This window comes from Mesoplodon mirus (assembly GCF_964341445.2).
Source record: "Mesoplodon mirus genome assembly, chromosome: 14".
NCBI classification, from domain to species: domain Eukaryota; kingdom Metazoa; phylum Chordata; class Mammalia; order Artiodactyla; family Ziphiidae; genus Mesoplodon; species Mesoplodon mirus.
Window position 1 is genome coordinate 82,346,718 of NC_138990.1, and position 72,089 is coordinate 82,418,806.

Below are 72,089 nucleotides of genomic sequence, written 5' to 3' on the forward strand. Positions count from 1 at the left end.
GGTGTAGTTTGTAAGAAGAATATCTAAAATTACCTAGAAGGGCTACTAAAATATACTCCTTTTCAAAAGAATATTAAAAAAAAGTGTATATATATATATATATATATATATATATATATATCTGAATCACTTTGCTGTACAGCAGAAATTAACACAACGCTGAAAATCAACTTTACTCCAATAAAAAAATACTCCTTTTTTCAACTACATATCTGTGTGATGTCATATTTTCTTCATTTACTTTAACTGAGACAGCATGTCACAAGAGTTCAGACACAGAAGCAGTGCTGAGAATCCAGTTGAAAAAATGTAAACTAATGTCACTCATCACTTATTTATTTTATTTTAAAATTATCTTTATTTTATTTCATCACAATATGTTATTTGTGTTAACATGCAGTGGGGTTATTGTTACTTCAAAGTGAATTAGTGAATACTTTAAAAATTTCTCATTTTTTCACTTGTTTTAAGGATAATTTTATTTATTTATTTATTTATTTATTATTACATTTAAAAAATTGAAGTATAGTTGATTTACAATGCTCCGGGTGTACGGCAAGGTGATTCAGTTATATGTATATAACTTTTTAAGATTCTTTTCCATTATAAGTTATTACAAGATACTGAATATGATTCCCTGTGCTATACAGTTGATCCTTGTTGTTTATTTTATATATAGTAGTGTGTATCTGTTGGTCCCAAATTCCTAACTTATCCCTTTAAACCGAAGCTCTTTGAGGTCTTCAATAATTTATTTTAAGAGTATAAAGGGTCCTGAGACTAAAGTGTTTGAGAACTATTGCTCTGCAAAGTAAACCTTTTCTCTTCTATGGAGCAGAAGTGGGCCAGTCCTTGGGGTGTGCTGGCTGGGTAGGGATGCAGCCTTTCCATAAATAGACTTCCAAATATATTTTTTGTCACAGCCCTTGTTTGGGCTTCAAGAAATAAGCTTCTCACTGATGTCCTTTCCTGTAAATAGTTAGGATTGTTTTCATTACTTTTTTACTTGGGTCCTATACTTCATCAAGTCATTTATTTATTTCTTTTTCCAAAAAAGTATATGAGTATATCTTTTCCAAGTCCTTAAACATATGAAATATCTTACTGAGTCTTTGAACATACATGACAGATTTGTTGTGAGTCTAAGACAATTTTTGTAGCTAGTTTTCTGATTCATCAATTCATTTTTCTGTAGCTCCCATTTGCAGTTCTTTTGAACTGTTGAACTTGTAACTACATGTTAAACCAGATCTTGAAGTTTAGCCAGAAAGGAGCTAACTGGTGTTAAATACCTTTACATTCTGAGTGAAGCTATAGACCAGGGGGTTGGCATACATTTTCTGTCAGAGGCAATAGAGTAAATATTTTAGGTATTGTGGGTCACATGATCTCTGTCACAACTGCCCAACTCTACCTTTTAATGTAAAAGTGGCTGTAAACAAGACAGAGATGAATAAGTGACTCTGTTCCAGTAAAACCTATTTATGACCCTGAAATGTGAATTTCATAAAATTTTCATGTGTCACAAAATCTTCCTTTTTTTTTTTAACCATTAAAAAATGGAAAAACCATTCTCATCTGAGAGGCCCTATGAAAAACAAGTAGCGAGGGGGCTATGGCCTACAGGCTGTAGGCTGCTGACACCTCTGCTAGACTGTTCACAGAGCACTTGTAAAAGAGGCATACAAGCTCCACTCCCATCAGCGATCGCCCGGCTCCTGCCTGAGTATTGAGATTGGAAAGGTTGGGGAGATTTCCTTGGAGAGTCGTCCGTGTGCTGTACTCCCATCCCACTTCCCCATCCCCCATTTGGAAAGGGAGGACATGCTCCCTTCACCTTGGACCAAGTGGAGAGGATTCAGGGGTACTTTCAGAGTGCTCCAAACCGGAAGTGTTTAAAGAAGGGAGCCCATGGGTGGAGTACTTCTCACTGGGAGGCAGAGATGAAAGAAATGCACTGGAGCAAAGCTCCAGTCTCTCTGCCTGGAGGCCCAGGAGCTTGGATTCTGGGGCCAGATGCAGACCCCTTGAGGGGAAGCCTGCCTGGGGTAGCTTAAGAAGGATCCTTTCCACAGAGACCAACAGGAGGGATGAAGGGACCCTTTAAGGACAGCTTATCTGGTGAAACTCACTCCAGAGGCTGCGGGGTAATGGCAGGGAACATCCAGGAGGGAGACCTTGTCCACATTGAGGGGATTGTTGCCATCATCAGCAATGGTGGAATCAGGATGTACATCTTGGGAGAGAAGGAGCCAGCCACAGTGCATCTGCCAAGCGCCAGTGCCAGCTGGTAGCTGTGCCAGTCAGGCAAGACCTAGTCCAGGGCTGACACAAATGGGCTCAGCCCAACTGAATGAGCGGGGCTGCTCAAGGTGAGTGAGTCCACTGGAAAGGAAGCTGCACTGTAGGGCATCTTTCATGCCCTTTAGGTTATCATGAAAAGCAGAGTTTTTCAAATAGTTTTTTTCTTTTTTTTTTTTGTGGTACGCGGGCCTCTCACCGCTGTGGCCTCTCCCGTTGCGGAGCACAGGCTCCGGACGTGCAGGCTCAGCGGCCATGGCTTACGGGTGCAGCTGCTCCATGGCATGTGGGATCCTCCCAGACCGGGGCACGAACCCGTGTCCCCTGCATCGGCAGGCGGACTCTCAACCACTGCGCCACCAGGGAAGCCCTTCAAATAGTTTTAATGATGTAAAAAAATGAGGAATTAAGGCACAGTGCCTAATAGTCTCTCCCCTCCCCCTAAGCCCAGGAGCTAAGGCAGCTGTCCCAGATGTTTGACCCAGGGATAGGCCTGATGATGTACCTTTCGTCATATCTACCTCCCCCTTAGATCCCGGAGAGTCCAGAAAACCTGACCTAACAAATAAGATTGGAGAAGATAGGGCGAAGAAGCTGATCAGAAACTTCCCTCTTCACTCCAGGGTTCAAACTGGGGCTGAGGAAACTCTGTAAGTTAAACAAACATGTTAGGAGTGTTTAATATTAGACTGGACTATAGTTAATACGATTGTTAGGCTGATTTGGGTTGTTTGTTTTTAAGGCTAAGAGTTCTTGGGAAATACGTGGAAACTGCCCAAGATTTCACCCAAGGGGCCGAGAAGGAACTAACTGATTGTCAGAGTGGAGCACTGAGAAAAAGAATAGGTACTGTGTGCTTGTACCCTACTGGGTCTAGCTCCTTCAGGAGCATGTTACAGTTGGTACTATCAGATCTTTTCAAATGTGCTGATTGTTTTGTTTGCTTGTTGTTCTTTAAGAGAGAGCTCTATATCTTTCAGTGTCAGAGTTGAAATGAACTCTATCCCTGTTCATATCTTTCAAGCCCATTTCAAGGAAGTAGAAAAAATGTTAGATTTACTAGTGTTTTGTTTTATTGATTTAAAAAATTTTTTTTTAATTTGAGGGTGCCTAATACTAGTATTTTTTTTTATTAGTTTCTGCTGTATAACAAAGTGAATCAGTTATACATATACATCTGTTCCCATATCCCCTCCCTCTTGCGTCTCCCTCCCTCCCACCCTCCCTATCCCACCCCTCCAGGCGGTCACAAAGCACCAAGCTGATCTCCCTGTGCTATGCGGCTGCTTCCCACTAGCTATCTACCTTACGTTTTAGTGTTTTGTTTTAAAAGACCAGAAGCCTACTTGCTTGGGATAGCGGCAAGGAAATGGAAGTGAGGAGCTTCTCCAAGGTTCTGTTTGAGTTGCCGCTTGGCAGTTGTTTGGGGAACTCCTTTGGGCTGCAGCTAGCCTGCGAAGGGTCTATTGTTCATGGCAAAAGGCACCCCCTCTGGGCCGAGCAACCTCAGGATCACGATGCTTAATTGGAGGAGGGTACTATTGCATACAAGAAAAAGGCATCCCTTCCCCAGGGCAGCAATGCCGGAGGTCTTGTCAGACACCTTGAATCTCAGCCTCCGATTGCCACCGTGGCAAACTGCGCACGTGTTCTATGAGCCTGCAGCTTCCGCTCGCCCACCCTTTCATCCAACAATTGCCCCTGTCTACAGGCAGCAGTAGCATTGCCCATTCTCCTCCTTCAGATCCACTGTCTGTACAAGGAGTGGGCTGACAGTAAGTGCCCAGCAGCGCTGTTCCACGGTGCTTGGTTTGCTGCACTTCTCCAAATGTGCTGGCAGGACTGGGATTTGGTTGGCATCGACCTTCAGCAGTCCATACTTCCAATAGCTAGTCCCCTCAGCTTGGCTGTATTAGTGGGATTCTTCTGCGGACCCATCCTCTTAGTTTTTGGTTGTCATAGTTGGTGTAAGACGTTTATTTAATAATATCTCTAAAAATCTGAAATTTGAGTGCTTTCCATCTTTAGACAACTAGAGACTTACACACTGCATCAAAATCTTGAGATAACAAAGGTACACTCTTTTAAAAAACAGTGTTCTATATACCTCCATAATCTTTACAGGGAGAGGAAGAACTGACAAAACGAAGTTTCCACTGCAAAACAGTCCTGAATGAATTTAAAGCCTTTCTGAACAAATGGGATGTAAACATAACAATATGGAAAATTTTCCATCAGAATCTCCATCTGAGTGGGATAAAAATTAAGAAGGTGAAGATAAATCGGAAATGCTTTCTTTTTATCACGGTATTGAATACATTTTAGAATAGTTATAGATTTACAGAAAAATTTAGATAGTATAGAGAGTTCCTATGTGCCCTCTACCCAGTTTCCTCTATTATTAACATTTACATTAATATGGCATATTTGCTACTATTAATTAACTGATATTGAAACATTATTATTAACTAAAGTTGATGCTTTCTTTAGATTTACTTGGTTTTCCCTTAATGTCCTTTCTCTGTCTCGGATCCCATCCCACGTTACACTTAGACCTCATGTCTCCATAAGCTCCTCTTAGCTGTGATAAGAGCTCAGCCATCTGATGGGGGGAACTTCCTTCTCAGAACTTCCTTGTTTTTTGATGACCTTGACAGTTTTGAGGAATACTGGTCAAGCATTTTGCAGAATGTTCCTCAATTGAGGCTTGCCTAATATTTCTCTCATGATCAGATATCAAGAGTGCATACTTTCAACCTGACTTATCACCGTTGATGTTGACCTTGATCACCAGGCTGAGGTTGTGTTTGTCAGTTTTCTCCACGATAAACTTACTCTTTTTTTCCTCTTTCCATGCTGTACTCTTTGAAAGGAAGTTATTATAAGTGGCCCATGATTAAGGAGTGGGGATTTATGCTCCATCTTCTTGAGGGTGGAGTATTTACACAAATTAGTTGGAATTCTTGGAATAGATTTGCCTTTTCTCCCTCATTTATTTATCTGTTCAATCATTTATTTATCTATTTTATTCTTTGGGCTATAGTCCAAGAGTGCTTTATCTATTTTGTTGTTTGAATTGTTCCAGCTTTGGCCATTGGGATGTCTTTCCGTTGGCTCCTGTGTCCCTTTGACATGACCCATCATTGTGGTTTTATTTATTTATTTAAAAAACTTTTAGCACTTCCTTGCTTTCTGACACTACAAGATGCTCCAGGCTCATCTTGTATATTTCCTGTCCCAGTCCTAGAATCATCTGTTTCTCCAAGGACCCCTAGTTCCTTTCATTGGAGATAGTGTATCAAGATCTGGGCACTGGGCTTCCCTGGTGGTGCAGTGGTTGAGAGTCCGCCTGCCGATGCAGGGGACTCGGGTTCGTGCCCCGGTCCGGGAGGATCCCACATGCCGTGGAGCCTGCGCGTCTGGAGCCTGTGCTCCGCAACGGGAGAGACCACAACAGTGAGAGGCCCACGTACTGCAAAAAAAAAAACCAAAAAAACAAAAAAAAAGATCTGGGCACTAGTGTCTCGGTCAGTTTAGGCTGCTGTGACAAACTACTGCAGACTGAGTGTCTGATAAACAACAGAGATTTATTTCTCACAGTTCTGGAGGCTAGACATCCAAGATCAGGTTGTCATTGTAGTTGGGTTATGATGAGGGCCTCCTCCCATGTTGCAGACTGCTGTCTCCTCATTTTACCCCCACATGGCAGAAGATCAGAGACAGAGAAAGCAAGCTCTCTTGTGTCTTTTTATTAGGTCACTAATCCCATTCATGAATGCTCTACCTTCTTGGAGTAATTACCTCCCAACGGCCCCATCTCCTACTACCATCACATTGGGGATGAGAATTTCGACATTTTGGAGGCATATAAACACTTAGTCCATAGCACTGTGAATGCTGCTACCAGGGTGTTGTGGCTTCTAGGCTCTCAGTTGACAGAGCAAGGAAATATATGTGAAGCAAATGGGTCTATGCATATATATACTTCTATATTTCTTTTATCATTTCCACATGAATTCTGTGTCTGTTGGGAAGAATTGCTTAATATGTGCTCTCAGTTATGCATTTTGAGCTGGAGGCCCATTGGGCAGCAACTAGATATTCTCTAATGGGTTTAAAGAAATTAACAACTTAAGGCTTTCCTTTCATTGGGAGATAATTCTCCATGGATCTCTTGTGCTTCTTTACAATTGGCAAGGAGAGGCACTATCTTTTCATGGATATTTGTTTGTACAGTGAACAATAACCTTGGGAGATGGAGATAGGGTCTCTCTGCAGAGCAAGGGCAGATTTGTTTACTGTCCAGTATAATAAGGATAATGTCTCCTTCTGAGGCAAAGTTTGGGCAGGTTTGCTTGCAGCCCATGGTCAAAGATTTGGGTTCAATAAGCTCCTGTATGTGCAGCATCCATCTAGGCTGCTCCATCTTTTCTCACAGCAACTGGGGACAAGAGGAACAACACAAACATGAAGCCTATCTTGCCTACTGTGTTATGAGTAACAAAGTCCTTTCTCAAATTGTAAGGTCCGGAAGTCTGGTGTCTTCTAGCAGCTTCCACAAAACTGTGCAGACTAACTTGTAAGCTTGCACGTAGGTAAACCTCAGACTCTTCTCTGGTTCTGACACCTTCATTTAGGTTGAGTACTAACAGTATTCCAATATTTCTCAGCTAGACGTAAGCCTTTTTTGGAGTTACCAATGCTGAAGAATAAGTTTTTAAAATTTTAAATTAAAAACATTTAAAACGTTTCAAAATAAAATCATGACTCACATATAATAAAAGGAAAATTTTATTTAGCTCATGAATTAAAGTGGGAACCAGCCAGCTGTCACAACTGGTTCAAAGGAGAAGTCAAAGACAAATTGATATAGAGTGAAGGAATGGTAAAATCAATTTACAAATGGACAAAAAACTGGCTTTTTCCATGGGGAGTAGGGTGGGGTTGAACCTCCACCAGACAGAATTTATTTGCATGTCCATAGACAAGAATTATTTGCATTGTTATCAGGTATCCACAATTTATAGAGTTGTAAAATAATTCAAATACATGGAAAGCACAAACTCCATAGAATCAGATAACCTGGAAAGGCGTGCTGTAAATGATGCCTAGTTTTCTGCTGGAGACATGCAGTAATCTTTTTTGCTTATTCCAAAGTCTTAAATATCTTTACACCAATAAAATGTACTGTAAGAATTGTTTCCAAGGTATTGATCCAATGTGAGAGAATTAAAAAGAGGACAGAAGGAGATTTTTAAAAATAAGCCTAGACACATACACATAAAAAATATATTGAAAGAGGTTCTAATTATCATATGTGGGAATAGGATCCACCAGAGCAGAAGAGCATTTGCTCAGACTCCGTCCAGTAAGAGAAGGAAGTCCTAACATGGCATTGATTCAGACAGTTCCCTCTACTGACCACTAGGGGTCGCTAAGCAGGCATTTTGACCCCTGACCGGAGAGGCAGGGGTGGCAGCGTCTAATCCAGCCATGGTTAATGCTCACCTGATTAACACATTTGGGAAGCTCGTTGGTGGCAAGACATTTTTACCTAGTCCAGGGCCTGACACATAGTAAGCATTCAATACATATTTCTTAAAAAGAATTATTCAGAATGCAGGGGGTGCTTTTACACTGTAGGCATCTAAGAGATGTGATATTTCAGAGTAAGGATTCATTAAGACTTCTGGTCATATTAGGACAAAAGGAGAAAACATTATAAATTAGAAGTCACTAGGTTAATTAAACAAAAAGAGATACATTTAGCCATGAAATTAGACTTGGTAAATCTGTGAACAGTTTCCGTTGCCTGTACAAACACCAACGTAGCAAAATACTTGTTTCAAAGCAGACCTGGCAGTCCTCCTTTTCTTTGTTTCTGTTTTGCTCTGGTGCCATCAAATGTTGATTCTTTCACTCCTATCCCCCCAAACTTTCTAATTTCTTACTAATTTCGGTGCAATGAGAAACTGATGGCAAGTCATCTATAATTTTAAGGGATCGATTAGGATAAGATGAAAAGTGAAAAATAGAGGGGCAATGACTGTGGGTTAGATCCACAGCTGGAAGGAAGGAGGAGAGCAAATCAGGAGGCTCTTAGGAAACCCCAAGAACAGATCTTCTCCCTGCCCTTGACTTTCCTGGCTCCTGACGTGCCTTCTGTGGACATCTGTTGTTTTTGCCTGCCTAGGGGCCCTTCCCTCTTCTACTGTTAATAGTGCCTTGATTTTACCCTGGGGGGACGAGCCCCTCCCCGACTGGGCACGGTCCTGATGGGGCTGTTCGTTCACGTGCTCCCCCCATCAGATGGCTGAGGGGTAAGCACTAAGCCAAGCTAGGCCAACCAAAGGTCCGGTCACTGGAAATTCTTGTAGAGCCTGAAAACCACTGGACTTCTTTAAACTTGGTGTCTCAAAGAGACCGTCCATTACTTCTTGCTTTGTAGAATCCCACAGCTGTGCTGTTTTTTTTTTTTTTTTTTAACTTATTTTATTTTTTTGCTTTATAACAAATTTAATCAGTTATACATATACATATGTTTCCATATCCCCTCCCTTTTGCGTCTCCCTCCCACCCTCCCTATCCCACCCCTCCAGGCGGTCACAAAGTACCGAGCTGATCTCCCTGTGCTATGCGGCTGCTTCCCACTAGCTATCTACCTCACGTTTGGTAGTGTATATATGTCCATGCCGCTCTTTCACTTTGTCACAGCTTACCCTTCCCCCTCCCCATATCCTCAAGTCCATTCTCTAGTAGGTCTGTGTCTTTATTCCTGTCTTACCCCTATGTTCTTCATGACATTTTTTTTTTCTTAAATTCCATATATATGTGTTAGCATACAGTATTTGTCTTTCTCTTTCTGACTTACTTCACTCTGTATGACAGACTCTAGGTCTATCCACCTCATTACAAATAGCTCAATTTCATTTCTTTTTATGGCTGAGTAATATTCCATTGTATATAGGTACCACATCTTCTTTATCCATTCATCCGATGATGGACACTTAGGTTGTTTCCATCTCTGGGCTATTGTAAATAGGGCTGCTATGAACATTTTGGTACATGTCTCTTTTTGAATTATGGTTTTCTCAGGGTATATGCCCAGTAGTGGGATTGCTGGGTCATATGGTAGTTCTATTTGTAGTTTTTTAAGGAACCTCCATACCGTTCTCCATAGCGGCTGTACCCATTCACATTCCCACCAGCAGTGCAAGAGTGTTCCCTTTTTTCCACACCCTCTCCAGCATTTATTGTTTCTAGATTTTTTGATGATGGCCATTCTGACTGGTGTGAGATGATATCTCATTGTAGTTTTGATTTGCATTTCTCTAATGAGTAAAGATGTTGAGCATCCTTTCATGTGTTTGTTGGCAGTCTGTATATCTTCTGTGGAGAAATGTCTATTTAGGTCTTCTGCCCATTTTTGGATTGGGTTGTTTGTTTTTTTGTTATTGAGCTGCATGAGCTGCTTATAAATTTTGGAGATTAATCCTTTGTCAGTTGCTTCATTTGCAAATATTTTCTCCCATTCTGAGGGTTGTCTTTTGGTCTTGTTTATGGTTTCCTTTGCTGTGCAAAAGCTTTTAAGTTTCATTAGGTCCCATGTGTTTATTTTTGTCTTTATTTCCATTTCTCTAGGAGGTGGGTCAAAAAGGATCTTGCTGTGATTTATGTCATAGAGTGTTCTGCCTATGTTTTCCTCTAAGAGTTTGATAGTGTCTGGCCTTACATTTAGGTCTTTAATCCATTTTGAGCTTATTTTTGTGTATGGTGTTAGGGAGTGATCTAATCTCATACTTTTACATGTCCCTATCCAGTTTTCCCAGCACCACTTATTGAAGAGACTGTCCTTTCTCCACTGTACATTCCTGCCTCCTTTATCAAAGATAAGGTGACCATATGTCCGTGGGTTTAACTCTGGGCTTTCTATCCTGTTCCATTGATCTATCTTTCTGTTTTTGTGCCAGTACCATACTGTCTTGATTACTGTAGCTTTGTAGTATAGTCTGAAGTCAGGGAGCCTGATTCCTCCAGCTCCATTTTTCGTTCTCAAGATTGCTTTGGCTATTCGGGGTCTTTTGTGTTTCCATACAAATTGTGAAATTTTTTGTTCTAGTTCTGTGAAAAATGCCAGTGGTAGTTTGATAGGGATTGCATTGAACCTGTAGATTGCTTTGGGTAGTAGAGTCATTTTCACAATGTTGATTCTTCCAATCCAAGAACATGGTACATCTCTCCATCTATTTGTATCATCTTTAATTTCTTTCATCAGTGTCTTATAATTTTCTGCATACAGGTCTTTTGTCTCCTTAGGTAGGTTTATTCCTAGATATTTTATTCTTTTTGTTGCAATGGTAAATGGGAGTGTTTCCTTGATTTCACTTTCAGATTTTTCATCATCAGTATATAGGAATGCCAGAGATTTCTGTGCATTAATTTTGTATCCTGCAACTTTACCAAATTCATTGATTAACTCTAGTAGTTTTCTGGTAGCATCTTTAGGATTCTCTATGTATAGTATCATGTCATCTGCAAATAGTGACAGCTTTACTTCTTCTTTTCCAATTTGGATTCCTTTTATTTCCTTTTCTTCTCTGATTGCTGTGGCTAAAACTTCCAAAACTAGGTTGAATAAGAGTGGTGAGAGTGGGCAACCTTGTCTTGTTCCTGATCTTAGTGGAAATGGTTTCAGTTTTTCACCATTGAGGACGATGCTGGCTGTGGGTTTGTCATATATGGCCTTTATTATGTTGAGGAAAGTTCCCTCTATGCCTACTTTCTGCAGGGTTTTTATCATAAATGGGTGTTGAATTTTGTCGAAAGCTTTCTCTGCATCTATTGAGATGATCATATGGTTTTTCTCCTTCAATTTGTTAATATGGTGTATCACGTTGATTGATTTGCGTATATTGAAGAATCCTTGCATTCCTGGAATAAACCCCACTTGATCATGGTGTATGATCCTTTTAATGTGCTGTTGGATTCTGTTTGCTAGTATTTTGTTGAGGATTTTTGCATCTATGTTCATCAGTGATATTGGCCTGTAGTTTTCTTTCTTTGTGACATCCTTGCCTGGTTTTGGTATCAAGGTGATGGTGGCCTCGTAGAATGAGTTTGGGAGTGTTCCTCCCTCTGCTATATTTTGGAAGAGTTTCAGAAGGATAGGTGTTAGCTCTTCTCTAAATGCTTGATAGAATTCGCCTGTGAAGCCATCTGGTCCTGGGCTTTTGTTTGTTGGAAGATTTTTTATCACAGTTTCAATTTCAGTGCTTGTGATTGGTCTGTTCATATTTTCTATTTCTTCCTGATTCAGTCTCGGCAGGTTGTGCATTTCTAAGAATTTGTCCATTTCTTCCAGGTTGTCCATTTTATTGGCATAGAGTTGCTTATAGTAATCTCTCATGATCTTTTGTATTTCTGTAGTGTCAGTTGTTACTTCTCCTTTTTCATTTCTAATTCTATTGATTTGAGTCTTCTCCCTTTTTTTCTTGATGAGTCTGGCTAATGGTTTATCAATTTTGTTTATCTTCTCAAAGAACCAGCTTTTAGTTTTATTGATCTTTGCTATCGTTTCCTTCATTTCTTTTTCATTTATTTCTGATCTGATTTTTATGATTTCTTTCCTTCTGCTAACTTTGGGATGTTTTTGTCCTTCTTTCTCTAATTGCTTTAGGTGCAAGGTTAGGTTGTTTATTCGAGATGTTTCCTGTTTCTTAAGGTGGGATTGTATTGCTATAAACTTCCCTCTTAGAACTGCTTTTGCTGCATCCCATAGGTTTTGGGTCGTCGTGTCTCCATTGTCATTTGTTTCTAGGTATTTTTTAATTTCCTCTTTGATTTCTTCAGTGATCACTTCTTTATTAAGTAGTGTATTGTTTAGCCTCCATGTGTTTGTATTTTTTACAGCTCTTTTCCTGTAATTGATATCTAGTCTCATAGCATTGTGGTCGGAAAAGATACTTGATACACTTTCAATTTTCTTAAATTTACCAAGGCTTGATTTGTGACCCAAGATATGATCTATCCTGGAGAATGTTCCATGAGCACTTGAGAAAAATGTGTATTCTGTTGTTTTTGGATGGAATGTCCTATAAATATCAATTAAGTCCATCTTGTTTAATGTATCATTTAAAGCTTGTGTTTCCTTATTTATTTTCATTTTGGATGATCTGTCCATTGGTGAAAGTGGGGTGTTAAAGTCCCCTACTATGATTGTGTTACTGTCGATTTCTCCTTTTATGGCTGTTAGTATTTGCCTTATGTATTGAGGTGCTCCTATGTTGGGTGCATAAATATTTACAATTGTTATATCTTCTTCTTGGATCGATCCCTTGATCATTATGTAGTGTCCTTCTTTGTCTCTTCTAGTAGTCCTTATTTTAAAGTCTATTTTGTCTGATATGAGAATTGCTACTCCAGCTTTCTTTTGGTTTCCATTTGCATGGAATATCTTTTTCCATCCCCTTACTTTCAGTCTGTATGTGTCTCTAGGTCTGAAGTGGGTCTCTTGTAGACAGCATATAGATGGGTCTTGTTTTTGTATCCATTCAGCCACTCTGTGTCTTTTGGTGGGAGCATTTAGTCCATTTACATTTAAGGTAATTATCGATATGTATGTTCCTATTCCCATTTTCTTAATTGTTTTGGGTTCATTATTGTAGGTCTTTTACTTCTGTTGTGTTTCTTGCCTAGAGAAGTTCCTTTAGCATTTGTTGTAAAGCTGGTTTGGTGGTGCTGAACTCTCTCAGCTTTTGCTTTTCTGTAAACGTTTTAATTTCTCCATCAAATCTGAATGAGATCCTTGCTGGGTAGAGTAATCTTGGTTGCAGGTTTTTCTCCTTCATCATTTTAAGTATGTCCTGCCACTCCCTTCTGGCTTGTAGAGTTTCTGCTGAGAGATCAGCTGTTATCCTGATGGGGATTCCCTTGTGTGTTATTTGTTGTTTTTGCCTTGCTGCTTTTAATATGATTTCTTTGTGTTTAATTTTTGACAGTTTGATTAATATGTGTCTTGGCGTATTTCTCCTTGGATTTATTCTGTATGGGACTCTCTGTGCCTCCTGGACTTGATTAACTATTTCTTTTCCCATATTAGGGAAGTTTTCAACTATAATCTCTTCAAATATTTTCTCAGTCCCTTTCTTTTTCTCTTCTTCTTCTGGAACCCCTATAATTCGAATGTTGGTGCGTTTAATGTTGTCCCAGAGGTCTCTGAGACTGTCCTCTGTTCTTTTCATTCTTTTTTCTTTATTTTGCTCTGCAGCAGTTATTTCCACTATTTTATCTTCCACCTCACTTATCCGTTCTTCTGCCTCAGTTATTCTGCTATTGATCCCATCTAGAGTATTTTTTATTTCATGTATTGTGTTTTTAATCGATGTTTGATTCATCTTTAGTTCTTCTAGGTCCTTGTTAACTGTTTCTTGCATTTTGTCTATTCTATTTCCAAGATTTTGGATCTGGGAAATAGAATCTTGGATCATCTTTACCATCATTATTCTGAATTCTTTTTCAGGTAGACTGCCTATTACCTCTTCATTTGTTAGGTCTGGTGGGTTTTTATCTTGCTCCTTCTCCTGCTGTGTGTTTTTCTGTCTTCTCATTTTGCTTATGTTACTGTGTTTGGGGTCTCCTTTTTGCAGGCTGCAGGTTCGTAGTTCCTGTTGTTTTTGGTGTCTGTCCCCAGTGGCTAAGGTTGGTTTAGTGGGTTGTGTAGGCTTCCTGGTGGAGGGGACTAGTGCCTGTGTTCTGGTGGATGAGGCTGGATCTTGTCTTTCTGGTGGGCAGGTCCACGTCTGGTGGTGTGTTTTGGGGTGTCTGTGGACTTTTTATGATTTTAGGCCACCTCTCTGCTAATGGGTGGCATTGTGTTCCTGTCTTGCTAGTTGTTTGGCTCAGGGTGTCCAGCACTGTAGCCTGCTGGTCGTTGAGTGAAGCTGGGTGCTGGTGCTGAGATGGAGATCTCTGGAAGATTTTCGCCGTTTGATATTATGTGGAGCTGGGAGGTCTCTTGTGGACCAGTGTCCTGAAGTTGGCTCTCCCACCTCAGAGGCACAGCACTGACTCCGGGCTCCTCAATTTGGGATGATGTGTTGTCTATTCATGTATTCCGCAGATGCAGGGTACATCAAGTTGATTGTGGAGCTTTAATCCGCTGCTTCTGAGGCTGCTGGGAGAGGTTTCCCTTTCTCTTCTTTGTTCTCACAGCTCCTGGGTCTCAGCTTTGGATTTGGCCCCGCCTCTGCGTGTAGGTCGCCGGAGGGCGTCTGTTCTTCGCTCAGATAGGACAGGGTTAAAGGAGCAGCCTCTTCGGGGACTCTGGCTCACTCAGGCCGGGCGGGAGGGAGGGGCACGGAGTGCGGGGCAAGCCTGCAGCGGCAGAGGTCGGCGTGACGTTGCACCAGCCCGAGGCGCGCCGTGCGTTCTCCCAGGGAAGCCGCCCCTGGATCCCGGGACCCCGGCAGTGGCGGGCTGCACAGGCTCCCGGAAGGGCGGTGTGGGCAGTGACCTGCGCTCGCACACAGGCTTCTTGGCGGCGGCAGCAGCAGCCCCAGCGTCCCACGCCTGTCACTGGGCTCCGCGCTTTCAGTCGCGACTCGCGCCCGTCCGTGGAGCCCCTTTAAGCAGCGCTCTTAATCCCCTCTCCTAGCGCACCAGGAAACCAAGAGGGGAGAAAAAGTCTCTTGCCTCTTCGGCAGCTCCAGAGTTTTCCCGGACTCCCTCCCGGCTAGCTGTGGCACATTAGCCCCCTTCAGGCTGAGTTCTCGCCGCCAGCCCCAGTCCTCTCCCTGTGCTCTGACCGAAGCCCGAGCCTCAGCTTCCAGCGCTGCGCGCCCCGGCGGGCGAGCAGACAAGCCTTTCGGGCTGGTGAGTGCCGCTCGGCACCGATCCTCTGTGTGCGGATCTCTCCGCTTTGCCCTACCCAGGTATGTGGGGAGTTTCTTGCCTTTTGGGAGGTCTGGGGTCTTCTGCCAGCGTTCAGTAGGTGTTCTGTAGGAGTTGTTCCACGTGTAGCTGTATTTCTGGTGTATCCGTGGGGAGGAAGGTGATATCCGCGTCTTACTCTTCCGCCATCTTACCCGGAAGTCTGTGTGCTGTTTTCCATCCTTTCAAAGACCTGAGTCTTTATTTTTTCCTTCAAGTCCATGAGCCACCCCACATTCATCTAGTAAATTCCTATTTGCCTATATAAGCCAGAGTTGGTTTCTTTGTGACTGCAGCCAAAGAATGCTGACTGATGTAATGGGAAAAGGGAAGGAGTCAAAAACCTAGTCCTATGTTACTTCTATAATCTCAGTTGAACTTATCATTGAAAAGGACTAGCCGTAAGGCAATGGAGACTCCTTGAAAATGAGGCATTACTAACATTTATGAACACATTATGTTCTAGACACTTTTCTAAACATTTACAAGTATTCTTATTTAAGAATACTTCCCTAAGAATAAGCCCATTGAATAAATGTTATTTTTTCCCATTTTACAGATGAGAAAACTGAGGCACAGATGATTAAATAACCTGCCCATTTTCACATGGCCAGGTTAACATTCTGAAAGTTTATTCTGTAGAATACAAGTTTTTCAGACGTGTATTAGTTTCCTAGGGCTGCTATAACAAAGCACCACAAACAGGGTGACTTAAAACAATAGAAATGTATTGTCTCACAGTTCTGAAGGCTAGAAGTCTGAAATCAACTGGCAGGGCCATGTTCTCTACGACTGCTTTAGAGGAAAATCCCAGCCTGCCTCTTCTAGCTTCTGGTATTTGCCAGCAATCCTTGGCATTCCTTGGCAGGTAGAGGTATTCCTCCCATCTATGCCTCTGTTTCTCTCTGTGTGTCTCACTCCTTTTCTCCTAAGGACACTAGTCATATTGGATTAAGGGCCCACCTACTCCAGTATGACCTCATCCTAACTGATTACATCTGCAATACATTATTCCCAAATAAGGTCACATTCTAAGGTACTGGGGGTTAGGACTTATTTTGGGGGTCAGTCATTTTTAGATATTCATGTTAAATATGTTTTTGAGGTTTTTTTTTTTCCACTTTAACTCGTCACAAGAATGTTGATAGCAATTGCTCAAAAAAAGCATTATGTGGTCAAATAAATTTGAAAAACACAAGATTAACCACCATTACGGTAGGATTCTCAGCTGTAGTGCTTTGGGAGGGTCTTTAATTTGTTAACTGAAAGGGAGCCAGCAAACTGGGACTGTAATGTACAAGTTCTCAAACATGTTTGGGTATGAACTTCTTCCTACTGTGGGATTAGTGGTCTGTGTGACACAGACCACAGGCCCGATGCAAGGTAACAGCACCCTGTTAAGGACCCTCCCTACTTTTCTGGTTTTGCCTCTTTCCTGCTACGTGTCCTTAAGACAACTGCTTTCTTCTCTGAGCATGAGTTTCCTTATGTCTAAGATAGAGGCAACAATATCTTTTCCCCTGTGGGTTTCTTATAAGAACTATGCTAAATGAGGTAGGTTGAAACACACCTAGGAGAACACCTGGGACAGAAATAGACATTCACTTAATAGTAGTTGCCTTTGTTATGCTAACCAGACAGTTCTGAATTTCTTGGCATTTTGATTCAGCCTTTCTAGACTCTCGGGTATAATTCCTAAGCCAGGAAAATTTCCACCAGTAGGGTTTTCCTGTTCATTTTCCTTTTCCTTTCACTATTTTTTTCTCTTTAGGAGAATTATTTCCTTTATGATAATAAAAATTGACCTTAAGTAAATATTCGACCCAACTGTACTTTTGATAAATCTCCAATGTTAGCAAAGAATGGGTTGTTTCACTCTGCAGTTCCTTATTCTGATCTTCCACCCCGTTGAGGGGAAGAGGATGTGATCACGCGATTGCCAGCAGAGGGGAAACTGTGAAAGGGGACTCGCTCTAGAAAAGCAGCCCACAACGGCCCCAGCTCTCAGGGGAGGGTGAGCTTCTGACGCGACTTCTGCGGGGGGACTCGGCCAACTCTTTGTCCGTCCGACATGGAACCAAAGCGGATCAGGGAGGGCTACCTTGTGAAGAGGGTAAGCAAAGTGCCACCTGCAAGGGTGTCCCTGGAGATAGGGTGGGGGAGGATTGGAGTCCAGCTTTGCACTCTCTATCTGCTGAACCTATTGGGCTGAAATGGGAGAGCATTGCAGCCTGTAGAAGGTTGGAGTGGTGAGGAGAAGCCAGTACGTGTTCCATTGCCTTCTGGTTCTTAAAAGTGAATTAATCCAGCTCAGGCGTCAGCACAGCTTGATTTTGTGGGGCTGAGAATTCCAGACGACAGGGTCTGGAAATCCTTCAGGATTTAAAGCATCCTTTTCAAGAGTCACACATATGTGTTATGCTAGAAGACTGAAACTCTTCTTCTATAGAGGTTACTAGGAAAAACCATTTGTTATTTAAATTCTTCTTCCCCTCTTTTTTTTTTTTTGGAAAAGAGGAAGAAGAAAATGATTAAAGATGAGCGGATATAATGATACAGTAATGGTAACTTATTCATCCTTTTTATTGGACTGAAATCTCTTCACTCACAGTTCTTAGTGAATTTGTATAACGTGCTGTTAAGGTGGTAGGTAGATGCACCATTTTAAAGATTAGAAAACAGAGACACAAGTTTACTCAAAAATGCTTGGTTTCACTGGTGTGGCATCAGGAAATTGAATTTCGTTAGCACTGCTGGTTTTTCTCCTGATGGTGGGTGTATGCTGTGTCACTGTGATACCCCCCAAGAGGGTGAGTTCACACATAGGGCTTGTTGGCATCCTGTGGACAACACCTATATGAACATGTAACTCACACTGACCCAAGTGAGTTCAGGGCGTTAGAAGTGAACTGAATTCAGTACATTCCTTTAAAGGCCCAGTTTTTAATTGAATGAGAGCATAATGGGACTCTGTTTTAGGCCATTCATTGTTTAACATTTTAGCCTGAAAGTTCTACTAAGAGGAGGTTAAACTGCTCACATTACTGCCTGATTCTGTTTTGATTTAAATCCGGAAGGGGCCTTAGACCGTCTGACCTCATTCCCTCATTTCCACAAGAGTAAGCTGAGACCCAGAAGCTGGGTGACTGCTCCAAATCACATGGCTGTGACAGATTTGGGACCAGAAACCCACCCCCTGACTCCTGGCACTGAGCTCTGTCAAGTACACAGGGATTTTCATTGAGTAAATTCAATCTAAGTTAGGGTTTGTAATGTGTCTATGGTCGTGAGAGTTACGAGTAGATGCCAGAGAATAAATGAGCCCTCAGCTGGTATTCTTTCTAGCTAACCATATTTTGAAACATCCTTCGGAAAAGACACATGTATATACACAGAGGTGTATGTAGACTCCTTGCAATAGGCACTAATACTCTCTTGAGAGCCAACAATAATTAATGTTGACATTTCTTTCCTGGTCACTTAGGCTAGTATCCTGAGAAGAGCAGGTGAATGGAAACATTTTCTGCAAAGGTTTTTTGTTTGTTTTTTTAAAAAAACAATTTAAGCATTTTGTAATTAAAATTTCTGTTATATTGTATACTTACATTTTAAACTCTATAAATTACAAAGGATCAAAAGACTCCGTCTCTAATAAGTGAATCTGCCCCACTAGAATATGATGATGAAAGAGTTAGGGTTGTCAAGCACATGGACTTAAATTAATAAATTTTTAAATCAGTGAGACTAATTCTCTCAGATCATGGCTTGTAAAAGTCAGTCTAGAAAAAGTACTTAGAGAAAAACATGGTGAAATTTCATATTGATTTTTCCAATTTATATCTCCCATAATTTTCATGTGTACAATTTACATCTTCATAATTTTTGCATTTTTCTCTGGGGCCTTTTGAACACTCTCTGTTATCATGTGTTAGGATTCTCTAATTTGTTACTTTAAAGAAATGCTTGGTTCAGAGATTCCCTTTGTCAGCTGCAGAACTGAAGTCAGAATTTCCCAGTAAGGTGTTAAACTTCTTAACTTCTTTAGACGTCATTTTTTTTTTCTTCCAGATACTTCATATACATGGGTGAAAAAGTATATGTCAGGAACCTAGCACACAGTAGATGGTACCTAAGTCACAATGATTATTAATATCAGTATTGCTATACACTTCAGTAGATAGGCAGTCCTCTCCTAGATGCTATTGGTCATATGCCCTGCTTCCTGGATTGGTTGCCAAGTTAATAGTGAAGAAAGAAGCATGAAGATCTTTCTCTGACAAGGCTGGGAGATGCCTTGGCTATAGTCATTGATGTTAAAGCATGACAGGCGATAATATATGTCTCCCTCGGTTCACCTTTTTTTCTTACGCAGTTTAAGATATCTGGGTGGTAATAGAGAATATATTTCTCCTTATTCTTGTTTTATGACATAATTTTATCAGATATGAAGATGTTTTGGGTGGAAAAAATATAACATTAGAATATGCTAGTACAAGGATTTTGTCAAGCCAGTAATCCTGGGGTCGGTAGTCAATGGCATCGACTATATAATGTTTCTGCTTTTCTTCTGTGCAAGATAACTGTCCACATTTCACAGTTCAGGTTTCCTCCTTTGCCTCCCTCCTGAGATCTTTAAATAGAGTTGATGGTTAAGAGCGGAGGAAAATACATGATTCTGTCATTTTGCAGCTTTTTCATGCTAAAGCAGACCCAGATTTTCTTGCCTCAAAGTCTTACCACTTGGACTTCAAAAAAAAAAAAAAAAAAGGAGCACTTAGAGCCTGCCATGTAGCAGCTAGCCACTGTACGAACTCCATCTCATTCAATCCTATCCACCCTATGTAACAGTACCCTTATCCCCATCTTACAGATGAGAAACTGAGGCTCAGAGAGAATAAGTGTCTTGCCGGTAAGAGGACAACCTGAGTTTCAAACCCAGGCTTGCCCAGCCACAAAGCCCACCATCTCGTTGATCCCAGGCAACCTTCTGAAAAGCAGGCTTCTCAAGCCAGCAAAAGGGAGGTGAGATGAACTTTGCAGAGCCAGAGTGGGGCCTGGACAAACTGTACTGTGGGCAAGAGTGTGTGTAGCGACCTCAGCCTCCCTTTTCCTCTGATTAGGGGGTTACTTCCAGCTAATAAACATATTTTGGAGGTCCTTGAAAATATACTACTGATTTGGGTATGTTTATAATCATAGCTTAAAAAAAGAGAGAGGAGCAGGTTACATGCAACCAATAACCTAGACTCCACCAAGTCAGGTCACCAACCAGCCTCATTCCTAGAGGTTTATACAGCTAACTGTTGTTTCTATGACAACAGCCAGCATGGTGAGTGGCAGGACTGACCCAATGAGTGTATTAGGAATTTAGGTGGCCTGTGAGGCTGGGGGAAAGTACAGGAATCGGGGTGGTGAGAAAGAGAAGGACAAGAGGCTTGGTCAGGAAAGAAAAGGGCTGCAAAAAAAGCTGATGTACTGATAGAAGGAGGAAAGCCTGGGGCAAAACAGAGAGCAGGACTCAGAGGTCTTTGCCCAGCAAGTCTTTCGAACGGCTACCTTGTCTTCCAGACACCATGAAATAATCCCTCTTGATTTGCACACATTGATTCATTGTCATCAGAGTAACCAACATATGTAGAGCTTACCCTGCAGCAGGGACAGATCTAAGCATTTAATGCATTAATGCAATATATATATAGTGGGTACAACTATTACCCTTACTTTACAGAGGAGGAAAGTAAGGTACAGAGAGGCAAAGGGCCTTGCCTAAGGTCACACAGCTATTAAGTGGCCGAGATTGACTGGAACCCAGCAGTGTGGTCCCAGTGTCACAGAGAGCTGTGCCTAACCGTGTTATACGTGGCCCTCATGGGCTCAGATTGCAGTGATTTTCTTTTCCAAAGCACTGTTGTGATGCATGGTGCCCAGGAGAACCTTAGGCCAGAATGACTTCATAGTATTGCCTACAAAACTGTGTCATCTTATCTGCCTATATGGTTACCATTTTTTGAGCACCTACTACAAGCTAGGCATAGTGATCAGCTCTTTGAGTGTATTATCTTATTTAATCTTTATCACAATGGGAAATTGGTAGTATTATTATTTTCATTTTATAAGTGAGGAGACTAGGTTTTGGAAAAATGAAGTAACTTGCCTAAGGTCACACAGCTTAGAAGAGGCAAAGTTGAAATTTGAACCGAAATCCCTAAGACTCCAGACACTTTGTGTCATTTTTCTATTGCTAACCTAATATGTTTTTATTGAGAAATTGTCCAACCTGGAAGAGTTTTTTTTATGTAAAAAATATTCTACTGAACAGATTCGTTTCCTTGCCTTCAAAGTATTTAAACTGGCACAAAATGACCATTGATCTGGGATGTTATACAAGTGATGTCATAGATCAGGCTGGACAACTAGATGAAGCAATTTATGATGTAGCAGAAATAAGGACTTCACAGAAGCAGCACCAACTTAAAATAACATGTCCCATGAGTGTGGGAGAACAGATGATACTAACTCACAGTTCTGCTTTAGTTCAATATGTTGTTTTGACCATCATATAGTTTTCCTTTAAATTCTAGCTGTATGTCAACATAGGAAAAGAGAAGTTTGAAGAAAAGGAGAAGTGAAAGGAGGTGTCTTCACTTGGTGGGAGATGTCTGGGAGGGGCTCGGCACCACAAGCAAGCTGTCCCCTCCCTCGGCGATGAGTCATGGCTTCTTTCTGTGAAGCCACACATGCGCAGGAAGGCCTGTCTCAGTTTGTGCATTCATCACACCGACCTGGAGTTGCAGGTCAAGGTCACTCTCTCCCCTGTTAGACTGTGAACATCTTGAGAGCAAAGATGGCGTCTTGTTCATGTTTATACCCTAACACCCAGGCCAGTGTCTGAAGCGTGGGAGCTGCTTTATCTATCATTATTTGTAGAGAAACCAAAAATATCTCGGGGGTTCAAATTATAGTAACTTAAAAAAAATTTCTAATGGGGTCATTTTTAGATATTCATGTTAAATATGTTTTTGAGGGTTTTTTTTTTTTTGCAGTTTTGTTTTGTTTTTGCTTGCAGATGAAGCCCAAGTGTTCAGATGAAGGCAAGGCCATCTGGAATTAGAAGACTAAAGGCATAATAGTAATAACACGTGTTTAGAACAGATGTGTAGAATATGAGGATTGAAAGGAATGTAACATATTTTGATAAGCCTTTCATTGAACTTCTCATCTGTGGCCTGAATTTCTTTTACTACTCTATTCACAAGCGTGCTAGAAGACCTCTTGTGCCAGGGAACTCACTAATTTAACTTTCTCCCTTAAGTTATGCAGCAAACTGTTTTTTTCTGAAACTTTCACCTACTGAGACTTCAAAACAATCGAAATGTTTCACACCCTTGAAGACAGTCCTTATCCACTCTGCCTGTCCCTTTTTGGGCTAAAACCTACCAGTTCCAACAATTTCCCCAAGAGAGATGCCATCCTGTCACTCCCTTTTGAACAGGCTTCATTTTATCTGTAGCTTTGAGGTTTCCTGAGCTCAAGTTCATTCTCCAGGTGCAACCATAAGTATAGAATTACAGGGACTAGATAGTATTTACTGGGTGCTCCCTTTGTTCTGGATATTGCCCTAAGCAATTTACGTGGATTATTTTATTTAATCTCTCAATCATCCTAAGAAATAGGTGGTAGCATTATCCTCATTTGCCAGATGTAGAAAATGAGGTTTAAAAACTTCCTTAAGGTCACATTGCTAGAATGGGGCAGAGCTGGGATTTGAGCCTGGGCCACCCAGCTCCATGGTCACCTACTGGTGATGCTCCATTTAAAGTTAGAACATTACTTTCCTATGCTTCTATTTATATAGCCTACAAATCACTTTAGTTTTCTTGATAGCCCACATCAAACTGCTGACCAATAGAGCTCCATTTTTTTCCCCACACACCCATTTTCCCAAATCTTCACCAATACATTTTATAAGTCTTTAAAAAAAAGTATTGAAGAATAAGTTTATATTTTGTTTAATTTGCATTTGTTTAATTGCTGTTGAAGCAGTACATTTTTATGTTTATTAGACCCAAGCATTTCTTCTTTTGAGAATTGGCTGTTTCTATTGTTTGTCCATTTAAAAAAAATTGAGAGGGTTTGTATATTTCTTATTGATTCTAAAGGGTCAAAAAATATATTAAGGATATTAATCTTTAATTATATGATACTATATTATAAATATTCATACCTTTTAATTTGCTTTTCAGTTGTTCAGGGTTTTTTTTGTTGTTGTTTGTTCATTTGTTTTTTTACTGTATGGAAATTCAATTTTTTTAAGTGGTCAGATATCTTGAGCTTTAAGATTTCTTCTTTTGGTATCATGCAATGTCAGACTCTTACGCACTAAACTAACCACTTCCATGATGATGTATAGTGACTCACTTGGAAACTTTAAATTTGACTCAACATTTAAAACCTGCCCATTCTGACATGTAATTGTATAGGTTTTGGTCTATAATGGGAGAAAACAGGCATATGCCACATATATATTTACTTACATATATAAACCTTATATATTTATAGTATCATAAAACATATTATTATATAGGATCATATTATGATGTGATTTACAATTTAGATATGTTTTATGATTTTATGTACACACATACACACATATATGAGGTTATATATATATAGCTGGCTAAGCGGCCTAAAAATTGATTTAGATTCCAGGATGACTCAGTGAGAACCAAAATGAAGATGGCATCTAAGGGGAAGTGGAAAGAAGATAAAATTAGGCATCAGGGGCCTCCCTGGTGGCGCAGTGGTTGAGAGTCCGCCTGCCGATGCAGGGGATACGGGTTCGTGCCCCGGTCCGGGAGGATCCCACATGCCGCGGGGCGGCCGGGCCCGTGAGCCATGGCCGCTGAGCCTGCGCGTCCGGAGCCTGTGCTCCGCAACGGGGGAGGCCACAACAGTGAGAGGCCCGCATACCGCAAAAAGAAAAAAAAAAAAAAAAAAATTAGGCATCAGGAGACCTGGGTTCTAATCTCAGTCCCACATTAACTGGTCAGGTGTACTAGGCCCAGTCCTTTAAAGTGGCCTCAGCTTTCTTACGTGTATGATGAGGGTGTTGGTAGATGATCCTAAATGCCTTTCTACCATGGGCAGTCCATGATCACACTTCTCGGTTTGCTCTTGGGTGGGTACGAAGAAGGTTAAGGACAGAGAAAGGTAAATATAGCGGTCATGGAGAGGAGGTGCTGTCAGGTTATCCAGGGAGAAGCCAGAGGAGAGAGATGACCCAGAATTCCATCATCCTAACCTAATGAACCACTACCAAGCCTGGAAGAAAGTCCCACTTTATAAGCTGTTCGATTTCCCTTGTTTTACCAAGTATCAGCCTCCTCAATGGGCGTACTGCCCCTGAATCCGAAACGACACATCCTCCACCCAGTGAGCTGTCAGACCCTGAGGCTACATTTGAATTAGTAAAGCACAAACTCATTTTGAATAGTTGGCCCCGGAGTAGTTTTATTTTAATGGTCTACGGAAGGAATGTAGTGCTGGCTGACGTCTCCTAATTTTATCCCGGTTCCAAGGTCAAAAGCCCTGAGTGACTCTGGCAGTTATAAATCTTTGATAGGTCTGAAGTGGAATATAAAATTGGAGACTTGAAAGGCATTTCAGCAGTCATCTAGTCCAACTTCTTACTCCTAGCTCTGTGAATGGATCTTTTATTAATTTCATTAAAATTTTTTAGACTTGTCTATACATTTCCCTAAAAGCACATCCCAAATTTTAGTATGTAGTAGTATCATGTGTTGTTCATTTATTTATTAATTTTTCCCAATTATTTTGAACATTTTCAAACCCACAGAGAAGTGGAGAAAACAGTATGACTACCTATATACTCTTTCCCTAGATTTATGAATTGTTAACACATGGCTACATTTGTCTTATCTCTGTATTTCTATAGAAATATACACACATATTTTTATGCTGAGATATTTGAGAATAAGTCAGCTTATCATGCTCCCTCATGCCTAAATATGTCAAAATATATCTTCTAAGAATTAGAACGTTCTCCACGGTTTTCCAAATTTGATGTACCATTTTGCACTCCTGCCAGCCATGTATGGGAGTTCCAGTTACTGTCCTTGCCAAGTCTTGCTCTTCTCAAGCTTTCAAAATTTTAGATGCTCTAGTGGGTGTGCAGAGGTATTTCATTGTGGTTTTAATCTGCATTTCCCTGATGGATAATGATGTTAAACACTTTTTCAGAGGTTTTTTTTTTTAATGTAATGCCTCTTCCAGTCTTTTGCCCATTAAAAAAATAGATTATTTGTATTTTTTCTTATTGATTTGCAGGAACTCTTTATATTCTGAGTTTCTCTCTGATAGATGTAAAACAGAAGGACATTTGATTGAAATTATTTCATGAGTTGGCATAGTGTCTGACCTTGCCCATTTTTTCAAAAAGGGAAATAATTCAGTGTTAGCATGAATAATTATTCTGCATGTTCAGAAAAGAGATAGTTTGTATTAATTTAAAACTTTTTTTTCAGTAAGTAAAACAAAGGAAACACTTGGACAAGCAAAATAATAGTCCCACAAGTATTTATCTTCTTTGCATAAATAGTCTTCCTTTTGGGAAACTGGACCTTTATATAGAGGCTCTTGGTGTTTTAAGATAAGCAGCAGGATCTTCTGGGAACTGGATGATAATCCCATTTTGTGGTAGTCATGACAGGGTGACATCGTGGGTTCAAAGATAAGAGGCATAGAACCCTGTTCTCTTCCTTTTCCAAAACCCTCCCAAAATATAGATAAAAAAGAGAGACTTCCTTGATGTAGCCAGAATGGTTATCTGTTGATAAAGGGGCAGTTGGCATTAAACCAAACTGAAAACTTTTTAAGTAAGGATATTCCTAAAGGCCACACTGACATGGCAGCATCATGCTGGCATTAGAGATGGTTCTGCAGGTGATTTTCATACCTCTTAGCCATGACTGTACACAAGGCTGTGCTCTGAGTTTCTTCTTGATGTTCACATCCAGATAAAATCTGATTAAACCAAAGGATGGAAGTAACTGCAGCTAGCATGCCACCATTTATGGCACATGCTGTTGATGGTGGCACTTTTCCAGTGAGTCCAGCTTCAGGCATCCTCTACTCTTCAGTCTGAATTGGCACTTGAGGTAGAATCTATTTGCCATCCCTAAGTTGAATGGAACACAATGGGCAAGGTTGGGAGAAAATAAGCCACAGATAGTCAACCTGAAATGTACAAAAAGGAGAGTTGAGATTCACACCCTATTCCCTTGGTAATGGCCCAGGAGAGGCTTATGGTCTAATTCTAGATGTGTATATATTTTATCTTAAAACGTTTAAAAAATGTTCCAGCAGAATGGTATTCCCCTTCTCCCCTGAAGGCTGCTTTCCTAGCAGCCTGGTCACACAAATGTGGGTCGCCTGTGTCCACACTGGCCAAAGCTAGGATATTTATCAAGCCCTTTGCCACCTATAGAAGAGTTTTAGAAAACATCATTACCCAGCTCTTTCTGTTGTCATTACAGGGGAGCATGTTCAACACCTGGAAACCCATGTGGGTTGTATTGTTAGAAGATGGAATTGAATTCTATAAGAAGAAAAGTGATAACAGCCCCAAAGGAATGATTCCCCTGAAAGGAAGCACTCTGACTAGCCCTTGCCAGGACTTTGGCAAAAGGATGGTGAGTTGATGTTGTTAACCACAATGAATACCTTGTCAGGCGCTGACCTTTGAGCCCATGCATAGCCTGCAATGTGAATGGAGCTTCCTGGGCCAGTCCCTCTCCCCACCACCCACCCTCTACCCTGGGCATTTGGGTCTCTCTTGGCCAAGCACTTCCAGAACAGGGTTGGCTCAACTGCTGTGCTTCATAAGAGACCTCAGCCCCTTGAAAGGAGTCATTCCTAATGGGATGTGTTTTGATTTCAGTTTGTGTTTAAGATCACTACGACCAAACAGCAGGACCACTTCTTCCAGGCAGCCTTCCTGGAGGAGAGAGATGCCTGGGTTCGGGACATCAATAAGGCCATTAAATGCATTGAAAGAGGGCAGAAGTTTGCCAGGAAATCTACCAGGAGGTCCATCCGACTGCCAGAAACCATTGACTTAGGGTGATTTTCTTTTATTTAATTATTTTTAAGTTTTTAAAACATCTTTACTGGAGTATAATTGCTTTACAATGGTGTGTTAATTTCTGCTGTATAACAAAGTGAATCAGTTATACATATACATATATCCCCATATCCCAGCCTACTTGCAGCTCTCTCCCACCCTCCCTATCCCACCCCTCTAGGTGGTCACAAAGCACCGAGGTGATCTCCCTGTGCTATGCAGCTGGTTCCCACTAGCTATCTATTTTACATTTGGTAGTGTGTATATGTCCATGCCACTCTCTCACTTTGTTCCATAGGGTGATTTTCTATGTTTCCTTCCCTTCACTCTTCCCTCTTCCCGCCCTGCTTCTTGAGGAAATCTCACAACAAATCCTGCTCCAAGGCCTGCTTTGGTCACCTCTGAAGGCTGTATCCACCCTTCCAGGTCCTTAGTACTGGCACTTGGTGTACTAAGATGTTTACCTGGGTCTGAAGGAGTGATTGTGGCTTCTCTAAGGTCTAGCAGCTGAGGAGAGGAGGCCGTGGAATTTAAATTCCCTCATTTTAGGTAATCTTGGCAGAGAGAGAGAGACAGGGGATGGAGAGAGAGAGAAAGAGAGAGAGAGATAGAGAGAGAGAGATGCATCATTGTATTTATGAAGTAGCTATAATACGTTACTCTTAAAAGAAAGCTTCAGGATCTACAGGTAGGCAGGAAAAGTCACGGGCTGTGTGTCCTAGTAGGTAAGGTTTCAAGTTCAAGTTCACACATTCAGCAAGGGTGAACACCTCTCCTAGCAGGAAGCCATTTGTGCCTTGGCCTAGTTTAATGACCTCTGATGTAGACTGGCCTGGAATTGCAGGTGATGGTTGTTGCCTGAAAGTTGATATCACATGAGCCCCTTCCTCTAGGAGTCTCTTTACTTTTTGCTGGTTTTTGCTTTTATGTGGAACATATCCTGTAACAGGAGCCCTGCCAGGAAGAATTCCATATTGGCTACTTAAAGCATCCAACCAGGATTCTGTTTACAAAATGGGTGGGGGGTGTCCTTAGGAGGGGACTGAAAAAAGCCCTCTGCATGCCTCATGCAGGACGTGGCAGGTCACAGGAGTCTGATGAAATTTGTGCATTGAGCTTAGAGAGAATGAGCACTTTCTCTCACCAAGAAAGCTTTTTGGTAAAGACCTAAGAGGAGTTGCCTAGTCTAGCTGTAGCTGCTGGGTGGGGTGGTCAAGTGACCACATTTCTAGCCACAGCTGTCAGAGCTAAGTACGTTGCTTGCAATTTCTCTGATAAGGCTATTTTTAGTTTATTACTTCAAAGACAAAAATGAGAATGTCTCACTGTTTTGCTTTATCTCCTAATTTTTAGGATAAAGGGATAAGCTTAGTCAAGACATTCACTTTCTGGGAGGCAAATGTCGATACCAGATGGTCTCTTGAAGGACACAAAGAAATGGGACATGAGGATTGAGCCCCAAGAACCTTTAATCTTTGGCACCTAACTGGGGGCAACTCTCCATCTCAGACACTAAAAATTAAACCAGGAGAGTTTAGTGAATTTAAGAGACATTAAGTACCTTCCCAGTACATTTTGCTGAATGTTGCCCAGGCCACAAAGTTATGCAATTATGAACTCTGTCCTCTAATGATCTACTTATGATCTACTGGAGAGATTAGGCTCAGGGCTCACCTGGGGAGGGGGAAGCTTGTACTCAGGAGCAGCCCCTTCGAGGTGGCAAATCCCAGAGAGGACTTGGCCATTCTGAAATGCTCTTGCTCATGCATGTGTTTTCTTCCATGCAGTGCCTTGTATTTGTCCATGAAAGACACTGAAAAAGGAGTAAAAGAACTGAACATAGAGAAGGACAAGAAGATTTTCAATCACTGCTTCACAGGTAAAAGGCCTTGTGAGTCTGAAGTAGGGCTTCCGGGGCAGGCAGTATGGAGGCCTCGCTCAGCCTCACATGTGGGTGATGGATGTAGAGCATGGGGGCGGGGAGTGGGGTCATGGAATGTAGGCTGGTGGACGTGATCATTGAACTTCCCCAGCATGGAAGGAGAAAGAAGGGTGAAACAAAACTTTGTCATTCAAGATAAAAATCTCAGAAGTTCCAGCTATATCAATCAAAGGGTCATATTTTGTTTTCCAATAAATGGCAAGATGTTGAAATAGACACAGAGTTGAATAAGGTGATAAACAGGAATCAAGATACCCAATGTAAGGTCTAGGTGGCAATATTCGGGATGTCTGAGGCTGCACAGGGTGAGGCATTATGTATTATGGGTTTAGGGAGGTGGTGTAGTGGTTTAAAACATGTTCTTTGGAGCCAGACTTCCTTGGTTCAAATTCCAGCTCTTCAGCGTACTAGCTGTAAAACCTTAGGCCAACAATTTAGCCTCTCTGTGCTTCACTTTCCTTGTCTATCAAATAGGGATAATCGTAGTGCACCTACATTAAGGTTTGCTGTAATTATAATGTGTTTGGAACACACACTAAGTACTATATGGTGCAAGCTCTCAATGCAGTTATTATGATTAAGAAGTCACATGTCTGCACAATAAATTCTGTGTGTTCAGAAAAGAGAAAGAACTCAGGGGTAGTTGGGATGAATAGAAGGTGGTGCCTAAATTCTACTCTGAAAGATGGGTAGAATTTCTTTAAGCATTTGTGGGAAGGAATTCTGATAAGGATAGTTAGGCTGAGCAGATGGTGAGGACAAAGTTATGGGGCTGAGATTTCCAGAATATTCATCAGGGAAAGAAAACGACCAGCCTGGTAGGACTGATGTTTCCTTAGGGAAAAAAAATAAGAAGTACAGTTTGGGACTAGGTTGTCAGATGTCAGACATGGCTGACTTATGGTGACAATAGAGGTCAAGAGAGGAAAACACTGAGAAGATACAACAGATGGAATCCGAAGGGCTGTCCAATCAATAGATAATTCACAAAAATGGTAGAGGTCAAGGTTAGGAAGGTGGAGGATAAAGGGTGTGATCTGGGGTAATGGGGGGAGGGGGTGGGTAGTATCCCAAAGGAATTCAGCCTCAGAGAATCAAGGCAGTAGTCCATTAGCATCAGAAAAGCCAGGGTTGAGATTTGGAGTCAAGATACCAAAAATAAGGCAGGGCCCTAACTCAAGTAGGACTGAGGTCACTAAGACAAAGCCTCTGGAAAAAGAAACCAAGGGGAGGTTCTGACATAGATCTGGGCACAAGGTCCAGGTTAGACTTATTTCCAGTGAAATGTCTTACTGAGTCCAAGAGTACTGGGCTTGAACTACTTAAGTTCTCTCCATTGAAGGTCAGACCGGGTTCTAGAAATTCAGGTGGCTTGAGCCTTCATGTGGGACTCGGGTGGTCTCAGCAGAAAGACAAGTCTGTGGCAGAGACTGGGACTCAGGTACTGATGACATGTGATGGAGGACCTTGAATGTCAGGTGATGGGGAGACTCGACTGAAATTGTCTTTCGAGCTTCACCATGCCTAGCTGAACACATATGGAATCTAGGATTAGAACACTTAAGTGAAGGCCCATTGCAGGTGTAACTCAGGCCTAAGGTCACTTAAACCCTCTGAGTCTTAATTTTCTCATTCTTAAAAGAGGTCTGTAATTACCACCCTACCTCTTTTACAGGGTCACTACAAGGATTAAAGTCAGAAGTGCAGTATTAATTAGTTTATCCTTCTAGAGAAAGAAAAGTGGGCAAAGCATTTTGTATATGAAATTCATGGAAGGTACACTAATCAACTGCTTTTACTCTTGTTTCAAGGATGGCATACCCTACTGCTCTTGCTTTGATGAGCTGGGACCTGTTATGTTGGCTCCCTGGTTGGCCACATTTGTACAGAATACATATGCGTGTGTGTAAATATATATATATATATATATATATATATATATATATATAATGTTTGAAAGAAATATGTTTTATTTATTTACTTATTTTTATTGAAATATAGTTGATTTACAATATTGTGTTAGTTTCAGGTGTACAGCGCAGTGATTCAGTTATACATACATATATATATATATTCTTTTTCAGATTCTTTTCCCTTATAGGTCATTACAAAATATTGGGTATAGTGCCCTGTGCTATATGGTAGGACCTTGTTGGTTGTACAGAATTTTTTCATATAAAGTTTCATTATAACCTGCTAACAATCCAGTGGATGGCTCCTTGCAATCCTCTCTTGAGGCAGAAGGCTGTTTGAATGGCCTCTCAAGGTCTCTGCTAGACCCTTGTCTAAGGTGCGGCATTCAGTGCAAGGGACATCATCAAATTCGAATTTAGGACATACACATACTGTCATGGTGTTTTCTGCTTAAAAACTTGCAATAGCTGTTCACTGCCAAGTATCCTAATGTGCCATCAAAGCTCCCCCACTCACACTGGGCCTTCCTCTCGCTCTCTTGTCTTCGTTTGCCTTCTTTCCACCAACTCTTCCCCCCACCCACCAGCGGGGCTGCTTCCTGCCTGTGTGAGTCTGTTCACACTGCAGCTCCCTCAGCCCCTGCTGGTTCCTCTCGGCCCCTGCCTGAGTAGATGCTTGGCAAGCATCCAGTCAGTGTCACTTTCTCTGTGAAACTTTTCCTGATGGCGTGCACACGGTAGCCCTTCCCCCACCCACCCCTCCACGCCTTCCTGCAGATTTGACCCAGCGGCTCCCTGTATCCATCCACAGCAAAGCACTTGTCACAACACTTATCACACAGATCTCCTTTTTAGGTTCCCTGAGGAAGCCTCCCCAGCACCCATCACAGAACTTAGCTCCTAACAGAAGTTCTAGGTCATTAATGGAATAAATGAGTGGGTTAGTAAAAACTATTTCCTTAGGCATGCCTTGCTGCTTAAGGAGCACGTAGGTGTTTTTCAAAACATTTTACATGGTTCCTTTTGTTTCCAGGTATCTGTCCCTCGGATTTCATTTTACCTTCTTGGAGTAACAGGGAAGATGAGACAAGTCCGACACTTGGGTCATCCGGAGCTCTCCAGGGGCAACTGTCAGTGGCTTGTTCTTTGGTAAAGAGAGCTAACATTCCCTCTGATGGTCCCATCCAGGTAACTGTGTCATCGACTGGCTGGTTTCCAATAAATCTGTTCGGAATCGCCAGGAGGGCCTCGTGATAGCCTCCTCCTTGCTCAACGAAGGGTACCTGCAGCCTGCTGGAGACCTCTCCAAAACCTCAGTGGACGGAACTGCTGAGAACCCTTTCCTCGACAACCCCGACGCCTTCTACTACTTTGTGAGTGAGAGAGCCCCCCATCTACTCCTCCTGGCTTGGGGGCTGCTCCGGGTGGGTTCTGGGTTGGTCTCAGTTCATACCCACTGTGAAAGAAAGACCCCAGCCCTACAGCATTGATCCATGTCCCTGACTTGACAACTGTCCTCCTCCACCATGCCTGTCACATCCAGTGAGATTGTTTAAAGGAAAATATTGTTCACTTGAATAGTTTTCTTTATTCACTTAAAAAAATTTGCTATATCTATTCTTATTCTAAGCAAGAATTCTTTTATAAAAACTTATTAGGCCCAGGGGCTTCCCTGGTGGCGCAGTGGTTGAGAGTCTGCCTGCCAATGCAGGGGACACGGGCTCGTGCCCCAGTCCAGGAAGATCCCACATGCCATGGAGCGGCTGGGCCTGTGAGCCATGGCCGCTGAGCCTGCACGTCCGGAGCCTGTGCTCCGCAACGGGAGAGGCCACAACAGTGAGAGGCCCGCGTACCGCAAAAAAAAAAAAAAAAAACTTACTAGGCCCAAGTACATGACAGGCACCCACCTAGACAAAGGAGATACAGTAGTGGAAAGAAAAATAACAGGCTAAAATTATGGCCCTCTGGGAGCTTCCTTTCTAGAGGGAGATGTGTAAAATCACAATGGGCCAGTTTTATATTTCCAAATAAACATTAAAATATGTGACTCAATACAAAATGTGTTCACCCAGGTTCCTTCCCCCTGCACCATGAGTATCCCCGGTGGCATGCTTACCACAGATTGGGAAACACTGTATTGTACAATATGGACTTAATCTTGGGTTACATGAGAAATCTGGCAAAGTGGATTTCTAGGGGGATTTTGGCAATTCTGTTTCTATTTGGGGTCAGAGCACAAAAGTAAGGAAGCTGCTTATAAAAATGAAGTGAATGTCACAGAGAGAGTTTCATTTCACTTTGGGGAAGTTCCCCTGTCAGAATTTTTTTTTTTTTCAGAATTTTGGTCTGGTTGTTTATAGCCATTTAAATGTGGGACTCTAAAAATATCCAGCATAGTGGCTCCTCTTCCTCTGTGTGATTCATTGCTCTCTTATAGCTGAGCAAGGCCCAGTTCCCTCCTGACCTCAGAGGATGTGGCTGGACACGTGTTCTTGGTCTTCTCAAAGTGGATGAGCTGAGTGGCAGAGGACATTATGGAGATTGTGCTGTGTGCACAGTGTCTTATAAACTAGCCAACTCTGCTTTCAGGGATTTGGCCATAAGGTCCCAAGAGAAGAAAGGCTTTGAAAAAAGATGTGCTGAGCTAGACTTCCAATATAGCTTGGGGAACCCAAGAAAATGAAAGGATATTGATAAAACCACACTTGAGCGGAGACAAGAGAGCATCTAGCAACAAGAAATAAGCATCTAGATGGGACTTCCCTGGCAGTCCAGTGGTTAAGACTCCGAGCTTCCACTGCAGGGGCGCAGGTTCAATCCCTGATCAGGGAACTAAGATCCCACATGCCACGCTGCAAGGCCAACCCCCGCCCCCCCAAAAAAAACCCAGAAACTTTAAAGTTCAGGTTGGAATAAACCAATAAATCACAGGCGGGAGGAGCGGCTGGAGGGGAGAGGGAGATGGAGATGGAGATGGTATAAGTAGCAATATGCCTAAGATTGGGAAAATAAACTTGCTCTTTGGTTCCCCAATAGCCAGACAGTGGGTTCTTCTGTGAAGAGAATTCCAGTGATGATGATGTGATTCTGAAAGAAGAATTCAGAGGGGTCATTATCAAGCAGGGATGTTTACTGAAGCAGGTGAGTGGTCACTACTATTCCATCCTAATCTTTCTCCCTTACCAAGTCCTTTGTATTCTAAATCACCAAATGGTATTTTGTTTGTTTGGTCAATAGTCAATTAGAAAATGACACCCACCTAGTGAAAGATAGACAGATAGTTAAGTAGATGATCAAAGTGGCATTAGGTCAGGAGGACTGAGGCAGGCAGGGCAGAAACACCTTAAAATAGGGAAATTCGGGATGTCCCTGGCAGTCCAGTGGTTAAGAATCCACGCTTCCACTGCAGGGGGTGTGGGTTTGATCCCTGGTTGGGGAACTAAGATCGCACATGCTGTGTGGTGCAGCCAAAAAAATTAAAAATAAATAAATAAAATAGGGAAATTCTTCTTCTATCCATGTTTCAAGAAAATGTTGACACTTTCATTAGCTGGAGGATATCAGCTGGCTAAGAGATGCCTTCAAAAGACAGGGATGGGGCTTCCCTGGTGGTGCAGTGGTTGAGAGTCCACCTGCTAATGCAGGGGACGCGAGTTCGTGCCCCGGTCCGGGAGGATCCCACATGCCGCGGAGCAGCTGGGCCCGTGGGCCATGGCCACTGAGCCTGCACGTCCGGAGCCTGTGCTCCATGGCGGGAGAGGCCGCAGCAGTGAGAGGCCCGCGTACTGCAAAAAAACAAAAAAAAAGACAGGGATGTTTCATAGTGAAAGTACTTCCATTGGCCTATCCCTCCTTCCTGCTAAGTAACCAGGAAATAGGAACAGGCCATACCCAGAAGAGGAGCATCATAAACCACTGAGAGCAAGGAAGTACCATTTCAGACTGTGGGTAGGTCATGGTGAGACCAAATCCAGACCAGCTCTGCAAGAGCAGCAGCAGACAAAGCTCAAATCTGCTCAGAGGGCATAGACTCAGTAATTACCCAGTGTTCACCAGTACTGGCCACTGTCAGTCTGGAAGACAGGGGCTGGGGTGAGCTAAAGAGCTCTGGTTAGTTACCAGGCTCCAAGGCACGGGATGCCAAGAGGTAAGAGAACACAAGGGCTGGAACTGAGTGAGGAAGTCAGGGCCAGCACCTCTACAGGAAAATATGCGAATATTCAGGGTGAAACAACTGAGGCTAGCGTATGTTGTCGAGAAGCCAAAGCTGCTTTTTAAGGCCAGGGTCTTGCCCTCGTGGCTGTGCCGTGAGCTGTCTTAAAGGCACTTCTCAGTACGTAACAGAGAGAATCTGGTTGCCATAAGGAGAAATTTCCATGCATTGTCTACAGGTCCTGTGGGACTGAGAGATTTGACTTATAATAGGACCCTGAACTTCCAGGGTGAAGAGAGAAGAAGCAAAGTTGAGCGTATATTTATACTTAAAAAGGAGAACGTTGATATGGATTTGAGTTTCACCAGGGGAAGTAGGGCATTAGTGTGGAAAACTTACCTTCACATCAGGTTTTGAGAGAACGAGGTCCTAAGGAATAATACGGCCACGGTTTAGAAAGGATTCTAGACTATTCTAATAACTTTTATGACAGGGTGCTCACTGACTAGATTAAAGGAAGAGCATAGGAGCAGGGCCAGCCTTATACAGGGAAGGATCTGGCAGTTGCCCATAGGCTGAGCTTGTCCATCAGCTGCTTTCTCATTTGTTCTGACAAACGTTCCTATGTTATCCGGCTCTTTCATTACAGGTGCTGAAAGGTGCCTGTTAAAGCAGGATTCACTTGGGGGGGAGTTTCATTGTTTCCTTTTTGTTGATGTCTTCTATAATTCTATATTGTTATCAGCCATGAAGGACTTTTCTTGAGTTAGTTGATCTGATAAGCCTTAATTTAGAGTGGAGCCCTGAGGAAACTGAACATGAAGGTTGAAAAGGGGTAGACAAAGTCCCAGCTGGACTGGAGTCATGTCCAGGCAAAGGGCCCAATGGAGATGCCAGATGGCCAAAAGTCAGCTGAGGGTGATGGTGCGAGTGTGTGTTGAAGGTAATAGTACTGGAAGTAGGCTTACTTCCCTGTTTTCCCTCGCCTTCTTTACATGGCCTTTGGTAGGTGCATGTTAGCCTTTAGATTGCCCAGTTGGTGCACATTTGAATCCTCCAGGGATCTGTTAAAATTGCACCCCAGGCCAATTAAATCAGAGTCTCTGGATGTTATAGGTCCCCAAGAGATTCTGATGTGTGGCCAATGTTAAGGACCGCCTTTTTCTTAAAAGTTAATTTATCCTTTTATCAAAGTACCACTGTTTAAATAGTCAGAAGCCTCCTTTTAACATGAAGGAAACAAATCTTTGTGCATTCAGGAATTGTGTTCTTTTTCAATATTCTCCCCTCTAATTTTGGGGGGAGGTAGAGGGAAGAAAAACCTCTTCTACTTGAATTGACAGCCCTCTTTAATGTTTCCAATCTCTCGTCTTGGTGGTTTACAACCCTGCTTCATAGCAGAATCACCTGAAAATTTTTTGAAAATCTTCTCTTTAAGTACCACAAAACTAAACCACCCTGTGTCTACTGTTGGAAGTTAGCCAGGGTTACCTGTGTAGAAGGCTTATCTTGAAAAAGGACACCTGTGCTCCATACTTCACAGGTGGGAAGTAGCTGCATCCAGCTGGTGGTCAGTCCCCTTCCCCCCCATTTCCCCCCTCCTTCTCTCATCCCAGAGGAAATAATTCTACCTGGGGGGCCGAGCAAGTTTGAGGATGAATGATTTTGGATTACATTCAATATAATCCTTTTCATATAATTCATTCTGTGATGACAGCGAATAAAATATCTAGTTTCTCAACCACGTGTAGATTCTTTGATGAGGAGATTCTTTGTGTTATATGTTTTTCTTGTATCTGCTACAGAGTTCAGCATCCTTCTTGGTCTGTAATAGGCAACAAATATTTTTAGAGTTAATTAAATCGAATATAAGCACAGCCGTTCCTCAGTATCCGCAGGGGATGGGTTCCAGGACTGCCACGGATACCAAAATCTGTGGATGCTCAAGTCCTTTGTATAAAATGACACAGCGCATAGATGACGCTGACAGAGCAGCAACAATTCTTGGAAACCCCAGACATGCATGCGTTCCTTAAAATACCCCAGGAAATACTCAGTCAATGAAAGATAACTCTTCAGTGCATCACATTGTGATGCCAGTGAGGGCTTAAAGATAATGTGGTGGTTGGCCAGGGTTGGCTGATTTCACATCCTCTTGTACCTTGCTCTTCCACTGACTTGAACTTGATATTCACCCAGTAATTGCATAAGAGAACGTGACTTGTGTATTCATGGATCTGGAGGAAATGGCGTGGGGCAGAAGCCTTAGTATCCTCAGCCTATGGGCAGCATCAACTAAGGCAAAGAGCAGGCACTCATAACAAGAATTCTAGAAACTGACGCTTTACAAAAGCCATTCTGTATGTGATACTGCAGATAGAAATATTCTCTGTTCTCCCATATGACTCTGCAGCATTCCTGGCTCCATGCTTCAGGCAAGTAAAAGGTTCTTTGGAGCTGAGCTCCTTGACCAGACGACCTGCCAAATAACTTAGACCCATTCTTGAAAGCTCTCTTTAAACTCTTCTGACCTGGCATTATGAAGGAGACACAGTTTGCTAAAATCACAAACGCTTCATTGCTTTCTATACAAGCGCAGTGAAAAATTTTGGAAAATTTGTATGTGTGCCTCTTAGCATGTGGTGCTTCAGAAATAGCAGACAATATTCTTCATATTGGCAAGATAGAAACTATATATTTTCTAATCTAATTTTTTTTAGCTTCTGGAGTTGTCATTTGAATTTACTGTGGGAAATCATAGAATCAGGTTTAACATAACATTTTAAACAACTGCTATCAGCTAATTGAAATAACTGGGTAATTCAAGGCAATTACAAACAGATATGAAGGGGCTCCCGTGTGCCAGGCACGGTGCTGGGCATGGGAGAAACAAAGATAAACAGACACAAATCCTGCCTCAGAACCCACAGTCTAGACACTGTCAATGTTTAATTCTATGGGGAAGGGCCAAGTCCTATTCTTCTTCATCATGTCTGTCACAACCACTATTGCTTCCAGTTTCCATTGCTGCTACCCACTGTTAGTCCCTAATAATTTTATGCCAGGATTGTTGCAATCATTTCTTGATGATCTTCTTATTACCATATTATCTTACCCCTGGCTTATATTTAAGCTAGCCAGCTGGCCCATCCTGTATGTTGTCACCATATTAATCTTCCTAAAATGTCACTGTTATCTTTTCGCTTCCAACTCAAAAGCCACCAATGACAATACCCCCATGTTTCATTTTTTACTGTTTGCTTCCACTTTTCCAAACTTGCCTCTGCTGCTTCTCATGAGCCTTGCCTTCTAGCCTGACTGGCCTTACTCATCAGGGACTGAATATGCCTTGGACATTCCCACCACTACTTTTTTTGTTGTCAGTGGTCTTCCCACCCACCTCTTTCTCACCTACATAACTCCTGTGTGTCCCACATGGATAAATGTAGGTTTTTATGAGGCTCTCTTTGACATCCCAAACCCACAATTACATACCCTTCATTTAAATCCTTTGGAACCAGGACCTACTGTAGAGCACAGGGAACTATACTCAATATCTTGTGATAACCTATAATGGAAAAGAATCCAAAAAAGAATATATACACCTGTGTGTATATAACTGAATCAATTTGCTGTATACCTGAAACTAACACAACATTGTAAATCAACTGTATTTCAGTAAAAATTTAAAAAAAACGCAAAACCAAAAAAACCCAAATTAAGTTTCCAAATAATAAACAATAAATATTTAAAAAATCCTTTGAAACTCATTACCTATACATGTTATTCGTTTTGGACATTTGCTATTTTATATTTCCACATAGGTTATAAACTCTTTAAAGAACAGGGTCCTGTCTTAAATCTCTTGATAGCCCCCCATTATCTAACACAGTACGCTGTACATAGTACTGCCTTATATAATGCTAAAGCTGTAGGACAATCTTAGAAATAACTTAATCCATGATTTAATAACATCTATCTACTGCTATCTCTCTGACAAAGGTCTGGGTTGTGGCCTGGTTTCTCCTGGAGTTAGGATTTCATCTTTATTTTTTTCTTATCTCAACTCAACAAGACATCACGTAGGTACTAGGTGTACTGAATGATGCGAAGAACTCATCCTTTCTTTTTCTGTGTTGATCTTGGATACAGGGGCATAGGCGGAAGAACTGGAAAGTGAGGAAGTTCATTCTGAGAGAAGACCCTGCGTATCTGCACTACTATGACCCTGCCGGGGTGAGAGGCTGCGCTCGATAAACCCATCCCACTAGAAGCCTCTGCTGCTTCTATTCACTGGGCTTCCCAGGCCCCTTTCCGCTCTGTTGAAGCCCCTTTCCTCTTCACGATCCTCTCTTCTTTTTCCTCACCCTCCTCTACCTTTTCCTACCCCTTCTTATTACAGAGCTCTGAGATCTTAGGCTTTGAGGCCAGCAGAATCACAGGGATGGGAGAAAATATCACTATCTGGTCATTTATTTGGTCAACTCAACATAATTTTCTTTGTTTGCCCCAATCTGATATTTTCAGAGGAACTCAACCAAGCCAACATTGTGCTCTTGGCTTCATATGCAAAAAAGTGATAATTCCTCTTCTAGGCCTACTTCAGTGAGAACATTGTTGGAGTCCAGCCATTTGGGCTGTTGATTATTCAGAAGAGGGCTTTTTCCTCAATAAAATGAGCCATGTCCATCTGGGTTGGGTCCTCAGCCTCTGCTTGCAGTGTAGGGCTCTTCGATTCCCTCCTGCGAAGGTTATACTACTATGTCTGTTGCCTGGGGCCAAAGGGCTCTGGAAACGTGTGGTCCTTCTCTCATGGGATGTGATGATTCAGCCTCACTGCCTGCTCTGCCTGCCACTTTCCTCTGGAGGTGAAGCTCAGATTGACTTGTGTCTCCTCTTCCAGCTTCCACACCTCCCCACTGTGTGAAGTGAGGGATGGAGGATCCAGAAGGGGGTTCTCTTTCATCTCTTTCTGCTCTTATCTACACCACAGCGAGTCTGTGTGGCTTTTGCACCAACAGGATAAAGTATACCCATACATTTTACTTTGGAAACATACTGAAGGACTCCTCTCTCCTTTAGGGGGAAGATCCCTTGGGAGTGATTCGCCTGAGAGGCTGTGTGGTGACCTCCGTGGAGAGCAACCCAGATGGTAAGAATGAAGTTTTGTGGGAGAGGTGTGTCTACCCAGGCTCCCTTCCCACACCTGGGCGCCCTGAGTCAACAGAACTCACTCCTTCACTCCCTCACTCAGGCATGAATGAATTTACTGTCTGAAAACTGTAGAGAGACCCAAAGCTATTCTCTCCCAACTGCTGCCCTGGCTCTCTGGGCTTCGGGGACTGGGAGTGGTTTTGTGGATGTCTTGAATGAATCCTAGTGCAGTGCTGAGAAAAATCCATCATCTCAGAACCGGCTTAGGTGGAGACACTTGTTACCTCCTGATGCCTGAGTCTGAGCCATGACATTCCTTAAAGGGGACCTTTTACAGACCAGGAAATATCCCACAAGAAAAGGAACATGTGTGCTGTGAGGCAGTGTGGAGAGCAGGAACTGCTCCTGGGTTATAGTTAGGTCTAGGCTAGTTAGTGCGTGGCACAACTGTGCGTGAGTTGCCTAACTAATCTGCGCTCTCCCGTCTCCTCCGAGAATGATGGAGTTGCACCAGATGACCCTTGGGTCCTGATCACAAGTCTATGATTTGGTGATGAAATGACCGTGTCTCTTCAGGTGTAGGGATGAGTGGTGTCAGTGGGAAGATGCGGTTCAGACATCCAGACCCTGGCTTCTCCTTGTCATTTTGGGTTTATGAGGATATAGAGGCTGACAGGAAAACACTGCAGCTGCAAAAGCCGAGATTTTTACTATTCCTGGATCTGCTCACCCGCATCTTCCCCTAGAGTCTTCCTTAGTGTTGGGGTGGAGAGCGTGCCGCTTTGTGATCTGAGATGGATGTGTTTTAAGTCTTGTCACAGTCCTGGAAGGTTTGCTGCCTTCCAATCTTTCAGCAAAGAGTCTCACTTAGCCCTTGATAAAAACCAGTTCAGGCTATACTGATGGCACTGGTGGTGAATCTGGGTTTTTTTCGATGTTTTAAAAAAATATATGGAGGTCAGCTCTTGGTTTATATTGTGAGTGGAGGAAAGATACTCACTGGACACTATTACAGGGTTACTCGTTAAACACTATTTGTGTGCAAAAGTGAGAAATTTAGTTTGCTTATAAACTATAAAATGTTTCTCCTTGAGTGTTTTATTTCTTAAACACACATACACACACACGCACACAATCATACTACATACCTGTATATATAAGGACCATATATATAATCATATAATAAATATGTATGATCATACAGTGATGGTAAGTTTGAAAATCACATACTTAATTTTCTTGGAACGCTTGAAAAATGAGGATTTCATTGCTTGCAGAAGGAGGGTGAACTAGGTGGCCTTTCTGGTGCCCATGCCCACTGTCACTTTCTCTCTCACCAGGCAAGAAGAGTGAAGAAGAGAACCTCTTTGAGATCATCACGGCTGATGAAGTTCACTATTTCTTGCAAGCGGCCACCCCCAAGGAGCGTATCGAGTGGATCAAAGCCATCCAGGCGGCCTTCCGGACGGGGAAGTGAGGACACCGGCGGCCTGCACCACCCCGCTTCCCGAGGGAACCTCGCGGATCAGCTCGGTCCAGGACCTGGCCACTTCTGCGACAGATCAACGAGAAAGGGCCCAGGGGTGGGACATCGTCGTCTTCGGGGGTCCTGAATGTAACCAACCACGTGCTGCGTGATGTTTGCCTACACTGACCGCATTGCTCACTGAACCCTCTCTGCCACTCTCTGTGTCCCCCAGGCAGATATGACAAGCCGTGTGGCCTGGGGACGTTGCTTACCCTCTCCAGGACTCAGGTTCCTCCTCTGGAAAATGAAGGAGCTGAACTAGGAGAACCCTGAGGTCCTCCCTAGCTTCAAAAGCCCCGCGATTCTAATACCCATGGCAGTGCAGCCGGAGTCCCTCTGTGACCAAGTCTTGGCCTTCAGAACCTGAAACAACTCTTCCCTTTAAAACTGTTTCCCATCTGTACTAAAAGCACTAGGTACAAACCTCTTTTTTTCCCTTTTGCTGCCTTCTCTTGCTCTTGGCCACAAGATCATACATCACGGTCAAGGAGAACCCTCTTCCTTCCTTGCTCTACCCAGAAACTTCCTGAGAGCCAGCGCCGCAGTGGTGGCTTTTAGCTTGAAGCCTTGTGACGACAGCCTGGAAAGTTATGTCTTCTGAGAAAAAGACCCGAGGAAACCAGGAGTAGCCCAGGGTCCTCTCCACATCCTGAAGCTGCCCAAAGCGGGCGTGTTCCACTCGCACTGGAGATTGATCTGACTCAGGGCTATCTTTGTCCCTTTCCAGAGCATTTCTCTACCATTTTTTTCTAATTAGGAGCAGGAACTCCAAATCTGCAAGATTCTGTTTCATTTGAGTGTTTACAGAAAAAAGTGACCAGAGGGGTTTTCTCTATAGGGTCTCTCCATGGGTGAAGGAGCTGGACAGCTGCCCGCCTGAAGTGTCCCCCCCACCCAGCTCCAGAGGGTGGAGGGGCTGGATCACAGGCCAGCTGATTGGATGATGAGTTTATACAAAGACAGCTCTGAAAGGACTTACATCTAGACAGCACGTGGAGGGGGCCGTCACATTGTGCCGTGCCTTCAATTCTTGAGTTAAAGATACTGTGGTTGTGCCTTAAAGCATATGCTTTAAGGACAAGCTGTCCGGTCTCCTGCTTGGCCTCTGAGGGGCCTCATGGACCCATCATCAGCCAGTGGGATCTGACCTAGATTCAAATTGGGTACCTGTTTCCAATTTTTGACCCCGTCCACCAACTAGTGATTCTAAACCAAAATTGAGAAGGAAATCTGGTATGTTGTGCAGGTATATTTTCCAACTTCAGATTTTTAATTTTAAGGCCCTAGTAAGGAAAGTAGAGTAGAAAATTCTTCCTGGTTTTATCAACTCCTCTCTTTCCCTCCCTCAATTCTACACAATATCCTTGAAGCTATTCCTGCCTCCAGATTGTTTTCTCAATGGCCGAGAGATGGAAGACTACCTTTTCTCTGATTCTTTAGTAAACTGTATTAGAACATGCATAGTAGTTTTTCTAGATTCAGTGTTAAAAGTATTTATTAATATGGAATCAGTTTTGAGTTTTGAAATAAATGTTACCATGTTTAGTGTCTTCTTGGTACCATGACTCTGATGTTTTGCCTGACATTAGTGACTCTCCTTTTTTACCACCTACTTTCCCTTACTGAGGATAACACCATCTGTCATCTCTCAAGTTATCCCAATGACTTTGCAATTTTTTTAAAAACAAAGTTAGTGTATTCTAGGGAGCAAGATTATAGGGAAAATAAAATATGGGGAAAATAAAGATAAGGCTTAGGGAAAAGGAAGATATACAGACAGTATATCTTCCTATTTCCTAAGCCTTTATCAGTAATTTTTAATTTATGAGACCTTGATTATAATGTTTAGGCAAGCAAGAGAGTCTATAAGTGGCCATTATTTTTAAGAATGCAGAAAATGATTTACATTAGAGGAAAAGAAGTTTCCCACTGAAATGTTACTAAGTATGGTTGTGCAGGGTGTGCACTGCTTAACTCCAGGGAGCATTAGTCACACTGTAGTCTAGGTGATTGTCACCTCTTGGGATTTGCATTGTACAATCTGCACATTTGTATATTGTGGTCTGCAGAGAATTCAAAGCATCATTATGGCTTCCTAACAGGGGCAACTGGAATGAAGGTGTCACTTGCCAAAGTAAATACTTAGAGTACAGGTATAGATATTATGTCTGAACCTCTTTGGCTTAGAAGTCATACTCAGGCCCCTTCAGCACAGAAATAAGCAAACCCACACAGGGCTGAGCCCCAGAGTGACAGAGATTGCCCTCGGTGATATGGGTCAAGGAAAGTACTACCTGTCAATTCCATTTGAAGAACGTTAGAAACTGGAAAAAGGGCTGCTCAGCATTTACCCAGGATTCCAATTTAGAGTGGGGAGAAAAATAAATTGGAAGAGAATCATTTATGGGAGAATTAGGAAAGAATATATAAAGGGGGAAAATGGCTTCTTGCATCACGTGACTGATAGCAAGTCAGAAAAATAAAGCATTAAATCTGATAAATCTAACACCCTTTTGGGAAAAAAAAAATAGAAGGAGACCTTGTAAGGTGAGAATCTTCCACTTAGGTGGAGAACAGAGTACTAATTTAAGGAAAGACGTTAAGTGTCTCATAGACACACATACAGTGACTAAAATCCTACCAAAGGGAGACGGCTTTCGAAAGCAGAATGAGGAACTTGCTTAGCTGAAAATGACAACCAGTTTCCCAGTGCTTGTTTGTAGATGCTCGAGAAAGCTAAACAGCGCATCCACATCATTTCCTGTGGATTTCAAGTGAAGCTTCCTATGGACAAACCCTCTTCCACCGCCGGCTGCCACCGCATGTCACCCTTAGGGTAAAAAGGGAACCATAAAAGGAATTATTTAAGATTTCATGTTGTGTTCTGCTATGAATGAGGAGTTTCACAACTGCATAGGGTGCTGCCCCTATGTTTACTGCAGCATTATTTACAATAACCAAGATATGGAAGCAACCTAAGTGCCCATTGATGGATGAATAAAGATATGGTGTGTGTATATGTATGTATATGTATGTGTGTGTGTATATATATATATATATATATATATATATATAGTGAAATACTACTCAGACATAAAAAGGAATGAAATCTTGTCATTTGTGACAACATGGATAGACACTGAAGATATTATGCTGATTGAAATAAGTCAGAGAAAGACAAATACTGTCTGATCTCACTCATATGTAGAACCAAAAAAAAAAAATGAACAAGCAAAATAAAACAAAACAAACTCTCACATACAGAGATCTGACTAGCGGTTACCAGAGGGGAAGGGGGTTATGAGATGGGCAAAATGGGAGAAGAGGGTCAACTGTGTGGTGATGGATGGTAACTAGACTCATGGTGATTACTCTGTAGGGTATACAGAAAAGAGAATCCAGTTGTTGTGGGCTGAAAAAATCCAGAGAATATAAATTACTACTTGTGAAGAGACTGATACTTTGTTTTTATTTTAATATATCGTAGGAAAACATTAAAGAGCAGATGCATGGCCATTTACCTTTGATGTTCTCCAGAGTTTTACTTTACACTGTAATGCTGTACACCTGAAACTTACAAAAGAAAACAAAACTGCACAGGGTGAATTAGGAGATACCACAGAGGAAAGGGTGGAGGAAAAATAAAGTTCGAAGAAGCTCGGTTACAAGAATAAACACCACTTGAAATGATGGCCCTCAGTGATTTTGGCTCAGCTTCAGGGCAAAGGGAAGGTAAATTCAGATTTCACTGGAGGAGAGAAATGAGGATGGGAGAAGAGTGCTTATGACGCCACATTTTCTACTGGACTTTGTTTGACCTGCTCTAAGTTTCAGGAGAAAGATGCACACGGGTGTTTCTGGGGCAATCAGGTGATACAGTGGGAAGTACAGTCATCTGGGAGCCTGGGACCTGGGTTTGAAAGCCCTGTCTGTGGCTTACTGTGTTGGCAACACGTCCAACTATTGGCTTCTTTATCCCTAAAATGAGAATCATAACGTCCCCCTAATAGGACTGTTGTTAGGACTCAGTGAAAGAATACCTGTCAGTCCCCTGGCACGTGTGGGCACTCAGCAAATCCTAGCTTCCTTCCTTCTGACCTTTCTGCCATAGAAACTGTTCGTGGTAATCCAGGTTTTCAAGGCTCTGTAGCAACGGCTTTCAACTTTCGAATAATGTCAGAACAGCCTGTGGAATTCTTTCTCTGAGCCTCGGTGTCAGGGATTCTGATTTCCTAAGTGTGCAGTGGGATCTATAAGTCTGCACTTCTACTTTTTAACAAAAACGAGACATGTCATTTTAATCAACATTAAAGTTAAAAACTACCAATAAAGTCCTTCAATCCCCACTGCTCTAGTGTAGACATTGAAGCAATAGCCTAGCTTTAAAGACTTTTCTAGAACTGGCCTCCACCAACCTTTCCTAACTGATTGCTCCTTTGCCCCCTAATCTCCACCTGCCCTCTCTCTGGTCCTTGGGAGACCAGCACCCCCAAGGGCACCCCTGAGGCATAGACCACTCTGCTCCCTGTCTCTTTGGTGCTCTCATTTTTTTTTTGCGGTACGCGGGCCTCTCACTGCTGTGGCCTCTCCCGTTGCGAAGCACAGGCTCCGGACGCGCAGGCCCAGCAGCCATGGCTCACGGGCCCAGCCGCTCCGCGGGATTCTCCCAGACCGGGGCCCGAACCCACGTCCCCCGCATCGGCAGGCAGACTCTCAACCACTGCGCCACCAGGGAAGCCCGGCTCTCTCATTCTTATTCCTCCCTCAAGATCCAGCTCGATGCCGTGCCTTAGCTCCCCACCCCTCTCCCTTGTCCTTCTCTCCAAGTCCATGGTAGACCTTTCACCTCTGAAATTCTCCATCATCTTTTGCATCAAGCATTTAGGAACAGTTGCATACCGTGTTGCTTGAAGTTACCGACCACGCTTCCTGATTTAGGGTTTGTGTTCTTTGGGGTAAGAAACGTACCTGTGTCTTACAACTCTTTCACTCCCTCCTAACACCTAGTTGAGTGGTTTGCATAGCAGGCGCACTATAAATAGCTGTTGGTTAAGTAATGTGAATGAAGTAATCACTAGCCACAGTCAGGAGGCTCCTGATACATCGCCTTGAGCTTAGGGAGATCACTGCAGCTGTAACAGCAAACAGTTCCTGTCTGCTACCACCATTCTAAGGACTTTGCAGACATGAACGCAGTTAATGTTCATAATAACTCTAGGACATTTATCCTGTATTATTCCCATTTTACGGATGAGAAAATTGTGGCCCAGAGAGGCGAAGGGACTTGTCCAAGGACACACAGCTAGGAATTGTCAGAGCTGAAGTTCTAGCCAGCTCTGGTTGACCCCAGAGTTCATGCTTTTAACCCCTACTTTAGACTTCCCCTTCATAAGAGCTGAAGTTTAATTAGTGCTGACTATGAGTGCTAGGAACTTGGCTACATACCACACAAGTTTTTCACTTAATTTGTACAACAATCAATTTTTTTTAAAAAAACTGGGAGATATATTTTAGTCCAGGTTCTGATTTTAACTTGCATCATTTCACTGTAGTTAGTAGTAGTTTATGGTAGAATGACCCCACTTAGAATTAACCCAACCATGTTGTGATTCCATATCTGCCTTTGTCTAGATGAATGCTAGTTTGCATCACCTTTTCCAAATTAACCTGCTAAGCTCTTGATAAATATTAGCTTCCTTATACTTAATCTACAGGTAATGGAGGGCATTATTTTGATTGGAAAGCAGGGCGGCAGGCAAAGAGAGAAGTTGCACGCTATAGAAGTGACGCCGTTGGCAGAGTGGAGGAGCAATTGGAAATGGGGTAGACATTTGTTGGGCGATGAAGGAAATGAGGTTAATCATATTGCTCAAGGGCCCCAAGCTGGTCACCCAATGAGATTCAAGCACAGGTCAGCCTGACTTCAGAGTCCTGGTGCTTAAGTGTTCTGCTCTGTCGTGGATATATCTGGCTCTTACCACCTTTTGACTCTCTATCTTGTTGCCATGGGAACACCCAGCTTACTACACCCACCACGCATGCTCTGTCAGCTGCAGCAACACTTCCTGTTAGGCCAGGGCCACCCTCTAGGCTTTTCTTTATCTAAAGGGAAACCTCTGTGGTTAGATAGAGCTATGCAAATAGCTCTGCCCTCTTGATATTGGTTTTGAGGCTTCTGAGGAGTTTATCCTCTAACGTTACATGTGGCAAAACATTTTCCTGAGTTGATTACTGTGTATGTGTCTATATATGTGTGTGTATAGACACACACATATATACTTGTGCGCTTATTTGTGTATTTAAACTCTTTTAACCTAACTCTACTGATATCACTGGGTGTATCACAGGAAAAACTGCTATGTGGTCAAAAGCCATGTTTTGTCAATAATAAGAAAACAAAAGATAATAAAAAGGGGGACATTGTACTGAAGGCATGTGGTTGGCAGATAAGCACATGGAAAGGTGCTCAATAGCATTAGTCATGAGGGAAATGCAAATTAAAACTGCAATGAGATGCCAAGGAATGCCTAGTAGAATGTCCAGAATTACAAAGGCTGACCACTCTGGGTGTTGGCAAAAGTGCAGAGGAACTGAAACTCTCGTATGTTGCTGGTGGGAGAGTAAAATAGTTGCAACCACTTTGGAGAACAGTTTGAGAGTTTCTAAAAAACTTAAACATACGCCAGCCATTCCACTCCTGGATATATTTCAAGAGAAATGAAAGCATATGACTATGTAAAATTTATACATGAATGTTCATAGCAACTTTACCTGTAATAATCAAAAACTGAAAACAACCCAAATACACAATAAAAGGTTAATAAAGAGACAAATTATGTATATTTATACAAGGGAATATTACTCAGCAAAAAAAATATTACTCAGCAAAAAAGAAATGTATATTTATACAAGGGAATATTACTCGGCAATAAAAAAAATGAAAAAAAAAATTACTCAGCAATAAAAAAAAATGACTGAGCAATATTATTTAGCAACATGGATGAATCTCAAAATAAGTGTGGTGAGTGAAAAAAGCCAGACAAAAAAGAGTCCTACTGTATTGATATAAAGTTCTACAAAATGCAAATGAATCTACAGTGACAGAGAACAGTGGTGGCCTGGGATTGCGGAAGAGAGCAGAGAGGAGTGGAGGTGGATAAGAATTTCAAAGGGAAAAGGACATTTTTGAGAGCGATGGATGTGTCCTTTTATCTTGATTGTGGTGATGGTTTCGCAGACACATACATAGGTCAAAACTTACCAAGCTGTATACTTTAAATGTATGCAGCTTTTTGTATGTCCGTTTTATCTCAATAAAGCCATGCTTTGCACATGAGAGGCTTTATATTTGGGGTTTGGCAGACACAAGTGTCCTGTAGCATGAGTAGCTAGCTGCTCATGACTTTTTTAGCTGGACCCCCCTGCTCTCAGCACTCCTGAGGGGCTAGTCCAGAAGTCAGCAGAATTTAAAGCACCTTCCCTTGTTTCCTTCCCTAGTGGGATGAGGAGCAGCTGAGAGTACAATCTGGACACCCAGAATGCTTTGGGAGTGTTCCGGCTAATGCAGATTTCTTGCTCTTTGCATATTAAGCAGGCAGCTTCCTAATATCAAGTGTTTAACTTGATAACCTTCCTAAAGCTGTAAGGCCAGGCTCCTGCCTTCCTAAGAAGTGCAGTGAAGCTGCCTGAGATTCTCTTTGCTGACTCAGGAGCTTGCCTTACTGGAGGTGGGCCTTCTGGGCTTCAGCTACCATTGCCGGGGGTGGGGCAGGAGAAGGGAATGGGCAAATGTGGAAGGAAGTGGTTGCATCCGGACGGAGTCAGGGCACCACTAGGAAGCTTTCTCTGAAACACCCCATGCCCCCTCTCCGCCCCCAGTCTCTCACATTGACCTGCTGTCTTGTGACTTGCCTCTTTATTTTAAACTGTAATATAGAAGAAAGTTCCTGTTATTTTGGAGTTCTGATCAGTTGGGTCTTGTCCAGTCAAGTGTTTCCTATAATTTCCATAATCAAATTTCCCTTTGAATGGCAGCTCAGAGGAAATAGATTGTCTGATGTGTGCAAATCTGTGAAGCTGAACACACTTCCAAGAAAGGCCAGAATGACAGAAAAAATGATGGGTTAGCTGATGAGCTCACATTAAAATTGAAGTGTGGTTGGCTTCATGTTCAGACAAGGAAGACTGTAGTTCCTTTTAACCGGGCAATTTTAACAGAAGATCAACCCACGGAAGTCAAATAATTTTAAATGAGTGTGAATTTTTCTACCCCTACTACAGAAGGGAGTTTTATCTCCCAGTCAGTAGGCAGATCAAATGCCAGACCTCCTTCACAAGTTCCTAACTAACCTCTTTGAGCCTTGCATATGCATCTGTAATACAGGGAGGCTGGCACCAACGCTGCACCATTGACCTGAGGATTAAATGAGATCATGGAAGTAAAATGACTTAGGCGGGCATGGATGGTCAACATACAATAGTTTAGCAAGATGTTAAAATGGGATCCTTTTTTTTTTTCTATTTGGCTGATGCCCTTAAAAAGCCCAGGTACTCCCACATCAAAACAACATGGGGGGCTTCCCTGGTGGTGCAGTGGTTGAGAGTCCACTTGCCGATGCAGGGGACACGGGTTCGTGACCCGGTCCAGGAGGATCCCACATGCCGCGGAGCGGCTGGGCCCGTGAGCCATGGCTGCTGGGCCTGCGCGTCCGGAGCCTGTGCTCCGCAGTGGGAGAGGCCACAACAGCGAGAGGCCCGCATACCGCAAAAAAGAAAAAAAACAAAAAACAAAAAACAAAACAACATGGAACTTGCAAAGGAAGGATAAAAGCCAGATGTACGACACTTTGCTCTTCTCCCATCTTGAAGATCTAAACGAGAAGAATTTGGAGAGATCAGTTGGAAATCAGGGAGACTGTTTCTTTGGGGAAAGCACTTGCAATGCAATGGAATTTTCCTTTTGACTCCATGGGGATGGCGTGAGGGTATTTCCCTTCAGCCTAAGTAGACCGTGAAAGGCTTCAAGAAGTCTCTGACCTTGACCTGTATCCGATGGAATCCGTGTAGCCCAGAGGCTAGTGGCAGATCATGCCTGGAAACAGCCTAAGTCCTGAGGCTGTGACTGGTGTGCCCTGGTGGCAGAGGCAAGGAACAGAGGCTACCCTGGAATCAGCCTCTACTCCTGGATTGTTGGAGCAAAGCCTGTTTGAATGAGTGCATCCCAGTGTGGGCCACAGGCAAGAGAGGGCCACGTGAGGCTTTAAAAAATTCTGCCAGAGAGGACTGCCTGAACAGGAGGGATATGACCTCAACAAATGGAATGGACCACCAGATTCTCAGGGGCTGAAGGAGAAAATGTAGGCAGCCAGCCATGGGAACACACATGGCCAGCCTCATGAGAAGTGCATCTTAATGCTGCTTGAGGTAGATGGGGGGCAGTGTCTTTGGGAACCCACCAAAACCTCCCTGAAGAGGCAGCTTTGAACTTGCACAAGTTGAGAGGAGAGTAACACAAGGTAAGGTTGGTAACAGGAAAAGTAGAACCTTTCCTGTCCCTTGTCTTCCTCGCCAGCCCTCTCCCAGCCCTTTTTACTTCTGGAGGAGCTGGAAGAAGCAGGGGCAGGGGTACAAGGCAGGGAAATGGAGCGGAACTTGCCATACTGTCACCCTTTCTCAGCAGAGTTCTCAAGCTCCCCAGGCCTGATCTGTGAAAGGCAGACTCCTTACCTCTAAATGAGTTTTAGGGTATTGTACGGAAGGCTACATTTTAATTACCCAGTTGAGATGGTTTTGTGACTTGAAGTGACTGGAGGACTTTTCTTTACCCCAGAGACTGAAAATATGATGGAACCGGCCTGAGAGTCCATCCAGGGTGGGGAAAGTTCTAGCCCCAGAGAACTGATTTGTGTTTTTTACAGTTTTTTTCCTGTAATTGATTTCTAATCTTATAGCGTTGTGGTCGGAAAAGATGCTTGATACGATTTCAATTTTCTTAATTTTACCAAGGCTTGATTTGTGACCCAAGATGTGATCTATCCTGGAGAATGTTTCATGTGCATTTGAGAAGAAAGTGTATTCTGCTGCTTTTGGATAGAATGTCCTATAAATATCAATTAAGTCTATCTGGTTTAATGTGTCATTTAAGGCTTGTGTTTCCTTATTAATTTTCCATCTGGATGATCTGTCCATTGGTGTAAGTGGAGTGTTAAAATGCCCCACTATTATTGTGTTACTGTCAGTTTCCCCTTTTATGGCTGTTAGCATTTGCCTTATGTATTGAGGTGCTCCTATGTTGGGTGCATAAATATTTACAATTGTTATATCTTCTTGGATTGATCCCCTCGATCATTATGTAGTGTCCTTCCTTGTTGCTTGTAACAGCCTTTATTTTAAAGTCTATTTTGTCTGATATGAGTATTGCTACTCCAGGTTTCTTTTGATTTCCATTTGCATGGAGTATCTTTTTCCATCCCCTCACTTTCAGTCTGTATGTGTCTCTAGGTCTGGAGTGGATCTCTTGTAAACAGCATATATACGGGTCCCTTCAGCCAGTCTGTGTCTTTTGGTTGGAGCATTTACATTTAGGTGACTATGGATATGTATGTTCCTATTACCATTTTCTTAATTGTTTAGGGTTTGTTTTTGTAGGTCTTTTTTTCTTGTGTTTCCCACCTAGAGAAGTTCCTTTAGCATTTGTTGTAAACAGAGAACTGATTTGAATGGGTTATGGGAGAGAAAAAATAAAGACTTATTCTGATTGCTTCTTATGAGACCAGCTTTCCAACATAATGGTTACAGTAGCTATGGTTATGACAGGAAGATATTATTCCTGAAGGCATATGTGACAGTCCTGAAGGCTGTTCACTGCATAGTCCCAGCTCTCTCTTTTCCAGAAACCTGGTAAGATTGCCATTTCCCAGCCCCTCGGGGTTGGGTATTGTCATGTGACTTGCTCTGGGTTGAGCATTTCATTGTGGTGTAAGACCCTCCAGAGTTCTCTTTTCTCTATCAAAGTCCAGATCCACCCTGTAGCCACTGTAGCCACATGGAATCCCTGAGCACTCGAAAGTGACTAGTCCAAACTGAGATGTAAGTGTAAAAGACATGTCAGATTTCAAGGACTTAGTAGCCCCCAAATTCTTGTAAATATCTCACTAATAATTTTTACATTTGTTACTTGTTGAAAAGATACTATTTTGAATATAGTGGGTTGAATGAAAATATCCTTAAAGTAATTTCATCTGTTTCTTTTTACTATTTAAAATATGGCTATGAGAAAATTTTAAGTATACAGGTGACTTGCATTATGTTTTTTAAAAATTTATTTTATTGAAGTATAGTTGATTTACAGTGTTGTGTTAATTTCTGCTGTACAGCAAAGTGCATAATGTTTTTTACTGGATAGTGTGTTTCCTCCATTAGTCTGTAGGATTCCTGAAGTGAGGATGTCAAAAACATGGAGAAGTTCCAACAGTCAACCCATAATGAATGTGTAATATAAGCAAGAAATAAAAGTTTGCTCTTTTAAACCATTGGGGTTTGGGGTTGTTTGTTATGGCAGCATTAATTACCTAGCTGTTCTGATTGGGTCAACATGGAAGAGAAAAGGCAGAAGAAGTGAATTTCCTGACTCTCCTATCCTCTCAAATTTCCGTGAAAGTCTTTTTTTTCTTCTTTGGACTCCACATCTCCATGATCAATGACCAGAAATGTCAGAAGCTTTTAGGATTTTCCTTGTCTTCTGAAGTGGACTCTGGTCTAGCAGTCATTTAGAAGAGAATGGCAAATCCAATAACTTTGTGTGGATTTTTCTTTTTTGGCAGTGTCTTGATGCACAGGAAGATAACCTTCCACTTGTCTCGTTTTAGAATTAGTAAATGAGGTCAACATAAGGCCAGAAGACTCAGTGTCCCAGTTTGGTCATTTATTTCCTGCCACAGTGAGTGATCCAGTTGGATAAACAGCCCACTCTTTCTGTTATGCCTCACTTCCTATTCCTCTTGCTCTCTAGGCCCTCTCTGTGAAGTGTTTGCATTAGCATTTTGCAAGCTCATTCTGACCGCAGTGTGGAGGGTATTTGTAGCTGAACATCCCTGAGAGAACAGTGGCAGTCAAGCCTGTTATCATAATCCAGGTGAGAGGTAACTGAATCACAGCCTCACGTGAAGGTAAAGCAGGTGAGAGTCCATTTCAGTCAACAGTTGGACAAATATTTACAAAAGGTCCATCATATATCTGGAGTTGTGTTGGCATAAGAAGTAGCCTAGCCTTACTCTCTACCCTCAGAGAGCCCCTAGGCTGATGATTTCAATACCCTGTGATTGCTGAGTGTTATTATGGGTGGATAAAGAAGGGGAAATGGGCTGTTTAGGGAAAACTTCCTGGAGATCGTGATAACTGAGAGAAGTTTTGAAGGATGGATAAGATTTAGTAGGCAAAGAGTGTAGGAGACAGATATGACAGATACTTAGGGGGAAGAACCAACAGGAGGGTAAGAAATCTAAGATGATTTCCAGTTTCTGACTTAACGACCTGGAAGATGATCATTTCATTGATGAGTGTAAGAAATACAAAAAACCCCAGCCTAGTTAGTGGAAAGGATAATTTTTCTATTTAGATAGAAAAATACTGAATTTAAAGTCCTACTTAGAATCTAGGAATGACTGCCCAGTAGCAGTTAGGAATCTACAGGACTGGAGCAAAGAAGACGGGTCAAAGTAGAATGTGAGGTTTTGGAGTCATGAGCTTGTCTGTGTACATTTGAAGCTGTAATAATGAATGAGAATGTCCAGGGAGAACAAGAGCCCCTGTATTCATTCACTCACACATTCAATGTTTACTGTGTGCCCACTTCGTGGTAACTGAAGAAATGTGAGTTCAGCCTGGGTCAGTACTTCAATGACAAACAGGACTATAGACTCTTCTTTCAAGACTCTTGATGGTGTAGAGAAATAGATAAATAGCTGATAATTAGAAATGGGATAGAAAACCAAGAGAACACCCTTTAAGGATGAGAAAGACTTTATGTAGTTGGAAAATTAGTTGAATTTCGCATACACTTGAAAAAAAATTTTTTGCCATGAGAGAAATATAGCTTAAAAATTTCAGTTGATTGTACATGTAGTTGTTAATATTGTTAAATCTGCAGAGATTTCAATCTTTATTAATGATTATAATTAATAATTCACATCTATGTATTATCTGATTTTCCTGTTTTGCAAATGGACATAGAAGACTTCTGCTTCAAAAGAAACTTGCTAGACAAACTTTAATTGACCATCTCCTTATGCAGGGGCAGAAGAGTCAAGACCCAGTCATGCCCTCTGGGCCATAGCATCTGTATATAAAGCTTAATATGCGTGAACTGTATAGATGATCCCTGTGACGAGATTATACTTGCATTTAATACCATAAAAAGTACGAAAGTGGAATGGTTGAGAAAAGTCTAGAAAACCCGCTTGAGGCTCTGTTTATACTGAATGAATAACTAAAGAATTTGAGTTTTCCCTTTTTTTTTGGAAGCAATGGGGAGCCATTTGTTCAAGGGGGCCTGGATTGTAGGTAGCTTGAGGGCAGGTGACTCAGGGGCTAGGAAATCAGTTAGTGGACTCTTGTCCTTTATCTGTATGGCAGGTATTAGAGTGTAGGCAGTAGAAATAAGGATGAACACAACCATTTCAAAGGAAGAATCCACAGATGGTAGTGACTGAATAAGATGGTGAGAGTTGAGAGGTACTCAGAGAGGACTGTAGTATTTTGATCCTCTGAGAAGAGCAGTTCTTTAGCAGAAAAAAGAAAATCATAACATGAGGGTGGGCTTGGGACATGAGTTTGTTGTAAGGAGAGAGACTGGAGATGTAGGGGTCTGCTTAGAGTCATGAGCAAAGAAGGCTTGCAGTCCTAGGACATGGGTTCGCCAAAGGAGAACATGTAGAATTAAGATGAACACAGCTTTATGTCAGGCAACTGGGAAAAGCCATGGATGGAGATCAGAAGCAGGAAGAGGGGCCAGCAAAGGGGTTGATCAAGATGTGGTCAGGAGAAGAAGACTGTCAGAAGCCTAGGGAGAAGCATGATTCCGTAAGAAGGCATGTGTGACATGCCTTCAACAGCATCAAAACACGGTGGGTGAGAAGGCCAAGGCCTCCAGAACGCAGTTGGGTGTGGTCATGAAAGCACATGGTGACCTTCAAGGGAGAAGTTTCAGAAGGATGGTGTGGGGAAAAGTCGCAACACAGAGAAAATGGGGTGGGTAGTTAAAAGGGGAAGCAGTGGTTGCAGATGATTGATTCATTCAGGAAGTTCATTACAGTGCATTATAGGGTAGAGGATTGGACTGTAGCTTCCAGAAGTATAGTAACTCATTCATTTATTTGTTCAACAGGCTCATATTAATTAGAGTCCACTAGTGCTTGTTCACTGTTAGGTAAATAAGGCAGGCAAGATCCTCACGATCAGGGAGCTTGCATTCTAGTGTGGAGGGAGAGTCCATAAACAATCAAGACAACTTCAGATACTGAAAGTGCTATCGATGAAAATAAAACAAGGCAAGAAATAAGTACATTCCAGTCTGTGGAAAGAGAAAGTGTATAGATCCTGAGGCAGGATTGAGCGCTGCATGATCAAGGAACAAAAAGAATGCCAGTGTGTCTGATGCTTGATAAACTAGGGGGGAAGTGATAGGAGACATTAGAGAGACAGGGAAAGAACTTGGGTTTTATTCTAAGTTCAAGAGGACATCACTGATGGATTTTACAGAAGTGACATGATCAGATTGACAACTTTCAAGTTCTCTTTGGCTTCATCAAGAATAGACTACAGAGGGCAAGAATTAAAGCTTGCAAACATGGGAAGCTCCTGACTAATTCAGGCAAGAGGCAAGGTTGGTTTAGACCAGACTGGTAGCACTGAAAATGGAGAGAAAGGGTCAGATTTGAGATATGTTTTGGTGGTAGGATGATCAATTAAGATCTGCTAAATGATGTTAGGATAAGGGGAAAAGACAAATGAAGGATGACTCCTAGGTTTTTGACCTGAGTGACTGGACAAATGGCAGAGCCATTCGCTGATATGGGGAGACTGGGGGAAGTGCAGATGTGGGGTGTGGTAGGCTGGTAGCATCAGGGGTTTCATTTTGCTCACATGTGGCATGCTCTGAGTCATCCAAGTAGAGGTGAGGTCCAAAGGACTGGTTAAAACCAAGTGAAATATTTTTTTCTTAGCGGAACACTGAATATTTGTAAATCGTAGACTGGGAGTAGGAATATGCTGGAGAGGAGAAGAAAGGAAGAAATGAGGAAGAAAGAGGGTAGAGCTTATGCTGACTGCCCTTGACATCTCTCTAAAGCAAGAGAGGAAGTCACCTGCAGAGGGGGATTTGAGTGAGAGGAATTGATGGGAGCTTGAGGAGAGAGGTTTGGAATAGATATTTTGGAGACTCAGCTGAGAGTAAAGATCATCAATCTCTAGATAGTGCAAGGAGGAAGAAAAACAACTGACATCTTTCAGAAGTCCTTAGTGATCCTAAACAAGAATAAGGAATCCAATGGAAATGACCTGGGCACACAGGTTGGGATAGAGACGCTAGAAGGAAGTCAAGGGTGTGTTGATAGACTAGGTTAAGGACATGTGTGGGATCCGGGGAGGGGATCTGGAGTAGCCAGAAGAGCCTTAGTGTGCTGAGTGGGGCTGAGGAGTTAGGTTCCTGATGTAGGCAAATGCTGGGTGAATCCTCTGTGGGATAGAGATGTGAAAGTGTGGCTACAAGTGTGGGCCACGGACTGGCAGCATCAGTACCCCTGGAAGCCTGTTAGAAATGCAGAAGCTAGAGTTCCAACCCAAATCTCTGCATCAGAACATGAGTTTTAACTAGACTCATCAGGTAATGTCCTATGCATATTACAATCTGTAATGAGCTGCTCTAGGGAATGAACTTTCAAAGGTTAAACATTTTTAAAAACAAGATCTGTGTATTTCTGCTGAAGATCAGAGGATCTTTCTTATAGGTTAATATATTTTACTTTAAAAATATCTATGTTTTTCTGATTTTAAAAAAGAAGGTATATTTGTTTTAGAAGTGGAAAATATGGATATGTGTGAAGAAAACCATAATTCGAAAAGATACACGCACCCCAATGTTCATTGCAGCACTATTTACAATAGTCAAGACATGGAAACAACCTAAACGTCCACTGACAGATGAATGGATAAAGAGGATGTGGTACACACACACACACACACACACACACACACACACACACACACACTGGAATATTACTCAGCCACAAAAAAAGGATGAAATAATGCCATTTGCAGCAACATGGGTAGACCTAGAGATGATCATACTAAGCAAAGTAAGTCAGACAGAGAAAGACAAATATTATATGATATCACTTCTAGGTGGAATATAAAAAATAGTACATATTAATTTGTTTACAAATTAGAAACAGACTCACAGATGGAGAAAACAAACTTATGGTTACCAAAAGGGGAAAGGTGGGCAGGGGGGATAAATTAGGAGGTTGGGATTAACAAACACACACAACTATATATAAAACAGGTAATCAACAAGGACGTACTGTATAGCACAGGGAACCCTACTCAATACTCTATAATAACCTATATGGGAAAAGAATCTGAAAAAGAATAGATATGTGTATATGTATAACTGAATCACTTTGCTGTACACCTGAAACTAACACAACATTGTAAATCAACTATACTCCAATATAAAATAAATTTTTTTTAAAAAAGAACATACTCTTGTTTTAGAAGTGGGAGATATGGATATGTGTGAAGAGGCGGATGCTCAGCCACATTCTTAGGGCCTGTTCCAATAGTAGAATGAACAGAATAATAACTGGGAGGGTCCCTCAGATGTTCTGTCTCCCCCAAGAAGTATCCCTGGAAGGTGGTATAGCTGCAGAGCAGCTACTTCCTGGTAGGTGACCTTCTGTCAGTTACTTATCCTAGCCTCTGTTTCTTTATCAGCAAAATGGGTATGCAAATAATAGCACATAGGATAAATGTAAGAATTCCATTAAAAATTAATGTAAGTGCCTTAGGACAGTTCCCAGCACATAATACAAAAAAAAAAAGTTATCATTATATAATAGGACTGTACCAGGATGAGAAATCACGAAGCAAAGCAAATTTTTAGCACAAACAGATGCTCCTGCTTGGAGGTCTTTGGGCCACTTCAGGTACAGACTATTGCCTTGAAGGTCCTCACCGGCCATGCCAGTTCAGGAGAACCCTGGAACCCTGGAGGACTGAGGAGACAAGATACACCCCTGATCTGAAGGAGCTGGTCAGGAAACGAAAACCAAGGTCTATTCAAAGGGGAGCAAGATGTGGAAATTTTGATGTGGAGAATTAGAAGCAACAGAGGGAAAGCCCAGGTCCTGGGATGGAATGCAAGGTTCTCCTGGGGCCTCTTCCACTTTTTACTTGTTATATCTTTTCTTTTTGTTACATAAGCCCATAGCAGCAATGCAATCGCTTTTGTAGTAACCCAGTTACAAATGAAAACCAGGAAAACCAGGAAATAAGGGGATGAGCTGCCCTCCACTGCCCCTGACTAGAGGGTAAGCAATTTGGAAATCTCCCATTTTCTGATGGTGGCGTGTCCATACATTTAAATGAGCACTGATGAAACACTATGTTACGTGTTCAACGTAATGATGTGTGAGGCTACATGAAATGTTTAATTTGCCATGTGACACATGTAGGGTAGAAAGAATGCATACCTTCTAAGACATTTAGTGAATATGTCCTTCTTTTTAAATTTCCTCCGATTATAGGTTCTGCCTGAGCTATAGCGATAATGTGTATATACGTGAGAGAATAATGAAGAATCCTGGTCTTGCTTCTTTAACGTCCTTTGTCTTTCTTGGGGGACGAATGATGGCTTGAAGTTATTTTGTGGACTGGAAGATTTGTTTGCAAGGGCAAAGGTGGTACAATTTTGGTGGGCACTATATTAAGCACATGCTTGCAGTTCTTCTGGGGGAAAATGCACGCTATCATTTTTTTCCTTGAGGTGTGACACATGTGATACTGGAGTTTCCTAGGATTTAATAAAATAACAGCCATTTACAGAATATGTAGCCTGGGTCAGGAACTCTGCTAAGGACTTTGCAAGCATTGTTTTATTTCAAACTCCCTCTAAACCTCTGAGGTAGTTCCTCCTATGATGTGCATTTTACAGATGAGGACACTGAGGCACAGAAGGGTGAAGTAAGGTTACACGATTAGACTAGCAGAAATGGGATTCAAACCCAGATTTTGCACTTTTCATTTTGTTATGTTTTCTCTTTTTTTTACCCCTTACACTCTTCCTGGGCATGTCACTCAAATCCATCGCTTTACTTAGCATCCACTGTAGCAGGAATTCTCTAGCCTCTAGGGTTACACTTTCTTTTTTTTTTTTTTGCGGCACGTGGGTCTCTCACTGCTGTGGCCTCTCCCGTTGCAGAGCACAGGCTCTGGACGCGCAGGCTCAGCGGCCATGGCTCACGGGCCCAGCCGCTCCATGGCATGTGGGATCCTTCCAGACTGGGGCACGAACCCATGTCCCCTGCATCGGCAGGTGGACTCTCAATCACTGCGCCACCAGGGAAGCCCATAGGGTTACCCTTAGCAGCCAAATAAAATGACTTAACCCTGTATAACTTTCTTTAGCAACCTCACCAACTTTTCCAAAAATTCTCAAGAGTAGGGGAGAAGACTGACATTCTTTCATCCCTTCTCATTCTGAGTTCTTCTCCTGTCTTAGTTCTCATCACCTGCTCCCTAAAATACAGCAGTTATTATTCACTCTCTACATACAGCCTCACCCTACAGGTGCGCACAGTTCCTCCTCCTCCATTCCCTCACACACCCCACTGCCAAAGGCCTAACACATCAGCTGGGTTCTCTGGAAAGCAGATAACTGAGACAGAATCAGGAATGGAGGAGGTTTACTGGGGAGGAGGGGGCGGAATCTCATGAAAGATAAAAGAAGAAGAAAGCAGAGCTGGGTAAGGAAAGCCTTCAGACTGCAATGCAAATCTGACTAGGGTGGCCTTGAAAGACGTGGTAGAGGGTAGTCTTCCCAATGGACAGATCTTTGAGCTTCATGTGGAAGAAGAAACGGCCCAAGGTGATAATACATATGGGTTTGTGAACAGTGGTAAATGGCCTGTACAGGTAATCAGGGTCCTGCAAGGAAAAAGACTGGAAGATCAGAGACAAGAAGTTCTGGGGTAGTGGTGTATGGTCATATGGGAGTGGCCTGAAGTGGGAAGATTTTTGTATGTATGTCAACTCCCCAAGAGCATCCACCCTAAAATTAGTTGGCCAGTTGATGTTTACCTGTCCTTGTCTAAAGTCACTACAGAACTGGCACATGAATAGAGTGATCACGGTGGCAGAGATGGTGGCCATGGTGGCAGAGATGGTGGCTATGCATAGTGTCAAAAGTATTGACTTCCATTTTCCAAGGCTGATCTAGCTAATGCCACCTCTGAATGCCCAACCTGTCAGCAACAGAGAACAATGCTGTGTGCCCAGTATGACACTATTCTTCAAGGACACCAACCAGCCACTGGGCAAGTTGACTAATTGGACACCTTCTATCTTGGAAGGACCAATGATTTAGTCTCATACAAATAGGCATTGATTCTGGGTGTGGGTTTCCCTTTTCCGACCCTAGAGTCCTCAACCAGCATCACTATCCAAATGTTTACAGAGTACCTGATCAGAGGCATGGGGTCCTATACAACATAGCATCCAACCAGTAGACCCACTTTACAATGGGGGAAGTGAGGAAATGGGCCCATGACCATGGGCTCCATTAGTCATATAACATGCTGTACTATCCAGAAGTTGCTAGAGTGGTAGAACATTGGAATGGCCTGCTAAAACATAGCTGAAATGACAGTTCAGAGGTAATGCTCTGCAAATATGGGGTCCATAAAAAGGATACCAAATATCAACTGAATTAGAGACCTCTATATGATGCTGTGTCTGAGAACCAAGGGGTGGAAGAGGAGTAACCTCACTCCTCACTCAGGTGCCCTACTGGTAGAACTTGCTGGAAATCCACCCTCCAGGATGCTGGGGAAAGCTGCTCACAGGGAGGTCTCAGAGGAGGGATTCTGCTAGGATATGCCCTGCGGGTGGTTCTAGGGCAAGATGCTGGCCAAAGGGTACCGCTGATCATCCTGCATGTAGGTGCCTGGTGCTGGAGATAGGGTGCATTTGGCAGGAACCTGCAGAGAGAACACACTGGAAACCTAAGTGTCCACTCCCTTCTGCTGATAAAGTTTAGTATCACACCAGCTGGCAAAGAAAATCATTTAAAGGGACCATTCCATTTTCACGGAGCAGGCAATGAAGGGTGAATCTGGGGCTAAGAGTGAACAAATTGATAACTGACACATCCCCCAACCCCTTTTGTCCTTCTTGAGCCTATCCTAGTCCAACTATTGCCAAGTCCTTAATGTACGTTGAAGCCACCCTCTTTTCTCCATCTTCACAATTCTGTCATTAGCTTACCTGGATTTTGTCAAGAGCCTCCTAACTGGTTTTGCTGTCTTATTATTGGCTCCCTTCAACATATTTTCTGTACCTACAGAGTCAATTATTTTAACTCTAAACTCCTCCACTTAGGATGAAGGACTCTTGAAAATTTAATCCCACCCGTTTCCCAAGTCTCAGCCTCATCTCTAACCATTCCCTTGCTTAAACTCTGTGATGAACACTAGTGAACTATGGGGAGTCCTCGTTAGTCAAGCACGGCTTATTTCAATCACCAAATCCAGAAGGTTCTATTGGATACAAAACCAATACAACACAAAAATTTAACTAGAAAGCAGACCGTTTTTAAAATTATGCCCCTCTCAAACATCCTTCTCACTAATATTAATGTCCATGGCCTCACATCACATGAGTGTATTGTTGGTCAGCCAGGATATTGGCTGGGATAAATATGTGGTAATAGAGTGAAAAAAAAAATTTCAGGAATCCCAAAGGATGCAGGGTTCTAGGAGACCGATAAAAGCGTTTCAACAGTGGCTCAAAGACTGTGAAAGCTAGCAATAAAGAACCTAGGGGCAAGACGGGAATAAAGTTTCAGACCTACTAGAGAATGGACTTGAGGACACGGGGAGGGGGAAGGGTAAGCTGGGACAAAGTGACAGAGTGGCATGGACATATATACACTACCAAACATAAACTAGATAGCTAGTGGGAAGCAGCCGCCTAGCACAAGGAGATCAGCTCGGTGCTTTGTGACCACCTAGAGGGGTGGGATAGGGAGGGTGGGAGGGAGAGAGATGCAAGAGGGAAGAGATATGGGGACATACGTATATGTATAACCGATTCACTTTGTTATAAAGCAGAAACTGACACACCATTGTAAAGCAATTATACTCTAATTAAGATGTTAAAAAAAAGATTATATTGGAAGAAGCAAAATTCAGTGGTGTTGATGCGAGATAGACACTTCAAAAGAGAATGATTTTTTTTATTAGTTTCTGCTTTATAACAAAGTGAATCAGTCATACATATACATCTGTTCCCACATCCCTTCCCTCATGCATCTCCCTCCCTCCCACCCTCCCCATCCCACCCCTCCAGGTGGTCACAAAGCACCGAGCTGATCTCCCTGTGCTCTGCGGCTGCTTCCCACTATCTATCTACCTTACGTTTGGTACTGAAACCATTTCCACTAAGATCAGGAACAAGACAAGGCTGCCCACTCTCACCACTCTTATTCAACTTAGTTTTGGAAGTTTTAGCCACAGCAATCAGAGAAGAAAAGGAAATAAAAGGAATCCAAATTGGAAAAGAAGAAGTAAAGCTGTCACTGTTTGCAGATGACATGATACTATACATAGAGAATCCTAAAGATGCTACCAGAAAACTACTAGAGCTAATCAATGAATTTGGTAAAGTGGCAGGATACAAAATTAATGCACAGAAATCTCTGGCATTCCTGTACACTAATGATGAAAAATCTGAAAATGAAATCAAGAAAACACTCCCATTTACCATTGCAACAAAAAGAATAAAATATCTAGGAATAAACCTACCTAAGGAGACAAAAGACCTGTATGCAGAAAATTATAAGACACTGATGAACAAAATTAAAGATGATACGACTAGATGGAGAGATATACCATGCTCCTGGATTGGAAGAATCAATATTGTGAAAATGACTCTACTACCCAAAGCAATCTACAGATTCAATGCAATCCCTATCAAACTACCACTGGCATTTTTCACAGAACTAGAACAAAAAATTTCAAAATTTGTTTGGAAAAACAAAAGACCCCGAATAGCCAAAGCAATCTTGAGAACAAAAAACGGAGCTGGAGGAATCAGGCTCCCTGACTTCAAAAGAGAATGATTTGAAGATCAAAATGTTGAGGCCACAAAGATTTCTACAGAACATCTTAAGTTCATGCTGAAAAAGTAAACTGAAAAGAAGGATCTTGTGTTATGCAATCATACCTTTAGTCACAAAAATTAGGTCCTTAAAAAAGAATCATCCCTGGATTCTCTTTTCATTTGCTCTAAATATTCAAGATTCAGATTCAGAGCTGTTTTCCTGCCTCTCCCTAAGGTGATATCTGCCTGTGTGAGGGCTGTGGTGTCTATGCACCATCACAGCAGTTGGGGAAAGGTATTTGGTCTATATGGATTTTTAAAAAAGCATTTCAGAAAATGTCCTTCTATATCTTACCCTGAGATTTCCCTTGTGTCTAGTTAACTTTTAAATGAACTGCATCTCATCTTGCAGCTTTGACTCAATTGAACATAAAATTCCTTTCTTCTCCCAATAAAACCAAGCACTTGCTAATGAAAACATTGGCTTTTGTAACTATTATCTTGAAAATGGGTATCGAAAGCCTAGTTTGGAACTAAAAGCTGAACACTGTTTCCCTTTTCTGTAGCTGGGTTCTGCTCACCCCTCTGAAGAGCCTAAGGGAGTAATAAAAATTGCCAGGAATAAAATGTGCTCTGACAATATTTCAAATTATTACCCTGCATGGATTAACCTCATAGATATTATGTTGCATGAAAGAAACTGGCCCCCAAAGAATATATACTGTATGATTCTCTTTATGTGAAGTCTAAGATCAGGCAAAATTAATGTTCATGAAAATCAGAATATTGTTTACTTTTAGGGGTGTAGTATATAATCTGGGAAATTGCAGGACGGAATCTTATAGGATGCTGGAACGTTCTATAACTGGGAGTTGTGTATTAATATGTGGAAGACAAAATTTTGATCTGCACACTTAAGATTAATGTGCTTTTTGAATTTAATTGTATGTTGTCTTTCAATAAAAATTTAGTATATTAGTTTCCTGTTGCTATTGTAATAAATTACCACAAATTTAATGGTTTAAAATAGCACAAATTTATTATCTTATAATTCTGGAGGTTAGAAGCCCCAGATGAGCCTCACTGGGCTAAAATCAAGGTGTTGGCAGGGCAGCGTTTCTTTCTGGAGGCTTTAGGGGGAGAAGCTGTGTTTTATTTTGCCTTTTTGAATTTCTAGAGGCTTCTCACATTCTTTGGCTCAGAATCCCTTTCCATTTTCAAAGCCAAAAATGGCCACCTGATGCCATCTGCCTGCTTCTGACTCTTCTGTCTTCTGCTTCCCCATTTAAGTACCCTTGTGATTGCATTGGGCCCACCTGAATAATCCAGTGGTCTCTCTATTTCAAAGTCTCACCAAGTAGCCTAATATATTCACAGGTTCCAGGGAATAGGATATGAATGTCTTTGAAAGGGCTCTTATCCTGCCTACCACAATTATTATTCTACGATAGTTTCTTACTTTATAATTAAAGTTTTCAAGGTAAAGTCCCAATCAAAAAAATTTCTTAACTATTCACTATCAAATTTGATCCCATTTTCAAGTGGCATCTTCTTAAATGGACTTTTCCTAGTACCGATTATTCTTGGATAAAAGGGTCCTCTTACTTAGTGCTCACATGTTGATAACATGCCTCATGACGATCCAACCTCCTTGTCCTGGCCATTCTTTGAAATATAATAGAGAAAATTCAGCTATAAAGAATAAGGAACATAGGTTTCTGTGGGGAAAAGAATGGCAAAATGCACATCAAGAAAGAAAGATCGGTTGTGACTTCCATTTCAAGAAACACCAAGTTCAACTCAACCCTCAAATAGTTTTATTTTCCTTTTGATGGAGAAGGACCTTTCCAGAAGCATCACAAATATGCAGCGACCTCCTTGACTAACCCAGAAGGCTGGCTCTGTCCTTGGTGTGGACTGGGCCTTTGTTTTTCTGGGACTTCTGCCCTTTGCCTGTTATGCCATTCTCCTGGTGAGACAGTCCAGCAAAAGTTCTTCAATGGTAATGATTCAGTACATATGGGGCATTTTCCAAATTTTTAGACAACATTTATAAAAAACATATTTTCTGGGTAAGATAAGGCACACAATTAAGGTTGTTTATGCTGCATTTAATTTCAAGCAAGGTTGACTGGTCCTTGCTCTCTTAGATCTCTAATGTTCCATTGGTGAAGCACCGCTATTATGATGGTAATTTTGTAATCCTGTGTAATTTAGAAGTAGAAACATGCAGTTTGATCAAAAATAAGGCAATGGGATGAAGGCTGAAAAACTCCTAAGCTTGGATTTGACTTAAACTTCTTTTTTTAAAAGAGCTTACGGTATAAAAATGGAAGCTTTTAAATCAAGGGTGTAGTATTGATTTTTACAGGCCCATCATTGTGAAATTTAAGAATATCAGAGGAAAAAAGAAATAAAAGTAGGGCACACAGAAGGAACTGGGAATAAGAATGCTATTGGACTCTTCAACGGCAGCATTAAAACTATAAGACAGTGGATCAATGCCTTCAAAGTTCTGAGTAAGGGCTTCTCTGGTGGCGCAGTCGTTGAGAATCTGCCTGCTAATGCAGGGGACACGGGTTCGAGCCCTGGTCTGGGAGGATCCCACATGTTGCAGAGCAACTAGGCCTGTGAGCCACAACTACTGAGCCTGCGTGTCTGGAGCCTGTGCTCTGCAACAAGAGAGGCCACGACAGTGAGAGGCCCGTGCACCGCGATGAAGAGTGGCCCCCACTTGCCACAACTAGAGAAAGCCCTCGCACAGAAACGAAGACCCAACACAGCAAAAATAAATAAATAAATAAATAAATAAATAAATAAATAAACTCCTACCCCCAACATTTAAAAAAAAAAAATTTAATTCTTAAAAAAAGAAAAATTCTGAGTAAAATTTATTTTTGACTTGGAATTATGTATCTGTCTTCCTTAAGGCATTGTGCCTTCAATTTCTGAGCCCTTCTGTGTTTCCACCATGCTCTTCCCTCACATTCTTTTTGGTATCTCTCCCTGCAGGCAATGAAGATTCCTTTTCCTCCTTCTCTACCAAACCTTTTCCCATCCCTCCATGTATTTTCTGTTTTCATACTGTGACTCAGTCTTAACGAAGATGCAATTTGTATTGCTGTTTCTTTTTCTTCGTGTTGTTTTGGGTTAATCTGCAAGTAAGAGCGTAAAAGTCTTCACCCTGCTCCCTTAAAATGGAAAGTTCCTTTTTCTTTGTTTTACTTACTCATTCATTCAGTCTTTCAACAGATACTTATTGATTTGCTGCTCTCAGCAAGGCTGAGAAAATAAAACAACAGTAAACCCCTAATGGCCTTTATTACAACCTATTGGCAATTCTAATTCCCTATTCTTCCCGTGCAGGTAGATGACTAGGTCAGGTTTTCATTCTCAGGAAGGCAAAAGAGTAAGACACGTTCAAGTTGTTAACTCTATCATGTTACTTGTACATTTTCACACATTTGTGTGGCTATTATTACTCATCCACGCATCTGTTCTAAGTGTTCTCTCTATATACGAAGGATGATCCTTCAGGTCCACTCTCTTATCAGAAATTGGAAAATACCTTCACAGTCGATCCCCCCACCCCATCCCACATTCTCTCCACCTTCACTCTTCATTTGCATTTACCTATGAATTTCTTGCCTTGGTCAAATGAGTCAGCAAAGATGCAGATGTCCCCTTATTTGACTTGTTTCAATGTGACACTGAAGCAAGGGTGCCAGGGATGCTGTTCTAAAGTCCACGGTGTCTGTACATATGGCGCCCACATGCAAAGTGTCTATTTATCTTTTCTACTCTATCTGGACACCCGGATGTTGGCTAAAAATGCTAATTGGTTGAATGCTTTGTGTACTTTCTCTTACAAAGTTTGAAAGTTTTTTAAAGCTGAAATTTCTAAAATCAGTAAAAGTGAAGTAAAAAGTTAAAGTGAAGCTATTATAGTGAAGCCTCGAAATAAAATATTGGATGTATAGTTTATTAAAGACTTAACTTAGGCTAATTACCATTTAAAAAGAAAGAAAATTGAAAGGAATATATAGGCATTATTATTATATAATTCCTCTATTAATCAGGGATGTTTGCAAGACATTTGCCTTGTAGATTCTAAAAATATGCCCCTTAACCAAAGTTGGTGTTTTCACCGTTCTTGGCAGATGAATAATTATGCTGTATCTAGTTACTGTGAAAATATCCTGGCCAGTTATTTTTCATTCATTTCATTTATTTAATTAATGTTCATTCAAAATATTTATTGAATAACCACTGTGTCAGGCACTGTTTTGGCTTCTGATCTCATTGAGTTTATATTCTTGATAAATAGATAAATTATAATATGGCAATAATTGTTACATAAAAAGTTAGTTAATAGGAATAAACGGTTGGGGGGTCAGTGGCTAGGTGTACTCTTTTAGTGAAAGGAGTCAGGGAAATCCTCTTCAATAAGATGGCATTGGAGCAGAAACATAAAGGAAGAAATTGAGCCATGGTGATATCTGGAGGAAAAGCATTCTAGATAGAGGGAACAGCAAGTGCAAAGGCCATGAGGTGGGAGTATGCTTGAGGAACATCAAGGTTGACAGTACAGCAAAGGCAAATATGAGTGGGAGGTGGGGGAGAAAAAGGTCCTGAAGGTAAGATCAGAGCATCAGTGGAGTCCAGGTCATGTGGGACCATTTTAGGAAATACCACAAATAAGTGAAAATTTCCATGCAATGTGTCCTATAAGTTCTCAGGCATTTTCTCAACTCTTGAGCAACAATATTTCCAATTAGATTTATAAATGCAATAAATTACACCTATCAGTTTCTTAGACACAAAAGTGACCTCCACATTGTTCAAACCAATGGTCCCAGTGGTCCTATTATTTGACGTATCAGTGACACCTGACGTCATTGATTCCACCTACCTCCTTAAAGTATTTCACTTTACTTCCTAGTTTTCCCTCTACTTCACTTCTCAGTCTCCTTTGCTGTCTCCTCTTCATCCTCTTCATTTCTGAATCATGGGGTGTCTCAGGGCTCAATCCTTGGACCTTATCTACTTAAGCCTGTGTTGTGAAAATGTTTTAATGTAATTAATGTGTAATTAATGTTTTAATGTGAATTAAATGTTTCAATGTAAGCTGATCAAAATGATTATGCTCCTGCAAAGGTTGGTGTTAACGCTGGACTTATTACAAAACTTAAATTCAGAGACAAAATATTTTGCATGGATCTGATGCATTCAGATGTCCGTTACAGAGTCATCAAGAATACTCTGTCTTTAAAATAAAATATGGAAAACACTATGAAAGCATCACTATGAACTAACATGGCCCCATTGCTTAATACCCAAATAATTCTATACTCTGCTTAATAAATTAGCTGCACAATGTGACAGCAGCAATTGAATGATTTAGTTCTGCAAAATGTTGAAGAGACTGTTTAAAATGTAAAACAAAACAAAGCAAACAAACCAGCTTGTTTTATGCCATTGAAAAAGAATTTCTACCTTAAATAACCAGCAAGATTGGATCAGAGGCTTGGTCATTTAGTTGACATTTCAACTCATCACACTGAATATTATCCTGCCTGGGCATCCTTAGGTGGTGACATAAACATATTATGTAATCTACTTATTCCTGGAGAAGTCTTTCTTGAGGAAACTCAACTGGCGCATAATAATCTGACCCACTTTGCTACACTGAAGTCAGTCTCCAAAAATAGAAATCATCATATGAAGTATAATTGTGAAACCAAGAACTAAATTTCAAAAAGTTCTCTGATTTAAAACTTTATGAAAATGAGCTAAAACTGTTCCTTTTACCATCTAACTGAATATTGATAGTGTGGAAAATTGCTACAAAGGGAAGTTACTAAATTGCAGTTAAACAAAATCATAAAGAAGAAATAAAGGGATTTCAGAAGAACAGAATTTTACAAATATCTTGAGTGGTTAGGCTAGATATAAAAACCATGGTGCAAAAATTATATCCATATTTGGAAATACCTATTTTTGTGGTCGGCAGATTTCATTATGAATAAAAATGAGTATCTCCCTTACTTAAAGGATTTAAGGCTAAATTTTGCATTGCAAACTGTAACAAGAAATACAAACCTGACAGTGATGTCTTAGTGAGGAAGGAAATGCGTGAGATTTTAGTTCCAAATTAAAGGAGTAACGTATTTTTTAAAAAATGTAATTTAACAGAGGTGACATTTAGAGAAAAGCATTATTGTGCCTTTTCTAGTATATGATCATTTCCCTAGTTAACCGTGATCTGTTACAGAAGCAGTGTGAGAGTAAGAATAAGGTAATATTCCTTTTATGTCACTCTTTGAAACTTACGGCAAGAGAGTAGGCTTAAAATCCAGTTAAAGGTGAGAGAGAAAGGGTTTAAGTTTTTTAAGGTCTGAACACTGAGATCATTACTGTAAAGAAGACACTGCTGGGATGGCGAGGTGGTGAAGCTAGAGCACAGAAAGCACTGGTGGTCATGGAAACCTGCCCATTCTAGTTCTGGGATTGTGGGGAAAGGCAGAGAGAAAGAATCAGGAGGGATAGAGGGAGTGTGTTGTGATTGCCCATCTTTGGGTCTTGGTGTGGACAGTGGCAAGACTCAGATAAATTGAAGGGAGAGTGGCTTTTCCTGCTCCTAGTTTGAGGTTCTGGAGGAGACTCCTGTGTAGAGGCTCCATGCCAATATGGGTGAACCAACACATCCAAGAGAGCTGCTAGGCATGGCCAAGAAGAGAGTAGCTCTAGTTTAGACACCAAGTCTCTCTTGGTTCCATGCTGAGAGCCAGGGGGCTTGTCATCATGCCTGCCATTGGTAGGAGCAGGTTGCCCCACAGCAGATATTGAGGGTGGGGGACCAACTGGCTATGAGACTGTGTGGAAGACCTGGAGGAGACTCTCAGGTCTACAGCCAAGCAATAGCCAAAGGTAGACCTGAGCAGCATGAGACTGCAGAGAAAAGACCATGTATGCAGTAGATGTATGTCAGTAGCAGATGCCAGTAGAAAGCCCTTGGACAGTCCCAGTCAACTATGTATGCTTCAGCATCCATAAGACCAGATGACAGGAGAACAGATGTCACATGACTTCTTCTGGTGCAAAATCACGTGAATCCCTCTGTCCCCAGGAATTCGTTACCATTTTGAATGACAGTAGGGTAGTAAGCAATGGAAATACAAGGTAATGAGTATTTTTCTCAAAAGTAATAATACTTTCTGTTATTGGATTGGTCTAAGGTTTAAACAATGGGTTGGATAGTAAATCTTTCCCCTTCTGAAACTCAGAGGTAGGGGCTTGCAAGGAACACAGTTATATCAGTCAAATCAGGGGTCCCCAACCCCTGGGCCACAGATCGGTACTGGCCCGCAGACTGTTAGGAACCAGACTGCACAACAGGAGGTGAGCAGTGGGTGAGCGAGCGAAGCTTTATCTGCTGCTCCCCATTGCACCCCATCGCTCCCCATCACTCCCCATCGCCCCCCATCGCCCCCATCGCTCCCCATCGCCCCCCATCGCCCCCATCGCCCCCATCGCTCCCCATCGCCCCCCATCGCCCCCATCGCTCCCCATCGCTCCCCATCGCCCCCCATCGCCCCCATCACTCCCCATCGCTCCCCATCGCCCCCATCGCTCCCCATCGCCCCCATCGCCCC

The 72,089-nt window shown here is 41.9% G+C and overlaps 1 protein-coding gene across 1 annotated transcript; it reads left to right on the forward strand.

Moving 5' to 3' along the window:
- The first annotated feature begins 17,226 nt into the window (after positions 1-17,226).
- Positions 17,227-43,610, forward strand: PLEK (pleckstrin). Its single transcript, XM_082641855.1, has 9 exons — positions 17,227-17,341; positions 26,784-26,939; positions 27,188-27,369; positions 29,158-29,249; positions 32,414-32,598; positions 34,262-34,366; positions 39,531-39,614; positions 40,461-40,530; positions 41,873-43,610. Exons 1-9 carry the CDS (start codon positions 17,300-17,302, stop codon positions 42,007-42,009), a joined length of 1,053 nt encoding a protein of 350 aa, XP_082497981.1. The 5' UTR covers positions 17,227-17,299; the 3' UTR covers positions 42,010-43,610.
- Positions 43,611-72,089: the final 28,479 nt, after the last annotated feature.

Bases quoted from the DNA above. Each gene is read 5' to 3' on its own strand.
- PLEK (XM_082641855.1), top strand. From the start codon at position 17,300: ATGGAACCAAAGCGGATCAGGGAGGGCTACCTTGTGAAGAGG. The intron at 26,940-27,187 runs GTGAGTTGATGT...TTTTGATTTCAG, and splicing joins AGGACTTTGGCAAAAGGATG to TTTGTGTTTAAGATCACTAC. The intron at 29,250-32,413 runs GTAAAAGGCCTT...GGTCCCATCCAG, and splicing joins TTTCAATCACTGCTTCACAG to GTAACTGTGTCATCGACTGG.